This window comes from Podarcis gaigeae, assembly GCF_964106915.1.
Source record: "Podarcis gaigeae genome assembly, chromosome: 1".
Lineage (NCBI taxonomy): Eukaryota > Metazoa > Chordata > Lepidosauria > Squamata > Lacertidae > Podarcis > Podarcis gaigeae.
The window spans coordinates 71,209,772-71,281,860 of NC_139678.1; positions in this window are offsets into that span (position 1 = coordinate 71,209,772).

Genomic DNA, 72,089 nt, shown 5'->3' on the forward strand with positions numbered 1-72,089 from the left:
GTCATCAGGGAAAATAGAAGGGGGAAACAGAGAAATCTTTGATCTTTGCAGTCAACCTCTGCAGCAAAAGTGAATGGGAGATCAAACACAAGGTGAAATATATGCTATGATGGGTCACAGGAATCCAATATTCCAATGAACAAAAAGATATGCTGGAAATACCACAATTAAAGCAGGGTTCTATGAGTAACAGAAAATTCAGGCAGATATTTGCTTAATAACCTTGTGATTTTGCACAACTAGGTTTTTTTTTTTTAAAAAAAAAGGCCTATAAGGCGTATATTGTGCAGTGACAAGAAGAAGCTTCTGTTTCTAAGAAACTTTTCAAAAGGAGCCTTTTCACTGCCTCTTAAAAACAGCATTTCAAAAACACCAATGGTAGTTGCCTGCTTTCCATAGGGAAGTTCCTAGGTTCATTCCTGGGGCATCTCTGATTGAAAGGATCTCAGGTAAGAAGAAGAGTTTGGATTTGATATCCCGCTTTATCACTACCCTAAGGAGTCTCAAAGCGGCTAACATTCTCCTTTCCCTTCCTCCCTCACAACAAACACTCTGTGAGGTGAGTGGGGCTGAGAGACTTCAAAGAAGTGTGACTGGCCCAAGGTCACCCAGCAGCTGCATGTGGAGGAGCAGGGAAGCGAACCCGGTTCACCTGATTACAAGACTACCGCTCTTAACCACTACACCACACAGGTTTCTGCCTGAGACTGCAGAGCATAAAAACATAAGATCCTGCTGGATCAGGCCAATGGCCCATCTAGCCCAGCCTCCTTTTCTCACAATGGCCACCCAGATGTCTATGGGAAGCCCACAAGCAGCACCCGAACCTTCTCACCTCCTGAGGTTTCCAGCAACTGGTAGTTAGAAGCATTACTACCTCTGACTGTGCAGGCAGAGCAAAGCACATCTTACGTTCTCTTTTAATATAGGATTTCCCCACTGTATGATAAATTAATAACTAATGCTCCAAAGCTGTTGCCTTTGAGAGCCCGGGTGGTGTAGTGGTTAGACTGGAGAGGCCTGTGTTTATTCCCCACTCTGAATTCCATTGGGTAATCTTGAGCTAATCACAAAGTTTCCAATTTTTTTAATAGGAAAAAAAATACTGCTCTCCCCTCAAGGAGCTTGTGGTTTTCTTATCTCAAATTTATCATAATGACATAACACTGCTCATTCATAAAAAGACATCTAATAAGTAATTGGGATCAGTAAATATTTTTACAATGGAAATCTGAACCATCACTGTTGTTGGTATTTTGCTGTGGTTCTTGTTAAATGTCCAGTTGACATGAAAAGGTTGTGGATCATATGGATATGATGATTACGGATATGATGATTGTGCAAAGCTCTCTTATGTCATCATAGAGACCAGAGGGAAGTGGCCATTCACAGATCTGAATGTATTCCAAAAAAAGGATGTTGTCCAAAAGGCAGAGGGTTATGCTTGTAACAGGAAATAGAATAGATGCTAGCAGGATGTGTCCTGGTTTCTAAGTTATAAATCTCACCCTGACATGTTGGCAGGATTCCTCATCTTCCCTTTGACATTGTCCCTCTGCAGATTTCTTAATTTTCTCTCTGTTTAAAATTTGTCTCTTTTTCTTGGAAGCCATGTGACTTTACATGACATGAAACAGTGGTGAGAAACTTCTTTTACTTCTCCTTTTGCCCACTGAATGCTTCACTGTGCTGTTGAGAGACACTTCAGCCCACTTCCTCCAGCTCTCTGATCTGTTAGAAATAGCTAGTGATGAGACCTCTAACCCAGAAGCTGATGGATGTGCCACTTCTATTCCCCATTGGCTTCTACAAAAATTGATATCTAGATCCATTCTGCAAGCGGGACATGCTTGTGTTCAGAATGAAAATGACTTGAGGTTGCCTACAGAAGATATAGGGAGGAGTGTAGACCGTGGCCTGTAACTCATATGCAGAGTACAGTGGCCAACTTAGGCACTGTCAGAGAAGAGGACAAAAGAAGACATAGATTTGCATAAAGTTAGAAATAATTTGTTGTTGTTTAGTTGTGTCCAACTCTTCGTGACCCCATGGATCAGAGCACGCCATGCACTCCTGTCTTCCACTGCCTCCCACAGTTTGGTCAAACTCATGCTGGTAGCTTCGAGAACACTGTCCAACCATCTCATCCTCTGCCGTCCCCTTCTCCTTGTGCCCTCAATCCTTCCCAACCTCAGGGTCTTTTCCAGGGAGTCTTTTCTTCTCATGAGTTGGCCAAAGTATTGAAGCCTTAGCTTCAGGATCTGTCCTTCCAGTGAGCACTCAGGGCTGATTTCCTTCAGAATGGATAGGTTTGATCTTCTTGCAGTCCATGGGACTCTCAAGAGTCTCCTCCAGCACCATAATTCAAAAGCATCAATTCTTCGGCGCTCAGCCTTCTTTATGGTTCAGCTCTCACTTCCATACATCACTACTGGGAAAACCATAGCTTTAACTATACGGACCTTTGTCGGCAAGGTGATGTCTCTGCTTTTTAAGATGCTGTCTAGGTTTGTCATTGCTTTTCTCCCAAGAAGCAGGCATCTTTTAATTTTGTGACTGCTGCACTCTAATCTAAATAGAATTACAAAACAACCTAGCATAATGGGGAAGACTCTGGCTGGGTGTGCCTGCTCAGTTTGTTTTTCAAGTACTAAAAGTTAAAGGGCAATTGTTCTTCCTGCTTATGGTTCTTTTTCTTTAAACTGAACTTGGAGCAGACTAGCCTTAAACTAGAGGATTCCTTCAAATAGAGGACCCTCCTCTGTAGAATAGGGCACATAGTCACCCTGGCATTTGGCTGCATATTTTGAAGAGCAAAAAAGAGGACATACCGTATTTGCCAACTTCTATTTTAACTATGGATCGCTATGACGACTCTACCCATGAAAAAGAGGACATGTCTTGGAAAAAGAGGATATCAGCCTAAAGAGAGAAGTGCAGATTTTAACCACAAATAATGTGTTTGTGGGTGGGTGGGTGGGTGGGTGGGTGGGTGTGATAGTTATGTATATATAAGGATCATCTGTATGCCCTGATGCAAAATACCTTGGATTTCAGACTATAATCAAGTCCTGTAGGATCCGCAGTAGCTGATGCAGAAAATGGATTTTCCTGCATAAGGAAAGAAGACCACACCCAACAATGAGGTAACTCATGGAATCTTCTGCTGCGCTCCCAGTTCGCTAGATTGGGGCATTTTATGTGAAATTATTCTATAAATTAAATCAATGTAATGCTGTATTTGGTGTTCAGCTGTTAGGGTGTTCAAATGTGCCAAAAATTGTCCCTTTGTAATAATGTCCGCTAAGGATTAGCTATTCATGCACTCCAAACTCCCTTTTCAGTATTACTCAAAGCTCCCTTTTCAATATATGTCTATCAGAAGTCAGACTCCCTGGGATGAATGGGATTTGCTTCCTGGTAAGCATAGGGTGGCGCTGTGGGTTAAACCACAGAGCCTAGGACTTGCTGATCAGAAGGTCGGCGGTTCGAATCCCCACAACAGGGTGAGCTCCCAGTGCTTGGTCCCTGCTTCTGCCAACCTCGCAGTTCAAAAGCACGTCAAAGTGTAAGTAGATAAATAGGTACCGCTCTGGCGGGAAGGTAAACAGCGTTTCCGTGTGCTGCTCTGGTTCGCCAGAAGTGGCTTAATCATGCTGGCCCAATGACCCGGAAGCTGTACACTGGCTCCCTCGGCCAATAAAGAGAGATGAGTGCCGCAACCCCAGAGTCGATCATGACAGGACCTAATGGTCAGGGGTCCCTTTACCTTTACCTTTAAGCATAGGATAGAAGCCTTAGTTTTTATAACTTGACTGACTAAACACTTGGGACAAAATAGTGCCTTGCGGGACCCATAACAATTGTGGGTCTGTGGAATAGTCTTCAAATGCTACTCTCTGGAAAAGCTACTAAGAAATTAGATAAGAGAAACAGGATCACACACCCCCTCCCTGCTGTAAAGTTGTTTTGTTTGTCTATCACTATGAATGCATTTTTAAATAATTAGAGTTAGGCTGCAAGTGCAGCTTTTGTTTATATTGCTGGTGGAGGGGGCAAGGCAGTTAGGCTGCATGCCTTCTAATTCTAGTGAGGATTTAATTGTTGAAGTATTCACTTCCAAAATGACAATTTTAATACTGTATAGCCAAATGGTCCTAAGCAACAGATTGAACGTTTTTGATGCTATTCAGAGATCTGTGAGTCTCTTGCTGCTGCTCCATGGCATGGTTTTACTTTTTATAAACACCTTCACATAAAGTCCTCGGCCTCATTTTGCCCTCTCTTGCATTTAACCAGATTGGCTGTGACTGTGGTTTTGAGCACCCATCATAGTATTACATCAGATGCTGCCATGTGATGTCACTGGATGGGGTGGGGGAAGCACTAACCATGGCAGGGGAAAGAAAGAAAGAAAGAAAGAAAGAAAGAAAGAAAGAAAGAAAGAAAGAAAGAGGGAAGGGTGCTAAAATGAAAACAACAAAACAACAAAAAATAATGCATTACCAGCAACCAAAATTGCCAAGAATGAAAGGTGTTTTTTCCTCTCCAACAAATACAAAATCAAGTTAACTAGCTGTAGCTTAGCTCTTGTTGTAATGTATGCTAAAGAAGAAAAAACTATGTGGCCGCTTTGCCCAACCCAGTGCTTTCATCTGTTGTTGGACTCCAACTCCCATCAGCCCATGTCAGCATGGTGGATGGTGAAGGATGATGTGAGTTGTAGTCCAACAGCATCTGGAGGGCACCAGGTTGGGGAAAGCTCACCCGCCATCTCTCCCATTCATCTATTCAGTTGGCTGTGTCAGTTTATTGTAGCATGGTCTTACGCCAATGGATTTGCTTGGTGGCTCTTAATATCATTTTGACCAAAATGCATTCCTGTCTCATTCAAAGGAATTGTACTTGTTCCTTTTTCCCTTCCCTTTTCAAAGAAAATAAATGTTTAGCTCACACTAATTCTTGGCATCAACACTTGCTTAATGATGTGTTAATTAATGAATAAGAATGAATGGTGTAATCATTTTTGGCACAGTATATTGAGGGGCTTTCTAGGAATGTTGTCTTGTGTGTGCAGGCAAATGTCTTGTTTTGCTTTTGATATCAGGTATGGCATGTTTTAAATTCCTATTTCGAATTGGCGATTGGCATTGGATAACCCCGCTGCATGATGCAAAGTGCACTATTATGTAAGATAATTTTACATGTGCAGTATTTTGCTGTCCATATCTATATGTTGAGAAAATTCACACAAGAGAAATCTGTGGAAGCTGGAAATTTGGTTGAGAAAATAATTGACCTAAAAGGATATGGGTGAACCCAGTTTTGTAACTGACTTTAATGAAGTCAAACATTAAGGCTGGCCAATACATTTTGTTTCCTTGAGTGAAGCAAAAGATGGCACACTACCAGCACACACACACACCCTGTCTGACACAGATAACTGAGCTGTGCTCCCTAAGGTAGTGTGCTGCCCTCAGGTAGTGTGTTCCATCACAAGTGTTGCCATTGTTCCCTGCCCCCTGCCACAATAATCTCATCCCCCAAAGAATTATGGGAACTGTAGTTTATTAAGTGGGGTGAGAGTTGTCTAGAGGCTCTATTTCCCTCCAAACTACAGTGGTACCTCGGATTACATACGCTTCAGGTTACATACGCTTCAGGTTACAGACTCTAACCCAGAATATTTCTGCTAACCCAGAAATATTACCTCGGGTTAAGAACTTTGCTTCAGGATGAGAACAGAAATTGTGCAGCAGCGGAGCAGCGGCAGCGGGAGGCCCCATTAGCTAAAGTGGTGCTTCAGGTTAAGAACAGTTTCAGGTTAAGAACAGACCTCCAGAACGAATTAAGTTCTTAACCCGAGGTACCACTGTACAATCCTCAGAGTAATCTAACAGTCAATCCCAGGGAATTCTACTGCTTTATTGAAACCTTTGATCCCAATTATTTCTTCTTGACTTGGAGATTTATATATTCACGAGCCAGGATGGCTGGGTGATAATGTGGAATAATGAGAAGAAAGAGGGCTGAAGGACCTATCTGGTGCTTTCTTATTTGTATTATGTCATCATAAATTCATTTTTTAAAAAATACCAAAATCTACAAATAAACCAAAAACATTTGTCCACTTTAAGCTTTGTCACCAGTCCAATTCTTCTTTTCCTCTTTAGAGAAAATCTCAGAATTTCTGACTGGATAATTTAAATATTGAAAAGGCGTGGTTAAATAACAGTTTACATTTGTTAGAGTGTCACATGTAAGTTACTTTTAGATGGAATAATAGAGTGAGCCAAAATGGATCACCACTCAGCCCTGGATGTGATTAAATAAACAGGAAAGATTCTATCCCACCCATGCCTTGGGTATAAAATTCCTACCAAGGCCAGCCTACAGTAGAGGAATATAAGGCTGCCTGCCAAATCAACATAGACAAATGTTGGGTGGTCCCATTTTACACATGATTTAGTCAGTGTTTTCATTGCATGAGTTTAGCTCTCTTTCAGAGAAAATCCTGAAGACAATACAATCCATTTACACACTCTCAAGGTGCTTTGTTTTGTTAGGGTATGCAATTCAGCCTCAAAATCTGCAATCCAGCAATGAAAACATTTGATTCAGATTAAATGTGGCCTAAAACACTACAGATCTTTCAATGAAAGGCTCTTAACACGTCTTCTGTGGTGCGGCAGAAGTTACATCACCACTGCAGATGTAGTAGCTATTGCTGCCAGGTTTCTGTAAGATGTTGGCTCTACGAATGGAATAGATCTCCTGAAAGATGGAATGTAAAACTTGGCAGTTGTCTCATAAAACCAGATGAGAACTTGTTGACACTGGTGTTATCAGGTACAGTAGATTTCAAGAGAAACCATGCTTCTAGTCTGCTTTGGGTGACAAGGGGTAGGCCAGATAGAAAGATACGTTTTATTGTCAATCCCTTTCCTAATGTTCCCAAACATGGAATTTGCCTTGTTCACAGCTTTCTCACATGGGGTCAACATCTTCATTGAACTATCCACCATGACCCCCAAATCTTCCCTGGCCTTCACCCACCTACCCAGTATGAAATGTAGGTTTCATTGATTGCTGGTTTCCATTGCTCTGCTGGAATCTTGTAACCTGCTGACCCAGGTGGGCTGAGTGTCTAGTGGGTGGATTTTGGTTTTAATAAATTCTGTTGCAAATCAGATGTATTGCCATCAATGCTGTCAAATGCTAACTGCTGCCCTATGCCAAAGATCTAATACTGCAAAATACCAGCTGTCATATATCAAACATTTAGATCGACATTTTCCATTAGTTCTAACATTTTCATTTAGTTATCATATCAAGGATTTGAGAGAGAGTGGACACAACTGTAAAGCTACCCAGAAGGATTCAAACAGCACTACCTGCCTGCTAGTCTGGGTGGGCTGAATTGAAAAGGCATCTTTCCTTTGTAAACTGAACATGTGGGATTACATACATCCCAAGTCCAACACCTGTGTAGGCTCTGCCACTCACACTGATCCAGCGGCTCCCTTCGTTTCAGAAGCGCCAAACTGCTCCCAATATTGAGGGGGTCCGACACATGATGTGTACATGGAGTCACAGCGTCTGGAGGAGGCCAAGTGCTCTAGAGGAGCCAGCCACTGAATCTGTGTCGCACTCGGCTCCACACTCAACTTCCTCTGCTCCCTCAACATGGAGGCAGCCCAGCACCCTTCCAACAAATATTGAGAGGGGCCAAGACACCTTGCCCTCCTAAAGTTGGTGTCCCTGCTTGGTTTCCTCTCTGGACTAGTACAGTTATCATATCATATGACTAACATTTAAGACACAGAGTCATGATTAACATTGGCTATGTCCTTGAATTTTCAATTGCTTCACAATATAGCATTGTATCATAGCAGGGAGATGGTTAGGGTGCGGCTGAAGAAGTCCCAGATCCCTTTCCCCCCTTTAGTTTGATTATGGGGCAACTGGGCATGCTCCAAAGAACCCAACCATGCACCATCTTCTTTTGCAGACAGCCCAATCCACATTACAGTCTACTGGGCCCAGCAGAACCTATTGGCCCTCCATAATTCAGAGTTAAGCCTTGGCAGCAAGAGCCAGAGCTTGTTTTCCCTTGTCTCTGAAATTTGGCCTAAGTGTACAGTTATATAATGTAGCATATGCTGTTGCACATTCATCCCGTGAGCCCAAGTCTTTAAGTATCAGCCCAGCACCTAAGACTGCAACCGTTTAGAGTAAGCCCCCCTTTAAATCAGAGCTAAGGACTTATTTCTGAATAGACATATAAGAGTTTCAAGAGTCCTTGGTTTGGAACCATCATGTTACAGACTGTTTACCTATGAAATGGTACTTTTAAATAGTTCGAACACTCCAAACATTTAACCATGTTTCGAGTGATAATAAATCATTCTATCCCACACTTTTGGCACACCATTCATTTCAGACAGTCCTCTGAAAAGCAGTGGAGTATTTCCTATACACTCTGCTGCCTAGACTACTTGGAGAGGCATTGTATATTTGTCAACAGCACTCTGTGCTGAATTTCTTCCATGAGCAGAAAATTAGCAGGATATTCTAAGGAAGCCTCTCATGATGGGTTTCGTCTTCATTAACTGAACGTCAAAGGCAAGAAATGGGAATAGAAAGAAAAAGACCATCTATGGAGATCTTCCTTCACCCCACCTCCTGCCCCAGGCACCATCTGCAGCAGGGCTGTGGGTGGAGCAGTGGCCTTGCCACTCCCTACAGCTCACTGGGGTTTGAACTGCACTCTTACAGTTATTTGATGAAGAAAGTAAATATTTTATGAGGTGAAAAGGTATGGGTATAATGAGTCCCAAGGCTTGGAAAGAGAGAGAGAGAGTTAGGTATAACATACCCTCCAACCTTTCTCCAATGAAACTAGGGACGTCCCATTCCATAATGATAATTTTACTATTTATACCCTAGACATCTTCCTGGATTACTCTAGCCACTCTGGGCAGCTTCCAACATATATAAAAACATAATGAAACATTTAAGAAACTTCCCTACACGGGATTGCCTTCAGACTCGGGGGTTGGCTAATTCCATACCTTCGATCATTTCTCCAATGAAAATATGGATGTCCTAAGGAAAAGTGGGATGTTCCAGGATCAAATCAGAAACTGGGATGGCTTCTCTAAATCAGGAATGTCCCTGGAAAATAGGGACACTTAAAGGGTCTGATATAGCCCTTGGGCCCGTGGTTCCCCACCCCTGTCCTAGTCTCATAAAAAGAAATTACAAAATTGGCTAGACCAGCTCAGGCATTCTATAGTTTGGTCAGTTTCATGCTTTAATAGTGGGATACTGCTGAGAGATAGAGAGAGAGACTGGCCTTGCACTTTTTTAAGGGTGCACGTAGATATGAAAACAAGCTCCCATTGCTTCACATAGTTAAAAAAAGAGCAAGCAAGCGGTGCTGTGGTGGGGGGGATTCACACATCTAGCAGCAATACTGGTCTCACCTCAGGGAGTTTGGTTAAGTTTTTCTAAAATGCAGCTCAGAGTACAACGAAAGCTTTTTCAGCAAATTTAGAAGACCACTCTGGATCATTTCAGAATACCTAATACCCATAGGCTTGGTGGGTGTTGGCACTGTGGGATGCATATGGCTGTCCTGCATACAAATCTATCTTTGTGCGAAAGTAAGCTGGGACGCGGGTGGCGCTGTGGGTTAAACCACAGAGCCTAGGACTTGCTGATCAGAAGTTCGGCGATTTGAATCCCCGCGACGGGGTGAGCTCCCGTTGTTTGGTCCCAGCTCCTGCCAACCTCGCAGTTTGAAAGCACACTGAAGTGCAAGTAGATAAATAGGTACCGCTCCGGCGGGAAGGTAAACGGTGTTTCTGTGTGCTGCTCTGGTTCGTCAGAAGCGGCTTAGTCATGCTGGCCACATGACCCGGAAGCTGTACGCCGGCTTCCTCGGCCAGTAAAGCGAGATGAGCGCCGCAACCCCAGAGTCGGCCACGACTGGACATAATGGTCAGGGGTCCCTTTACCTTTACCTTTTAAGCATCCTGTAATGGTTGCAGAAGCCCATAAGAAATCTAGCTTTACTCAAAGCATAATCAGCTTTGGTTAAATTACACACACAAATATAATTCTAGATTTCCAGCATGAAAATATTACATGCCTAAACCAGAGTGAGCAGTTCAACTTTTATTTAATATTTTATACATGCAAGTTCATTAAAGCTCTCTCTGTGTGTGTGCTGCATTGGAAAGTGGCAAATGCTTTTTGGAGCAAGTTGAACATACACAAACCTGCATATGCACAGACTTGCGTTTTTATGTCAAACTGGTATATATCTGGTATATGCCAGACCAGTGAGGAACCATTAGTTATCGCTAAACCTCTGTTGAGCGATCTTCTTATCTTCCAAGTATCTTATTTTTGCTTAAAGGATCAAACTTGGAGGATCAAAGTTAACATCAATTCACTTTACTGCTCTCCCCTTCCATAATGATGGGGTCTGGAGAATAACACAACACTACCATGTATGCCTAAACTGAATAAGGGTGAATAAACAAAGAAAAGGATGAAGGGCAAAACTTCAAAACAAGGCAATGATTAAATGGCTTTGTTTTTGTGCAGCAAGAAACCAACAAGTGAGAGAGAGAGAGTGAAAGAGAGAGGAACCTTATCCAGCCATTTATTAATGCACTGCTCTGGTTGTTATTAACATCAAATGCTGTACATATTTACTGCCAATTATTTAATAGAACAAAATGTTAAAATCCCCCTAAATAAATATATTGGGTGTGGAGTAAAGTCACTGAAGCCTACACAGGGTAGTTTAGACAGATGACTCAGTTATACACTGGCCATAATTGTGCAGTGTTATGGATTCTCTTTCTTACTTGACTCAGTTGCACTGAAACTCAGCTAAAACTCTGAACTGTTTCAAATATCACATCCGAGAGTCCCGGCTTTATCCCAGGTAGTGTTCAGATGAAACGATAATTCTTGAAAATCAATTAACTAAAGTGTCTTCTGGAGATAATCCCAGCAATGCTGGTATACATTTCTGAAGGCAAAAATTCTTTTCCTTGTTGCACTATAAATTATGAAATGGCTTTAAAAGTCTGAATATAAGTGGAGCTTTCTAACTAACTGTCAGTGATGTCATGGCCATGTCAATAACGCCCTGTAAGTGCAGGGGGTTGACTTCCTTTCCCCCCTATATTTTGATTTATAAATTCCATTTCATAATAGCAAAAAAAGACACTTAAAGGAAAGCCTTCAGCTTCTTGCCTTAGAACACCACCCAAGGCATACAATAATCATCCAGAAATGTGCAGCCTGTCATGTCTTATTGCTTAAATATAGGCCTGAAAAAAACTGCCCTACGAGACAGGATGAAATAAGTGTGACATAGGAGAGAGTGGTGAAGGCAGAGCAAAATAACTGGATCATCTGCTCCCATAACAGCAGAATCCAGGCAGAGGTCCAGTGGAAGCTTAAAAACAGAAGACTAAAAAACCAAAAAACTAGACCCACCATATGGAGAGTCTAGGACCCTCAGTAATCAGCAATGCGATTGTCATTATATCCTTGCTATTTTGAAGAGACGGTTAGTTCCTTTTCTCTCTTGTTCAGCATATTACAGCTGATGTTTTTCTTTTTCATGGCTATTGTTATTTTGTGTGGATTCCGAAAAATGACAAGCAAGATAATTCAGATAGAGAACAGCCACAGAGAGTTTCATAGAAGACCAAAAGGCTGGGAGATGTGGTTGAAATTGTTTGCTATGATTTTAGTCCTTTGCCTACATCTCCCACACTTTTCCAGCATTCTCCAGGGCTCTCTATCTGGTCCTCAGGACCTTTTCCAGGCCACATCTCCTCCAGAGCCACTTCATACTTTCAGTGTTTTTGCCTGTCTGGGATGTATCCTTCGACTCTGTTAATGCCTCTTGCTTGCTTGCCTGCATGGACGGAATATAGAGGGATATGTGAATGTCTGTAGAAACAAGCCAAATGTACAAAGGTAAAATTTGCACTAGTTTTTCCCCTTAACCCTTCCCACAACTGACGTCTGGCTGCTGGAAGGGAATAGGACGCTCAGGTTGAAAAATGTTCCCCACTGCTTCCTCTTTGTCTCTTTCCTCCTACATATGAGAGAGTTTTTAAAATTCAAAATTAATAACAAAGGAAGGGTGTGATTATTGAGTGTAAACACATATAGAGCCTTTTCGTTAGATTTTGTATAATTTAGTACAAAGCTATTTTGAGTGCATTCTTTACAGCCCCCCAAATGTAGCAGAAGACTGTCTTCATGAGCTGCACAATCATCTTGGGAAGGTCATTAATCCATTTGTACATTTGCCAACAATATTTTTAGCAAGCCGGTAATTAGGCCTAAGTACCAGTTTCAAACAATAAAGGAAGAGTAAAACAGCCATGTCTGACTTCTTCTAAGAATATGATATTACTTCTTTCCAGCAAAGCTGGTGACATTCCAACATTATTTTGATAAGGCTGTTAACCAAGACCAAAGACCATGGGAACAAAAAAGAAAATGGCAGTGTGAATCAAGGATTTTGTTTTCATTCCCGTTTTAAGATGAGCTGCATTGCAGAATGATATAGACCAGAACTCATTGTTAATGCATTCTCAGAATAAAAAGGGTTTCTGGAAATTTAGTTTGTAGACAAGGTCAAAGGCAACAGAGTGCTTTTGCCTAGCAAACTAACCCATATTATTTTTTCTCATACACTGGCTGGAATGTTGAGGGAAATGACTGAGCATCAGCATCTATGTTCATTTTCAGTCTGAGGAAATGGATTCTTTCAAGACTATCTGGTGTTGAATCTTCAACTTGAAACCTTGTTCAATTAAGGATATAAGTAAAATGCAATTTCAAAGTAAAACAGAAAAAGTGCCTCTTAAAAGACTATTTACCTTTGATGGTTTGTCAGGTTCTGGACTGAAATTGTTCTTAACTCCCGTTTTACAAATGTCCAGATCCAAGTAGCTTCATTAATCTTCACAAGCAGTGGTTGTGTACAATACTTTTCAGGAGGTGAGAGTGGTGGATCAGGGTTCTCATAAAGTGCCTCAATGCAAGCACATGCCGCAACTCAATAAACATTCACCAAACCACAGCAAAACCTTGTCTGGCCAGTTTTATACTGGTTTGTACTGGACTTTTGTACAATGTTGTATTCTGCTTATGGTGGTGGTAATCATAAGATCATCATGCTATGAGAACCCAAATGACCTCCTCACTCTTTCACAATGATTCTATAAAACAACCTCAGGTGAAATCCATTGACATAATTAGCTGGGTGGGTTTGACCCTTTTCAAAGGGCTGGTGCTTATCTTTAAAGCTTGGATACTTGGGAAGAATATATCCCCCATCTACTCCCCCATATGCCAAGCTCTTCCTCACAGTCCTTTCTCGGGGTGCCCTTGTAATCTGAAACGAAAAAGGTGGCTACAGGAAAGAAGCCCTTTGCTTGTGAAACTCTCTCACTTGTTTATAATTTTAGTGTTTTTGTTGTATTTTTGTATGCCACTTACAGATTTTTTAATAATTTTTTAATATTAAGCATTTTAGATATGCTTTTGAATAATTAAGACTTACAAACATTCAGGGTTTGGCAACATTTTCATTTACATCATTCAAATTTTAAGTGTGATATATCAACTTCAACATGTCCATTCAAATGTCACTCTTGACGGTTAGTTTGTCAGATTTCAACAATGAAATTTCATATGCAGTTGATGGCTACGTATCAGTTCTTGGTGTCTATCCATGCTGTCAGATGAAATATGTCTGTGCGATGCACTGCCATGGGATGTGCATATTGGATGTGCTTCAGAGCAATTTCTCAATTCGCAATAGGTGATGGAGTCCCAGCAATGTCGCCATATGCACCATAAAACAGCAGAATCCTCAGCAATGCATGGAGGATATGGAAATTATTTGCTGAAAGTTAGCTTGAAACTAGAGTGGTATGCCACTGAGTATATTGGGGGGAATATTGTGCATCATTTCCTGAAAACTATTAAATACTGATAAATATCAACAATCAAATAGACAATACTGAAATAAAATATCCTTGAGTTTCAGATGCATTTATTCATAGGCCATTAGCATTTGCAATGTTCGAGAATATTCCATAGATAATTTTTTTGCAAGGGGAAATTTTGAGAAGAATTTTTGGAAGCAACTTGTTTTGCTGTAATGGAAATACAAACCCAAAAAGGAATGTATCCAAATAGAAAATAACTGCTCTTCCTAGTGTTCTGGCTGAACCAGGGGGCACAGCTATTGTTGTTGTTGTTATTAGGTTTGAAGTCCTTGTGATTTCTTTTTGTGCGTGCAACATTCTTTACATTCCCCATCTTTGCTGTACTTTCAACAGCATGTGCTGGTATAAATTAGCTCCTCAGTTCCACCCCTGAGGTGACAGCACTTGGGAGATTGTCAAGTGCTTCTGGCATGCCGCTTTCGCAAGGCTACGTGATCCTGTGTGGTTGAAAGGTGCCACATAATTGTAAAATTTCATTTCCTTTCAATTAGTAGCTGATTACATTTGATGAGCTGCAACATTGTTTCCTCCATGCAGATTACGAGTCAGCACAGTCAATGAGCTGTGAAATCCTCTCACATGTTGAAACAATAGACAATGATTAAAGAACAGCTAATCTGATCATTATAAACAAACCCTGTTGATCATTAGAAACCAACAGAATCTAACAGATTGGAAGTGCTTATTGGTAAGCTGAAGGCAATTGATGAGTACAGGTAAACAATAGAAACTGGCAGTGGTCATTAGTCTGAACCGGAATGCAAAAGCTGTCCAAAATGCCAATGGAGGAATGGAAGTGTGCACTGTATGGTTCAGGTGACCATAGCAGTTCATCTTTGGTTTATTTTTACTAGGTCACAGCCATCATTTGCGTGTTCAGACCCAGAAACCTCCCCCCTAAATAAATTCACACTTGACTCAAATTTTGGTTTTTGGCAGAATTTAGACCACAACTTTATTGATTACAGAAAGTGAATGGTTGCATAGCTCCCTGCCATGCAGGTAGCGCTGACCCCGGGTTCCAGCATAGGTCAGCCAAGGGTGAACACCTGGATAAGCAGAAAGTTGGGAACAGGCTATCTCCGCCATCCAAATGTCCCTCTGGACTCAGGCATGGGCACAACCCCCTCTCAGGGGTTGACCAAATCATTGAGTCCCTGGATTCCTTTAACGGAATACCCTTCACATACGGATGGTAAGAGCGTTCTCCCATCCCTATCACCTGAACCAGAGCCTATCCGCAACCTTAAAAGTTGTGACGATTTGCTACACAGCAGGTGAAACCCAAATGGCAACAGCTAATCAGCCAAGTGGGGAAAATTCCTGCTGTGCCCTGTCCCAATGACAGACAACATACGATGGCATAGCAAGGTCAAGTGCAAAGCCTTAAAAGTAGGGAGAGGTGGGGGGGTGTTCCAAATGCACGCGCTGAAAGAGGAAGCTCTGGGTCATGTGCATGGGCATAAATAGGTCCCTCGAACCATTTGGACTGCGTCCCATTGGCCAAATTGCACCCAGCTATGAGGGAACTACCAATCAGGTGTTGTGGCTGACCAATTGTACACACCCACAAAAACAGGGTGTCAGTTTCCAGGTCTCACCGCAATACGTGCCCTCATTAAGGAAGGGCCCGATTTGCTGCTGGGCAGGCAATTATTTCCAATTATTTGTAATTTGGAGAATAGAAGAATTGTGCCCGAATATATAGCCTTACTGCAAGCGCTCGGAGCAAGGATGTTTATGATAATAATGAAGATGGGTCTTTCTTTTTCTTTTCTCTTTTGACCAACTAGACCAGAATTTAGCCAAGAGTCTATCTATATTCTTGGCCTGCAGCCTGAGTTAGCCATAATGGAGCAGAACACCAAGGCAGCTCTCTCAGGCCAGATGTTCATTTTCATTTTTGATACAGTAAATTCACCACAACATGCCTTTTACTCAGTAATTTTGGGTGTAGCATGTTTTGCCTGGAAGTAGTAAATCTCAGATCTCACTACGTGCAGTTGCTTTTGAAATTACTGCTCACTGTGCAAAACTAGTAGCTAAAAGTCACCTTGTGCATCTTTACTGTGTCAAAAAAGGAATAAAAGAATCTTGCTTTATTCCTACTGCAGCCTTCTAAACCTCAGGACATTTCTATACTGAATTGTTTTCCAGATTTGTGTCCTACTTGTTTATTTTTAGCTGGCCAAATTGTAATTTTCTACACCTCTTGGTATGATTACTTTCAGAAAAGTGGAATAACAAAAAAGTGGAAAAATCAATAACAAAAAACATTAGTAATGCTGCTGTGAATGTCATAAGTTTGTTGCAGTTGACATAATTTTTATGCAGGGGCTTGGGTTTAAATGCGGATAATCACAAATGGAGAGATTTCTGATAATCCCAGTGAGTGGTGGCAGACTCCAATTTTTACATGTGCTACAAGCTTATGCACAAGACCTGAGTAACATGTGAGTAGGGCTAATATTACTCATGAACACATTCAGTTTGGGTAACATCTGAATTGCCAGAGTCAGGCCAGCCATAACTCGAAGGAGAGTCAGGGGCTGGAACTGGATCTAAGACATCTTTGGAGTCTGGACTGCAGCAAGCAGGACTTCTCTTCTGATGGTCAAGGAAATGCAGATGGGGCAACTCCTAATCTCTACACCTGCTCTGGCAATCCAAGGGCTTCATACTGCCTGTTGCATCCTTGTTCTGTTCTGTGCCCAGAGAATGGTTTAGAGCACACAGTCTTGGGCAATGTACAGTTGTACCTTGGAAGTTGAACAGAATCCTTTCCGGAAGTCCGTTCGACTTCCAAAACATTCGGAAACCAAAGCGTGGCTTCTTATTGGCTGCAGGAAGCTCCTGCAGTCAATCAGAAGACACAGAAGTGTTCAACTTCCAAAAATAGTTTGCAATCCGGGACAATCACTTCTGGGTTTGAGGTGTTCAGGAGCCAAAACGTTCGAGAACTAAGCTGTTCAAAAACCAAGGTACGACTGTAAAAGCCTAAACCCCAGCTTCAGATAATGTGTGTCTTAATTCATGCTCTGCACGCCCTAAGTCAAATCCTGGAGGGCACACAACAAGCAAGGTGGCCAAATGACCAGGAAACAAAACATCAACAACCTATCCTGGACAGTCTGGGGTGTGTTTTTGTGTCTTTAAATGGTAGCTTGATGTGCAGAAATCATTATGCAGCTTGTTTTTATACACTAATGTCTGTAGAGCAACCCAATGTTAGCAAACCAGAGGAAGAGGCTATATAAAAAGTTGGCCACCTTACAAGGGAAGGGTGGCATCACAGTGTTAGGATGCACTGTGGCTTCAGTTTGTGGGGAAATGTTTTCTAGGCTTCAGATGTTGAGCTTGCTCCTGCCCTCTGTGCTTGTCTTCCTGCTGGACCCCAATCTTGTGGAAACTTCTTACATGCAGCTTTCTGGAACACGATCCTGTGGAAACTTGTCTCTGGCTATGCCTGATTTTTTTTCTTTTTTCTTTCTCACACTATTCCCAGCAACCATGTTGATAAATTGGTTCTATGAGATCACCCCATGCCAAGTTGTTAGAAAGGGAATCAAAGCAATTGACACAAAATGAATCACAAAAACACTTGAAGGAGACCAAAGACACTTCAGCCTCATGGATGTTCCCTCATTGCCACAGTCTGTTGCTAAAATACAGTCAGACAGTAATGCAAACAAAAATGTAAGGCAGAAAAATGTAAGGCAGTGCTTCTGAAGACTGAGCGTAAAATTCCTATAAGGAAAAGTACAAAAGACAGGCATACTCTTGACTGTTTTGATGAGTTATGTTGTTGCTATGGTTATTATTTATTTTTGAATTAAGGCATTTTAAATGACCTAACTTTCCAATTATTCAGCCAAGTAAGAGGGATGGGAGAGATGTGGTTTCATGGTTCAGATCATACTGAATCACTGTCTTGAGAGCAGTTTCTTTTAAAAACCCAACCAAGTACTTGAAGCACTTGCAAAGTGTGCAAGGACTGATAATAGCGGAAAACGTTCCTTAACTGTCTTAACATTCTTCCAGGGAGAAGACCAATTGTGATTACTTTCCTAACCATTCCTACCTCTATCCTATGAAAGGTCTAGTATTTATGTTTGTGTCTAGGGATGGTAGTTCTCATGGAAAGGCAGCTACTTTCTACAACATGTCCCAGTGAGTGGTGCTATACAATGAAGCTCAGATGTTAAGAATGTAAGAAAGGCCAACCACAAGAACATAGGAAGCCTTAAACTGAGTTAAACCATTCCTGCATCCAGCTCAGTGCTGTCTAAACCAGGCACCCCCAAACTCGCCCCTCCAGATGTTTTCAGACTACAATTCCCATCATCCCTGACCACTGGTCCTGTTAGCTAGGGATGATGGGAGTTGTAGTCCCAAAACATCTGGAGGGCTGAGTTTGGGGGTGCCTGGTCTAAACTGACCACCAGAGGCTCTCTGGGGTTACAGACAGGGATCTCTCCCAGCCCTTCCTGGAGTTGCCAGAAGTTGAGTAAGGGGTCTTTTGCATGCAAAGCAGGTGCTCTCCCAATGAGCCACAGCCAGTTGCTTATGGGAGGCCCCTGAGAAGGACTTGGAGGCAAAAGAATTCTCCACAGTTGTTTAGCAGCTGATTTACAGAGGCATGCTGCCCCCGAATTTGGAGGTAGTAAACAGCTTTCATAACTAATGTTATTTTTTTGGTCTTGTTTTTGTACTCAAGTGCCTCCAAGTGACTTTGTTGTTGTTGTTTAGTCATTTAGTTGTGTCCGACTCTTCGTGACCCCATGGACCAGAGCACGCCAGGCACTCCTGTCTTCTACTGCCTCCTGCAATTTGGTCAAACTCATGCTGGTAGCTTTGAGAACACTATCCAACCATCTCGTCCTCTGTCGTCCCCTTCTCCTTGTGCCCTCTATCTTTCCCAACATCAGGGTCTTTTCCAGGGAGTCTTCTCTTCCCATGAGGTGGCCAAAGTATTGGAGCCTCAGCTTCACGATCTGTCCTTCCAGTGAGCACTCAGGGCTGATTTCCTTCAGAATGGATAGGTTTGATCTTCTTGCTGTCCGTGGGGCTCACACAGTAATACAGTGGTACCTCGGGTTACATACGCTTCAGGTTACATACACTTCAGGTTACAGACTCCACTAACCCAGAAATAGTGCTTCAAGTTAAGAACTTTGCTTCAGGATGAGAACAGAAATTGTGCTCTGGCGGCGTGGCAGCAGCAAGAGGCCCCATTAGCTAAAGTGGTGCTTCAGGTTAAGAACAGTTTCAGGTTAAGTACGGACCTCCGGAACGAATTACGTACTTAACGTACCACTGTAAATAAAATAGCAAAGACATTAACATTGCATTAAAAGGGCAATGAACAAAAACTGCAACACTCACCTCATGGTATATGTAAAAGGAGCAAGTCTGACCCACCTCGCTTCAACGCTGAGCACAACAAAGGTCATGGACATCTCTAACAACTCTCCCAATTAAAAAAATGTAAGACTGAGTAAACGGGAAAGATTTTGCATGGCACCTAAGAACAGACAGTGGTGGCACCAGGCATGCTTCCTTGGGGAAAGTGTTCTGCAAACAGGGAGCTGCAACCCCAAAGGTCATTTCTCGTGTTGGCCCCCATTGCACTCAGTGTCTGGCTTGGTTCATGTGAGGAGAGGTGCCCAGGATTTGTGGGGGAAGCCATGAATTTTAAAGTGGTATAAGAGTGTTTTAAATGTATGGTGTGTGTGACCTTTGCCTTTTTTCAGGCAGCAGGGTGGGGGGGGGGAGAAGGTGTGTGTTTTACCACATGTGTGTACTTCCCCTAGCTGGAATTGTGGGCTCAGGATTTATCCATTTATTTATTTGTTAAACAAAATACCGGGCTGGTTAAAATATAAGCTGAGCTAGTTCTCAATTTTGACTATTTCCAGACTTGCACAGTCTAATCAACTGCACAAAGTTTACCAGAAGGTTCAACATACCAGTTTTAATGCTTTTTAAGACGCAATAGTGGCTATTTGTTCTATGCATTATCTTGTCACATATAATGATAATCTGACAAATTACTCCTGTTGTTAAAAATTTTTCCTTCCATCACAAATGATCAAGTCACTCTCAGTTTGCTTAAATCTAATTAGGGCTGTTACACCAAGTGGTCTCTCATCCATCTGCAGTTAATTTGACAGTTCTTTGAATTGCCACTTTTTCTTACCTATAGGAAGCTTGTTCCTTCATCAAGGAGAACCAGTTAGGATTCAATAGGTTGAAAGGGTGCTAATGTAATGTGGCTGCAAACCAGGAAGGAGGACAAGGCAATCTCTGGCTGCCCCTTTTGAGATGGATGGGAACTTGCATTCCAACTCCAGGCCCCTAGTTGTCATACACAGCTACAGAAGTGCTGTCTAGGGAATGATTTGGGGCTATATGCATTCTGTATAGGTTGAGGATAGATTTCCTTTGCAAATGGTAACTGATTAGATCTATTTACATATGACCCCTTAATGTGCAGTGCAAGCGTCTTATAATAGGCTCATTGTTGTACAGTTTTCTTAATGATGTCACGAAAGTCTGTTTTAAGTGTTGTCCATTGACGTTCTAACTCCTTCTGAAATCACACTCCTTTCTCTCTCGCTCGCTTGGAGAGTCTTTAGTCTCTCCAGCAACTCAATCCAGGTTTCTATATTAACATCAAGGACTAGGAAGGCAAGTTCCCAGTAGAGAGAAATCTCCATTCACCCATCAGCACTACACATATAAAATACTGCACAATTTCAGTTCAGGTGTAGGAGCCTACGGATCATCTGCTGATTGCAGTTCTAAAAGTGGTGGTTTCTGTGAATGACAAAATCCTGTACACGTCTACTGAGAACTAAGTCCCAGTTAGGCTTACTGCCATGTAAATGGATATGGAATTGCAGCCTGAGCAATTGGAAGTTAAACTTTTTTTCATTATTCCAACTGTTTATCTCCCATTTAATTACAATTGTCTCTAAGCAGTGTACAGAAGCTCAATATAATGAAAGTGAAAATATGTTAAAACCATAACATCAGAACTCAGTTTAAATGGAGTAGTAGTAGTAGTAGTAGTAGTAGTAGTAGTAGTAGTAAATTTTCAGGAGGTACCAGAAGTTCAACAGTGGGATGGTCTGTCTTACCTCAACTGGGAGAGAGTTCTGTAGAATTGAGCTCACAATATTGAACACACCAGCTCCTGGTGAGTACAAGCCATATATCTGAGCCATGGGTGACCACAAGCAGTGACTTCCCCGTAAAACAATGTGTTCCATTGTCAGCTCAACCATAATATTTGCAAATGCAACTGATTCACACGTTCAGATGATAGACATCAAGTGCTGACAAGCAAAGGAAGCCCTGTTAGTCTGTATGAAAAATCCTAAAGAGGGGGCAATATTTTTCTTAGGACCAAGCAAAATGTCACGCAATAGTGGAGAAGTTAGAAGAGATGATAAGATTTGAATGTTTGTGAGCACTAGCCTGGGGAAAAGGTTTTCTAATTTTCTAGTGGTACAATGGCAAAGAATGATGCTTGGGTTTGTTTTTATGTGATGTTCTACTGCTTTTAAGTAAGTCTGATGAAGGATGGTCTGCAAGTTTAAAACCTGAGCAGGTTGGATGATGCTCCAGATAAATGAAAGTAATTATGGTTTTGGTGTTTTTTGTTTTTAAAGAAAAAGAATATGACACAGGAGCAAAGACATCTTCCAGAGAGTTCACAGTGTTAGTCTACAGCAGCGAAAAAATAATATAAAGAGAGATACATAAGCATATTGTCTTTGTCAATAAATCACAACTTAAACTGATTAAAATATGAAAATACACGTTCTACCTATTTTTCCACACTCCAGTAAGCAATATGGTAAGAATAATTCTCAGATACTTGTACTCCATTTTGTGTTAGTAGGATGGTAATGGGTCACACATGAGTGATTCTACAGAATAAAGGATAAGATTAGATAACTCTTCTTAATAAAGTGAGCATATTTCCAATGAGGTTTTTTTTTTGGTGTCAATTAATCACAGTTATGCATCTGGGGCTAACTTCCTTCTCTTTTTAAATGTACCTCATTCAGAGTCCTGAAAATGAGGTTAAGCAAATATTACTGAGCATGACAGTTCACACTTTGGACAGCTGTTCCCAACTATTGTCCAGAAATTAACTTGAAGTCATACAGGAAAAGGTTTGTGTCAAAAGGAAGGAAGGAAGGAAGGAAGGAAGGAAGGAAGGGCAATTCTTCTTAAGCTATGTGAATAGCTTTTCAAAGACACAGGTAGGTGTCCTTATCCCTGACCAAAGGTAAGTCCCACGTGAGGTAAGAAATAATGAGCGTCTTCCCCCCCATCAATCTGCCTGGACACTGAGGACCAGTGCCGAGGGCCTTCTGGCGGTTCCATCACTGAGAGAAGCCAAGTTACAGGGAACCAGGCAGAGGGCCTTCTCGGTAGTGGCGCCTTCCCTGTGGAACACCCTCCCACCAGATGTCAAGTAAATAAACAACTATCTGACTTTTAGAAGACATTTGAAGGCAGCCCTGTTTAGGGAAGTTTCTAATGTTTGATGTTTTATCATGTTTTTAATATTCTGTTGGGAGCCGCCTAGAGTGGCTGAGGAAACCCAGCCAGATGGGCGGTATATAAATCACTGGGTTTTTATTATTATTATTATTTGTTATTATTATTAGGATGCTTATGTTCTAGAAAGGAGTGTGTTCTAGATTAGAAAGGGAAAGTGTCTCTACACTCTGCACTGTTTCCAGCTTCCCCTCATGGACTAATAGCAGAAAAGGGAGATGACTTTCACTGGTGATAATGGTGGATGGTAAAGAATAGCCCTCCCACACTATGAACCAAAGAGAGGCACTGCAACAGCAGACTCTCCAAGTGCCCCTATTCTCCAGGGATGTCCCTGATTTAAAGAAGCCCTCCTGGTTTTTTATTTGATCCCGGAATGTCCTGCTTTTTCTTAGGGCATCCCTTTTTTATTGGAGAAATGTTGGGGGGGGGGTATGGTTGGATGTCCCTATTTTCACTGGAGGGTATGGAGCTATCCGACCCCCGAGGCATCTGAAGGCAATCCTGTATAGGGACATTTTTTAAAAAAATAAAAAATGTTTAATGTTTTATTATGTTTTTATATATGTTGGTAGCTGCCCAGAGAGGCTGGGGCAACCCCATAAGACGTGGGGTATTTCTCATTATTCTTTCACTGCACAGCTCATATTCATCCTGTCTCAGCTGAACATGCAGTAAAGAGAAATTGTGCTTTTCTATTTTTCAGACTGGAAATGGGAGTTGTTCTGAACATGGCATGACTAAAGCAGAATTTTCTGGAGGATCTCTTCTGGGAGAGCTTTATCAGCCAACTCATCCATTATTTAATTATTTAAGCTGTCCTAACTTCTGACCAAAGTCAAAAGAGAAGAGTCAACGTATTTGCTGCCTCTGTCATTAACTTAAGAAAGACATATGATGACTTGATATCATTTTCTTCATGCCATGTACAATCTGTTGGAATTAATTACAGCCCATCATCAACTCTGTGCCAAAGTGACCCAAATGACTGAGAAGTCTCTTGCGTTTAATAAAATACAATCCAATTAAGAGGAACGCTTCGGGCCAAATTTGTTGCTGGTGTGACTGGGCAGAGAATGAATGAAGCCATTATTTACCTCACCAGAAAATTTGGCCTAAGCAGGATATATGCCATGATCTATATTTTAAATGACAAAAGCTGCAACTCAGGATTTTATCCAGATTGCTATTTTAATGTCAGTGCTAAAAGCCAAGGAATGTCAGATGTAACTCATTTTCACCCTTGGAGTGGTATTACCAGCTCAGAGGAAATAGAATTGCAAACGTTCTTGACCAAAGTCCTGAGAATGGAAGCCAAGAGATATTCCCACAGTGAGGCAGCTAGGCTGGATCATTTGCGACTGAATCACACGGCATGGGGAAAGTAACGTTACAAACTGGAAGCATTAAAATCCACATGGAATCGTTGAAGAGTGTTTATTTGTGCAAGATCGAAGCTTGCCAAGGGCCTGGGCAGAAAACGAAGCTTCACAGAATAAAAGTTAAGCATACTATTGTTAAGGGAAGTAAGCAACTCATTGTTACGCAAGGAGCTAATGAAACAGAAAACAATGGTTATAAGTTTTTATAAAAGAACGGTGAATTTCTCAAAAGGCCTGTCATTTTAGGAGCAATCCTCCACTTGAGAAATTGAAAAACCAAGACAGTGAGGTTGGGTTGACATCTATTGCTTATGTCCACTTGTCTTTTTTCTTTCTTTCTTGGATGCAATCCTATGCATGCCTACTTAAAAGCATGCATAGAATATGTTGTTGTTTAGTTGTGTCCAACTCTTTGTGACCCCATGGACCAGAGCACGCCACGCCCTTCTTTCTTCCATTGCCTCCCGCAGTTTGGTCAAACTCATGATGGTAGCTTCGAGAACACTATCCAACCATCTCATCCTCTGTCGTCCCCTTCTCCTTGTGCCCTCCATCTTTCCCAACATCAGGGTCTTTTCCAGGGAGCCTTCTCTTCTCATGAGGTGGCCAAAGTATTGGAGCCTCAGCTTCAGGATCTGTCCTTCCAGTGAGCACTCAGGGCTGATTTCCTTCAGAATGGATAGGTTTGATCTTCTTGCAGTTCATGGGACTCTCAAGAGTCTCCTCCAGCACCATAATACAAAAGTATCAAGTCTTCAGCGATCAGCCTTCTTTATGGGCCAGCTTTCACTTCCATATATCACTACTGGGAAAACCATAGCTTTTACTATACGGACCTTTGTTGGCAAGGTGATGTCTCTACTTTTTAAGATACATCTTTTTAAAATACATAGAATATATTGCACCCTAAATATATACCTGTAACACTGCAACCTGTAACATTTCACCCAGTCTCTTCTGGAACTGAGGTGCAACAAAAACGGGAAACCCAAAGAGGAGCTAGAAAGTGAAGCCCCCCAAATGTAGTGGGGTAGACAAGAATGTGGGTTACTGCATTTCAGACCCTACTAGTTCTTCTTCAAGAATATCTAAAATCGTTTTTAAAAAATCAATTTTAAATTCAGTTCTTCGTGGAAATGACTTAGCAAGTATTACACACGATTTGCAAACCAACAAAACATGTTACTTGCAATAGCCAGAGATCTGAGTCTGAAACCCAGTCTAGGATGCACACAATGCTAAGCAAAACCAAGGCTAAGCATAAATGAGCAGTCTAGCAGATATACACAGGAAGAAACACGACTGCTTTGCTCTTCACCTGCTGCTGCGCTACCCAGAGCTAAGCCATGGTTTGGTTTAGTGTTGCATTCAATCCTGGACTCATGATTTCTCTTGCTCCAGACAAATCCCAAGCTGTAGCGAAGCTTTACTTGTTGCTCTGGGCAACACAGCAGCAGCAAGACTGGGGCAGGAGTGAAGCGGCCACTAATTCTAATCTGAGCACCTGCCTGCTTGCTTGGTCATGCCTGCCCATGGCTTAGCAAACTAGGTCCAATACTATATGGGGGGAATACCATTGCAGAATGGGACACGGGTGGCGCTGTGGGTTAAACCACAGAGCCTAGGACGTGCCAATAAGAAGGTCGGCGGTTCAAATCCCCATGACGGGGTGAGCTCCCGTTGCTTGCTCCCTGCTCCTGCCAACCTAGCAGTTCGAAAGCATGTCAAAGTGCAAGTAGATAAATAGGTACTGCTCCAGCAGGCAGGTAAACGGCATTTCCGTGTGCTGCTCTGGTTCGCCAAAAGCGGCTTAGTCATGCTGGCCACATGACCCAGAAGCTATACGCCAGCTCCCTCGGCCAATAAAGCGAGATGAGCCCCGCAACCCCAGAGTTGGTCACGAATGGACCTAACGGTCAGGGGTCCCTTTACCTTTACCATTGCAGAGGACACAGGAGTTATGTACCTCTACGCCCTCCCACCCTCTTCCTTCTGTTTATTTTTTTTCCTTTCCACCACCTCACTTATTACAAACAACAACAGTATAATACTGTTCCCCAAACACAATATGTTTCAATCACCTCTAATTAGGGAGGCAATGAGTAGTTGGAACTGCCTTAAAGCGGTTAGATTAAATGCTCTTTTGAGCCATACCAAGTCTGTGATGTTATGTTACTAATCTGAACCCAGATCCCTGCATCCCAAAGCAAGGTGTTTGATGACTAATAATCATCCTGTTATGTACTGTAGTACTGATCTTGCATCATTTCTCTAATCTTAGTGTTCCATTTTAAACCCAGCCCTGTAGCCAGAATCCTAATCCCACAAACCTGCAGCAAGTTCAGCAAAATATATCACACTCATTTTTTTCTTCCCCAATATTCAGGGACGACAGCCTTATACAAACTGATTTTCAAAGGGCGCAAAATCATAAAAGGGTTCAGAGAGCTGTAATTCTAAGTGGATAAGGCAGAATGAAATCTTCCTTTACTTGTGACATTGCATAGTCAATTACCAGTCTCAGAAGTAATTTCAACTGACATAGTATTTAACGTAGAGATCCCATGCTGTAAGAATTATTGCTCCCGGTTGGAATGGCTTCAAAAACAACCCACCAAGATAATATTAGTTTTCATTTCACTTTTGGTCCCATGTGTCTAATCATAAGAGCTGAACAGTATGTCATGTGCAAAACATTGACTGGATGTTGAAGCTGTGACACTAAATGACAAAAGAAGGATATGCACAGTTAGCTAGGAAATGTACCAAACTGGATATTTTCCAATACAATGCCACAGTAAATTAGATCTTTCGAAAAGGCGACCCATGTAATCCTAGGTTTGTTTGCTTTTTCCTTTCCATCTTCCTGCATTGTTCTAATAAAGGCAAGTCCTAAAACAGAACAGAATCTTCTGCTGCTTATTTCTTTCTTGGATGTGGGAAGAGGGAGAGACAGATGGGGGGATTCTACCCTCTGTCTTCATACACCCCATGTTTTTTGGGTTTGTGAACATGGAGTCCGTGTGCAAACAACTTGTGCAGATGTAGCTTTGGTCAACATGAACTGAGATGCTATAAAAAGCAGGAAAAATGCCTACAAACACATGAGATCTTTGCATGCAAAGTCAATAGGTGTGTGGAGGACGTGGTCAGGCAGGCCTAACAAGATGGAGTGAATGTGTCTGACAGTGACAGGATGTGGGGACATGCCATACCTCCCAGGAAGGTTGTACAGAACAAATATTTAATAATAAATAAAGTAAATGTTTAACCCCACCTCCCCAATGGCTAAAAGTGACATGAACAGGATTTAGACAGATTTGTCCATTCCTAGTGTTAACCACCCCGTTAAAATTCTTAAATACAGGAATGCATTTGACCACATCACTGCAAGGACTTGAAAAAGATGGCAGTGGTGGAGTTGCATAACTTCAGGAGGAGCTGGTAAGAACACAGCAGGTTTCAAATGGAGCCATGAAACTTTCGATCCCAATGCCACCTGGTGTACTCATTCTAATCATCTTGTAGGAGCTGTACTAACAGAGTCCCATGATACCCTTAACAGTAGATCTAAACTTTTGATTACGTGAACATTTGGGTATCCTCCAGGCCTTCAGATAGATGGGACTGTGCTATACAGTATTTTTAATATCACCACTAACACTTAGGAGAATATCTATAGCCCTCTCCATCTGGAATATGAAGGGTTAATGTGACTAGCATTTGTTTATTAAGCCCATCAAGTACATGTTTGTGCAAATTTGTCAGTTATCTGAGCGAGGCCAGAAAAACAACATGGATCTTGAAAGAAAAAGAAAGAAAGAACTTCCCTGCCCCTGAGAATTAAAGAAAATGTACTGTAGATAACTAGATATCTCTATGTAATGAATATTTTTATCAGATTCTATCATATGGCTCTGTATAAAAGAATAATTCTTTATCCATGTTAACAGTCAGTGAACATCATATTCACTTAATGGTACCACAATGGGATCAGCTGTCTTGTCAAGTAAATCTATTGCATCAACACCGTGTTTTATCCCTCGTTCTTCAGCTTCGTGCACATAAAATTTTAATACATACAGTCTTCAGCAGAATGTTCTTTTGTCCATCAGTCACAAATGCATGGTTTCATCCTCTAGTACCACAGTATATTGATGTTACTGTGCATGGTTGCTTTTGGAATCCATCGCAAAGGAGACTGTAAGTTAAAAGGTCTTTTACATCAATTCTAGGGAAATCAGAAATGTGCATCTGTGGATATTGCTGCTTATGTTGAATTTCCAATGGATTCATGTTCCTATCCTATAAAAAGGGCCCTGTTTTTAACATGAAAACAAATGTATTCTGTTTTTTGGGGGGGAAATGTATATATTTTAAAGCATTTTGATCATATCTGCTCCATATTTAGATTTCCTGAAGAACGGGACTCGTTTTCCTATAATAACTTTCTGGCAAACTGTGGCAAGAGAACTTGTGACCTAATCCTGTGACTGAATCACAAAGAAGTATGGTAGGGGGCTTTAGTCAAATGAAACCATTCTCATGTTCAATGAACACTTGTGGAAGTAGTGGAAATGTGCATGCTAGGCACACCCTTTCCATGCCAATGTACCCACTGATCACAGTCCTTGACAGCCACACATTTGGTGTCCATAAGAAAGAGGCTACACACACACACACACACACACACACACCTGTATGTAGGCTTCTCCAGCTATTGGGAATCTTGACTGGCTCAAATTTCTAATCAGTTGAAAAATCTCTATGTGCCTAAGGCTAGCCAATCAGAATTCCAAATACCGTAGGTGAATCCTGATTGGCTTGGATTCGCAATCAGATGCACACTGATACAGTGGTACCTCGGGTTACAGACGCTTCAGGTTACAGACGCTTCAGGTTACAGATGCTTCAGGTTACAGACTCTACTAACCCAGAAATAGTACCTTGGGTTAAGAACTTTGCTTCAGGATAAGAACAGAAATCATGCGGCGGCAGTGGGAGGCCTCATTAGTTAAAGTGGTACCTCAGGTTAAGAACAGTTTCAGGTTAAGAATGTAACTCCAGAACTAATTAAGTTCTTAACCCAAGGTACCACTGTACATGTGTCACTTGTTAATAATGACAACTGCTGGGGGCTGTGGCTACTGGACACATCACAGTGCAGGAGGTGAAGGCAGTAGGCACATTCCTACTACCGCTGCGGGGCACGTTTGAACACTCCTACACTAAAGTTTGTATCTCCATACGTTTGGCTGCAGTCTGCTCAAATGGCCACATCAAAATTTGCTTCTGAATCCTACAAAACCAGCATAAGGAGGGCAACACCTGATTTGACTTGGTACCAAACCCTTCAGAGGCTTTGAGTGTACACTTTTCTTCTGATTATTAACATGGCTTTGCAGGAAAATGTAATAATGAGCAGAAAGCTCAGACATGGTTCTGATGTATCACAGTAAATGTTCATGCAGATGACCCATTCATTTAAGCAATATAACATTTGCTGCCTTCTCACGCCTCCATGCCTTTAAAAATGCAACTTGGCCTCCCTCATAACACACACACACTCAGAAATGCACTTTGCCTGTTCTGTGCAGTCCCTCAATATACACCCCCACCCCCAGTGCTACCACTTCAGGATCGCTTAAGAGTCATTGGTGAAAATGCTGTTGCCACCACCAACACCAATGAGTTCAACCCCATTCCAGAGGCACACCATATCCACCCCTGTAAAATATCCTACCCCTCCCCTTTTCTGGTGAACGGAGGCAAAAACTGAAGAGGGCCATTTGGGTTCAGCCTTAAATTTAACTTTTGCCCTGAGGAAGAAATCCCACATTCAAAATGCATTGGGATTTTTACCTGGCAATAAAATATTACTTGCACTCACTGGCTTTCGGCTTTTACACCTGTTTGCAGTGTTTGATTAAATAATACACTTGTGGGGTAGGAAACTTGCCAGAGGGATGCTGATATCTGTCACAAGTGGAGTATCTCAGCCAGTTACATGTCCTCACCTACAGCATCCTTAACTTATGGAATCTTTGACTGAGACCTTCTTGTGATTCTTTGACATGACAGTAATCCAACAAGCCCTATCAGGCTATTTTACAAAGGCACATCTTCAATATGTCACTGATGCAGAATTGAGCAAAACGAAGTGTATGTGATACATTATACTATACAAAGTGGTTTTAGAGCACCATAGTTCCTTAATTTTATTTCTTCTGACGCCTTATTTTCCTCTCAGTTTTAGCTCTACCAACAGTGTATATTTGGAATAAAGTAATCATAGTAAGAGTGATTTTAATAATACGATCCTTTGATTAAACTGCTCTTGATCTGCGTCTAGAATAAAAGATCAAGTGATAAATTAAAAGCATAATATCCTTGCTAATGAAATCTGTTCTTTTTGTGGACTCTTTGGTCATCTCCGTCAGTATTTGCTCTCTAAAATCCCTAATGCAGTCCATTTATTTCAATAAGTTGCAAGTATACATACGTTTTATCAATATTATAGATTTCAGTTGTCAGGCTACATTAATTTCAATGTCAACGCCATCCACCATGTTCCTGGGTTTTGAACTGAATAGCTCAATGTACCAGTAAATACACATTATTCTTATTCCAGGATGAGTGACTTTGCAATGAGCTACTTTCATTTCCTTTCATCTGAGAAGAACGCTTTCCTTTTGGTATCCCTCAGGTGTGAGTTTTAGTTTACACATAGTCAAAGCAAGAGCTTGAAGAGCTCCCAAGGTTTTGTTTTTTGCTCTTCTTATTACATGTCAAAATCTTATTCTGTAGACAGCTCCTTTTCTAGCAGGTTGCGATAAGCACTAAATCTAGATTCATCCTCCTTTTGCTAGAGGGAATCACCTTGCATCTGTTAAAACTAAGATTATCGCCTGATTAGAACATCTGAGATCAGAAATGCTTTACATCAAGCTCAGGCAACAATCTAAATAATGAGGGCAGGAGAGAGAAAGAGTTGGAGGGAGAAAGAGAGATCGAGGATGTGGCCCGCATACTCATGCAGAGCTGATGACACATCTTGAATACATAGAGTTTAAATGCTAAGTTAATACAGAAGCATAATTGTGGATTTTTAGGCAGGGAGAAAAAGATGTGAATGGTGTATGCACGCCTGTATTTATGCACTGGAGACTGAAAAGCGCTTCCAATATTCTGTAAAAATTTACTATCTCTCCCCCCCCCCCAGTAGAATAAGCCATATCCTTTATGCTTTTTTAATGACTCTGTTGCTCCCCCCTCCCTTTTAAGAATCTACATTCAACTTAATGTTTACTCGCAACGAGGAAATATTAGCAGGATAAATGGATGCTTGGTAATCGGAAATACATTCTGTCTCAGAACCACCATAGTCAACAATTTCCATGTAATAAATGCAAGCATTTGAGAATAAAATTTGTAAAGAAAAAACCCCTGTATTGCTAACATGAATTCCAAAGAATCTGATGTGATGCTCCAAATTAGTCAAACCATAGAGTATCATTTGAATTCGTTTAAAGATAATTCTGATGGGTGTAGATGTCTACGAGATGGGTTTGGGGGCTTGTTCACATAGCACTGAAAGTGGGCTGATCTGGGGCTTATGGCGAAGTGGCTACATGTTCAATGTATGCCAGCATTTTCCTGCAACACTATGAACCAATTCCTAGTGTGAAAACAGTTGACAGTAATGAATTTATGATGCCGGGTTAATTCCTTGTAGAATAAAGGTGAGGAGAGAAAGGGTTACAGTTAACTCCTTCCCCATTAACTACAAGGAATTTACTTATGCAATAAGAGGGAGGAAAAGATCGCGTCAATTACATACTCATTTCTTTGAAGAGGCACAGAGGAGAGTAGGGAGTCAAACCAGATTTCCCAGAATGAAAAGTAAAACACACATACATACTCAACATATGCATCTTTTATTGCCATCATTTATAGGTCATACCATGTGTTTTGCATGCAGAAGGTGTCTAATTCAATCCTTAGGATATCCAGGTATAGCTGGGAATTCTCCCTGCCTGAAACCCTGGAGAGTCACTGCTAGTTACTGCAGAACATTACTCAGCTAGATGGGGGTAATGGTCTGATTCAGTATAAGTCAGCTTTCTCTGGGCCTATGGACCCCTAACCACTTTAGCTAATGTGCAATGCAATCCTAAGGATGTTTACTAAGTTCAATGGGACTTAGTAAAGGTAGCTCATATGCAGGCGGCAACCATTTTAGGCATGTCCAGTTGACACATGATCACTGAAGCGTGGATCCTTTTGTACCCAGAAGATGGCAGAACGGGGGTGGAACAGAGCACAACAGAGGCGGGGCAGGGTGGGGCATAACAGGGCAAGGCACATTTATTCATGCTCCGCTGACATGCATGGGGACCGGGAATGGAATGCCCACACGAAATGATACCACCTATATACATGTAGATAATGTAAGTTGAAGAGTTAATGTGCATAGTAACCAAACATTGTGCACATTCACCAGGCCTCATACAGAATGCGTTCATGAAGAGGGCATTGTGCACATTTTTTTAGTCAATATACATATGTAGGGTTGCAGCCAACTAAGCTTTATGCAGAGTAGACCCCCTGAACTGAAGGAATCTACATTAGTCATGGGTGGGATTCTACCAAGTTGTTGAATGTCTGGGACAAGGTCTATTCACGTAATAGGACTTCCCTCTTCTTCTTCCCCAGCGCCCCCTAAATCTGTCATGGAGAGTTGTGAGAAGCATGACAGGAGAAAAGGGGTTGTGCCAGCAGACCTTGTTCTCTGTATGCATACCCCACTTAAACAATATGACCACCCAACCTCTGCTTATAAACTTCCAAGGAAGGAGAGTCCACCACTTCCTGAGGGAGTCCTTTCCACTGCCAAACAGCTCTTACCATCAGAAAGTTCTTCCTAATGTTTAGTCAAAATCTCCTTTCTTGTAACTTGAATCTATTGTTTCGGGTCCTCCCCTTCAGAGCAGGGGAAAACAAGCTTATTCCACCTTCCATGGGACAGTCCTTTCAATATTTGAAGATAGCTGTCATATCACCTCTTGGTCTTCTCTTCTCAAGGCAAAACATATCTGAACTATTCCTCATAAGGCTTGATTTCCAGACCTTTTATCATCTTGATCACCCTCCTCTGCACATGTTCCAGCTGGTCTCATTCCTGTGCATGTTCTGCCTCATTCACTTACTTGCCAGAACAAGAAGGATTCATCAGTTCTTCTTGTGCTTCATCAGATGATGTCACCATTTCTGCTCTGAAAGAAAAGGTCCTGTATCTTTGGTCCCTTGTTTGATCACTGCTACATCACCGGCAGGCAACAAGGCATTGGTAGCAATTTGTGTGGGCAGTCTGAGATCAAGATGAGCATGGAAAGTGCCAGCGTTGTGTAGTGGTTAAGAATGGTGGACTCGTAATCTGGCAAACCGGGTTTGATTCCCCACTCCTCCACATGCAGCTGCTGGGTGACCTTGGGCTAGTCACACTTCTCTGAAGTCTCTCAGCCTCACTCACCTCACAGAGTGTTTGTTGTGGGGGAGGAAGAGAAGGAGATTGTTAGCCGCTTTGAGACTCCTTAAGGGGAGTGAAAGGCAGGATATCAAGTCCAAACTCCTCCTCTTCTTCTTCTTCTTCTTCTTCTTCTTCTTCTTCTTCATCCACTTCAAGCATCAGGTATAGAATGAAGGGTGTGGCTAAAACAGTTGATATTTATGTCACCTTATCATTATAGGCTTTGGCTTATTTCTTACTAAATCACACAACTATCTTTGGGTCACCTCTTACTCAGTCATGCAACTATTGAAGACTAACTTCTTCTATATGAATCTACACAAACTATAAGTTCTTCTTCAGTGGACCTGCTTTGAGTGACCCTCTAAATGAAGGAAGGTGTGGACTACCAGGAGAGGATCTTTTTGGTTGTGGCTCCCTGGTGACAATACAGCCTTCCCAGATAGGCACCATCTTTGTATCTTATTGTTGCCTGGTGAAAACCCTTTCAGATGCCATGTGAAAATAACTTATGTTTCAGAGTCTGATCCTTTAAGTTGTTTTTTAAAAAATAAAATAACTCTCTGTGATTTAATTGTGTTTTTTAAAAGTTTTAAGTTTTAAGGTTGTTGCTACTGCTGCTGCTGTTTTCTTTGTATCTTCATTTTAGATTTGATTTAGGTGGAAATTGTTCAGTTTGGTTGTGCATTTTTAAAATATTTTATTATTGTTTATGACTGCTTTTCTTGTAGTTATGTATTTTTTTTCATGTAGTGAACCACCTTGAGCATGGTTTGAACTGTAGAAAGGCAGCATTCAAATAAAATTATGTATGTATGCCGTAGTTCTTATTATTTTATATTATTTCAGCCCCAGCCAGCACAGCCAATGGTTAGGAACAATGAGAGTTATAGTTGAGAAGCTTCTGGTAGACCACAGGTTTCCTATCCCTGTTTGATAATTGTGTTTTAATTGTTCTATTTGTTTGTGATTCACCCAGAGTACGGTTATCCAGAGTTCTTCAGCTATAGACTCCCAGTATGTCAGTCAGTCGGTCAATAATTAGGAAGATGGCACTTGCTCTTGCTGTACAATAAAACAATGCATTGCCATTCCAAATGCTTATGTTGTTAAGCCGCTGAACATCTCTTGGGTAAGGATGTTGAACTGCCTACATGATAAGCTAATTACTTATCTTCTTGCATTTTTTTTTCAGACTCGTAAAACTTCAGTGTAACATAATCACACACAGATCTGATTCCCTTCCCAGTTCAACACAACTAGCATCTAATAGCACTGTCTTCATCAATCTGGTATCCTATAGAAATATAGAAATACTTTATTGTCACTGTACCATTTGCTTACAGTGAGATTAAACTCCAGATGTTTTGTACTCTGACTCCCATCAGACCCAGCCCGAGCCCCAAACATCTGGATGGTAGTAGCCTGCACTAGGGTGTTGTTACATGTAACACTAAAGCAAAACCTAAATCCCATGACAATTGACAGCTATGGTCTCCCCCCACCCCATGGCATTATTCCTACTTTCTGTAACTGATATTCAACAAAGGATCCTCCACTTTTAAGACCTTTGCTTAACATATTTTTATTTATTTTTTAGGGACATGGATCAAAGACTTTGTTTTTTAAAAAAAAAAATCTATTTGGAACTCGATAAATGCACATTTGACTTTTTACCTTATTTATTGCGCTTCTGTGCATGAATTATAACTTAATGGCTGGCATCCTTTGAATTCCTTAGCATGTTTTTTATACCTAATAAGTGAATCATCCTGCGTGTGTGCATTTTAAGGCAGTCTTTATAAGTCCTGTGTTTGAACATCTGTCAAGGGATGGAGATTAGCTGAATAGATACAGGATGCAAGTATATTCTATTCTCTGTTATCCTGTATACTGCAATTATCTTGATCCTCAAACAACTCTGTGACAGTTACAGCCACTTTTGCAGACTTGTTATTACTGCAAATTCAGAAATTTATTTTACTTGAATCTAAATTAAATTGATATGTAACAAGGCTCTACCCCCCCCCCATTTCTTTCCATTGCAAAATCATATTTTAAATGTTCTTACCTTCATATGATACAGTATCATTTATAAATGCTTTATAGTGTTGTATTAATTTAGAGGTTTTTGATACCTTGTATCTACATGTTTGGGACGTGGGTGGTGCCATGGGTTAAACCACAGAGCCTAGGGCTTGCCGATCAGAAGGTCGGCGGTTCGAATCCCTGCGATGGGGTGAGCTCCCGTTGCTCAGTCCCTGCTCCTGCCAGCCTAGCAGTTCGAAAGCACATCAAAGTGCAAGTAGATAAACAGGTACCACTCTGGTGGGAAGGTAAACGGCGTTTCCCTGCTCTGCTCTAGTTCGCCAGAAGCAGCTTAGTCATGCTGGCCACATGAACCGGAAGCTGTACGCCGGCTCCCTTAGCCAGTAAAGCGAGATGAGCACTGCAACCCCAGAGTCGGTCACGACTGGACCTAATGGTCAGGGGTCCCTTTACCTTTTACCTATCTACATCTTTAGACTATAGGTAAAGGTAAAGGACCCCTAGACGGTTAAGTCCAGTCAAAGGCGACTATGGGGTGTGTCACTCATCTCGCTTCAGGTCGAGGGAGACGGCGTTTGTCTGCAGATAGCTTTCTGGGTCATGTAGCCAGCATGACTCAACTGCTTCTGGTGCAACGGAACACTGTGATGAGTGTCAGAGCGCATGGAAATACCAGTTACCTTCCCCTCGCAGCGGTACTTATTTATTTAGTTAAACAGCATTTCTGTGTGCTCTGGTTTCCATCACAATATTTCATTGCTCCAGAAGTGGTTTGGTCATGCTGGCCACATGACCCAGAATGCTGTCTGTGGACAAATGCCTGCTCCCTCGGCCTGAAAGCGAGATGAGCGCCGCAACCCCATAGTCACCTTTGACTGGACTTAACCATCCAGGGATCCTTTACCTTTACCTTTTATCTACTTATTTATCTACTCACACTGGTATGCTTTTGAACTGCTAGGTTGGCAGTTTGGAATATACTATTTCTGGGCTTGATTTAAAAAAAAAATCATTCACACAGTTTTAATAAGGAAAATTAGCAGAATTGATTCCATTGGCCTAGGTGTGTGTGAACCTTTTCTTCCATTATTTCGTTCTTCCATTAAGGATTCTTTTTTAGAAGCATTCTGAAATCCTGAACCAAAAGTTAGTAAGGGGGGAAGGAAATGTAAGCATTGCTTGTTAGGTTATGTGAGTTTAAGGCTGAAATCCTATACACACTTATCTGGGAGTAATTGCTCAACAAAGTCTACGATTTGACTGTGAACTACGCTCTTCTAAAACTCCATGATGGGCTGTAGTTACATACAACTCCCTGCTCCCGGATCCTATCAATTGCTTCATCTAGCAGGCCTGATCCAGCAAGCTCTCCTTATGGACTTGGTAACTGGACACACCTACTTGCTTTCTTTTCTCTATTACTGCAGCTTGCCATTAGTATTCCAGCTGCTGGAACAATCTTTGGTTCCGTCTATGACTTCAACTTCTCTAGTGTTTCCTGAGCTCCTATTCTTCTTCACTTCTATTCACCACAACTCCCATCACTGCTGGCAATTGACCATGGTGGCTGGAGCTGATGGAAGTGTGAGGTCAACAACATCCAGAGGGCCATAGGCTCCTCATCAAAACTGACTTTGAACCTGTCCTATCCTAAGGGTGGGATTCAGCTACGTTTTACACAGAGGAGACCCCCTAAAATTGATGACCATGACTAAGTTATGTCCATTAATTTCAGTGGGTAATTCTGAGACCGTGGTTCCCAATTAGTAGTCTGAGGACCCCATGGGGTCCACATAAGCCACTCAGGGGGTACATGGCACCATTCACAGAACAAAAACTACACTACAAAAACTTTCAAAAGTAAGGAGTCCATGGCTTAGCTTTTGAAAAACAAGGGGTCGACAGTCCTTAGCTAATTTAGAACCACTGCTCTGAGTAAAGCATAGTGGAATACCACCCTAAGACTTCATGTGGCAGCAAACTGCATAATGCACATAACTCTTCAACGCAGTCTGGCCACATTGATGTCAACAATGACACTTCATGGACAGACTCTCATTGTCCCATACTGGAATATCTCATTAGTTAACCAACTGTAACTTATGACTTCTATGCACCTCTATGTCAGTGCAGCCATACCCAAATGGCTACACACTTAGCCAAGTGTCTCATTATCCACACGTTTTGGATGTCCTCCAGACTATTTGGATAAATGAAGATGTGCTTTATAGCGCTGCTCCATTTGTAGAATGAATTCTCACATTATTGATTTTTTTTATTTTTTTTTACTTCAAAACCACAACCACTCTATGGTAACATCACGTGACCCTTTTCACAACCTTGAATCTTTACTTAAAAGATTAAAATTGCATCATAATATAATGATGATATTACAATGCAATTATTAACTTTCTTTCTGAAATAAAGAATTTCAATTTGGCACCAGCTGCCAATAAAAGCGTTTCATTGTACTTTGTTATCTAGTTATAAAAGGCTCTTGGGCTGGCAGATGCTTCAATACACATTTATTTGCCTATTATCTTTTTTTCTTTTTTGTGGCCCGATCCTATAACCTTCCAGTCAGTCATTTCTGATAAATTGAAACGAAGGACCTATCATAGACATATTTAGATAGATAGATGGATGATAGATAGATGATAGACAGACAGACAGACAGACAGACAGACAGATAGATAGATGATAGATAGAAATAATTTCTGTCATTATCAACAACAAATATAGTTTGATAACAGTTATGGAAATACAGAATATGCAGTCAAAGACTATATGCAGATATCTTCATCTGTTTCTGTGTTAGAAACCTTCTAAAAATACAACTGCCATTTCCCTAAAGTACATAATGATGATTTCCAGTAATTTTTGCAGGTTACCATCAGCCCATTAATGTACATGGGCAGTATTTTTTCAAATAACATAGACTTTATCTATGCATTATGATGACAGAAAGTGGGTAGTGTTTTACTTTAGTGTATTTTATTGTATTTAGGCTTACAGTCTTTTGAATCTGTCTTCCCCAACTGGGTTCAACCTGGGGGAAAGTGGCTATGAGAATCCTATGTGGTCGAGCACTTCAGAACCACATAGCACCAATCTTCAAGCACCTGTACTTTCTGCCTATATGTGACCAGGCTGCATATGTGCCACCAAGCCTGAATCAAGATGTTGCTGTTAGCATGTATGCTACATGACTTGAGACTCAAGTATATTGAGCAGTGTCTCCACCAGAATGGGGTGGAGTTAGCATTGCTTCTGCTTACCAGAAGAAGAAGAGGGTCGAGCTGGCACTGAAGTCAGGCCTGTGTGGGTACACCAGCAGAATCTTTCTGGTGCTCGCACTGGTGACCTTGGCTATAGTTCACTCCTCCCCTCATTTCTGGCATTGTGGCTCTGCTGCACCAGGTGAGACATTTCTACTATCAACCTGCCCATGAGTTAAGATCAGCAGGAGAGGGCCTTATTGTTGTTCCATCACTGAGGAAAACTTAAGGTGCAGGAGCACAGAATAGGGTCTTCTCTGCGGCAGCACCTCATCTACGGAATTCTCTCACCCATGAGGTGCACCTAGATGTTATTTTACTCTGACACACATCAGCCAGTATGGCCATCAGCCATACTGGCTGATGTTCAAAGGTGATGAAAGTTGGAGTCCAGCAACATTTGAAGGGCCAAAGGTTCTCCACCCCTGCTCTAAACCAAAATTTGGAGGTTCAGGATGTATGTACTTGCTCTTTCCCTTCCAATTTTCCCTCCTTCCTTTCCTATCATGAGTCAATTTCGTATTTCCTTCCTTAGGTTAAGAATCTTCCTAGATAAGTTATGAGACCACATTGGCTTTTTAAATCTGAGCTCTATAGGAGCATAATGTTTACCTCATATTCAAAGCAAGCATTATGAGTTGCTGAGATTCCTCTTTATCAGCCAGGAAATGCAAATTGTGGAAACATTGCAATTCAAAATCATGGTTTGAAATGGGTTTTCAAACTATGGTTAGGAAACAATCATGGTTAATGCTAGCTGTAGTTTGCCCAGGTTGGATGTTGGCAAATTTTGGTTATAGGAAAGTAGGCAAATGAGGTGTCTGAAGGAAGAGGAATTTTGTAATGAGCCAACAACATGCTCCTGATTCTCCCATCCATGAGGTCTGAGCTGGACTTAGAAGTTATTTATATGGAAGAGAAAACAGAGAAAAGAGACATGCACAGCTTCTCTCTCTCTCTCTCTCTCTCTCTCTCTCTCTCTCTCTCTCACGCACACACACACACACCCTCTCTCTGAAGGGATGGTTTTACATTTGCAACTGCATTTTAGAGATCAAATGAATTAAACCCCCGAGTAGAGCTGGGAGGGTGACCACATCAAAGGGATTTTTAATTGAAAAATAAGCCAACAACAAAAGACAATAATTTATACAAATGTTTTCAATCCAAAGTATCTGATTATATATGAGAAGGAATGACACCTGTTAAATGAAACCATTTAACTTTTTTAATGCATGCTGCCTCTGTCTTTACAATTTCCTTTCTCCTGAGAAATAAACAGTTCATTATATGTGTCAATATATATGTGTGTGTGTGTGTGTGTGCTTATGTGTGTGCAAAGATAATCCACTAGACATTTAAACAACTTTATATTTACAATTCTGCTTCACATAATTTTACAAAAGTAGGTCTAGATGCATTTCTTTCCATCTGGCAGCAGGGGGCAGTAGGCAGTGAAGAATCTGATCTCAAAAAGCCCACTTCTGCTTAAAATAAAAGCTAAAACGAAATATGTCCAAGACGTTTGCTGCCCTAGAGTTATGAATTTATCAGATAGAAGAAGAACTGTCAGAGAGAATTTGTAAACCGTCTTTTCTAAACAGGAGCTTTCACAAAATACAAGGAGAAAGCTAAATGAATAATAAAGCAAAATTGAGGCTACTGTTACAACAGTGCATTTGTAAGAGCATCTCCGTGTGTGTACAGAAAAGTACAGCTCTGGTTTAAATTCCACACTAAAGTTCAGGGAGGGAAACTTCTGCTAGCTGACTTCTTCAGTGGAACTGACTTGGGCAGCTATAGATTAATGGAACTATGCTGGCTATGCAGTGATCACAATTATTACAAGACAGCTTGACTGTTTGAAGTTTCCATTAAGCATAATGGAAAAACATGGTGATAGAGCTTATATAGTGACAGTTTTCATGGGCCTTGAACCTATCTTACATTAATCTGTTATTATCCCAAACACTCCCTGCCACCTCCCACTAATCTCAGGTAAACAGGACTTAGAAAGGCCTGTGCCTGGAAAGACAGACCCCTCTCCACTCAAAAAACTCCTACCACAAACTTTGTTGGGAGTCTCCACTTCTGTGTGCTAAATATTAGTAGCTAGAAGGAGGAATGGACAATTCTAGGGATTTTGTTTCTCTCTGTTTCTCCCAATTTTAAATTCAATTCTTTGCATTTCCACACCCATCTGTGGTTTTTTTAAAAAAAGAAAAGTCAGCATGAAAATTCACGTGTATTTTTCTGTGCATTTCACTTAATGTATGCTTTTTGTACACAATTTTATCTAATGTACACATTTTTGCGACAAACTTCTGCTGACTCTTGCACATTAAGTTCAGTAATATAAACCCTTTGGTGTGCACGTTCCCCAAATAGTCATTTTTATACAACACTTTTTGTTTTTCATAATACAGTACAGGGAACTGTTCTGATGGACAGCTGTATTTTGCATTTTGGAAGTGTGAACTGGGGTAGTTCACCATTAATGCAATACACCCATAACTTGTAACAACTTTCAGAACAGCATTTCTTCCTGAAAATGAATGAACATATATTTTCAAGCAGATGGCATCCTGGGTTTCAAACAGTACACCTGAAAGGTAATGCAAACTGAAAACTTGCTTAATTATTTTTGAGAGGTGTGTAGAGGCAGGAAGACTAAACTATCTATGGCTGTATAATGGATTCCATATCTCTTCTGTGGGTATAACTGGAAGGCTGGCGGTAGACTGAAGAGGAGAGCTGGCTGGCAGCTTAGCATATATAGGTTGAGACAAATCGATAGCAAAAGAGAAAGCCTGAGAACAGCAAGGTCGTGTTAAGGTATGGCCTGCAGCTTCAAAGTTCAGAATGTCCCTAATGAAAGTCACAAATATTTCATACCTTTTATGCATTGAGAATCTTTGGTTTGGCATGTGTAGAAATCTCCCTACAGTCCTGAGTGTCAACAGGGCCTCTCTCACTTCCAAAGCAGAGTTTGGTCTACTAAAGATGAAATGTTGCAGATCAAGATAATCCCAGGACAACTAAAGTTTGATATTAAAGCACTCTCTCCTCCCCCCCCCCCTTATATTATTAGCTTTTTCAATCATAGCTGCTTCGGCTGAGTAACACAACTCTTATGTTAAAAAGACATCGGATTGTTTACAGAGTTTCCCTTTCATGAATGAAGGGTGTTTTTCTTTCCACTCACATAAGGGATTGCAATTCAGGGGTAGCTCCCACTGGAGAAAGGAAAGTGTGATTTTTACTGATTCCCTTTTTCCCCTGAAGCTCCTCACACCACTTCGGAGGAGTCTCCAAGTTCCTGGAGCAACTTTTCAGCAGACACAAGGTTCCAAATGAACAATTGTAGAAATTGTAAAAATACAAAGCTCAGGTCGGGGAAGTCCTTAGTCCCGGTCAGGGACTTCCTTAGCTTATCCTAGGTATCTTGATAAAACTGAGGGATGCAGGCATTCTTTTTATTTATGCAATGTAAGACTCAATAAATCACATCGAAAGCATGAATTGAGTAGTGGCTGAAACAATATAAGGTGTCAGCTGAAGCTTCAAGGAAGTAAAGAATCATGATGAGAAAACTCAGAGTAGCCTTGCATTTTATTCAGGCTTTTTTGAGCTCTCTCTTAGAATACTTGGGGAGAGCTTTGTGGGTGGTATTTTTGTTTTGTTCTGCTTTGAGAAAGCTGAAGGTACCTGCCACCTTCTCCCCACCAATTCCTTTCATCTGTCCAAGCAAACCTATGCGGAAGAAGGGAATGATCTAGTGGTGCAGAGAAGTTACTACCGACAGAACATGCCTATAGAATTGTACCGTTTAGGCTTCAGGGTGCCTGAGCAGTACTCCTTCTAGAGGAAACTCTTTTGGCTGCGTTCCCTTGCAGGCAACTTCCTAGGGCAGAGGCGGGTTTAGGACAGCATGACTGGTTCCGCCGCACTGGGTGCCAAACCTAGGGGGCGCTGCAGAGCATTGCAAGTATGACATCGTGGATTGAGCAGAACCATAGTGGAAGGCAGAATCTGAAAGACCAAAGTCTATCCCTGCCCAGGGCCTGTGTGCCCATGGAGGGAAGGGCCAAAGCCTGGAATTGGTGGGACCTATACCACAAAAAACCTTTATATTCCATTCACACCCTTCCCCCATTCATACATCCATTGACCCACTTACCTAAGGAGCAATCTCTTCCATCATGGGCAGCTCTGTAGTAGGATGGTCAGCAGCCACTCAAAGGTTACGCTGCTCATCTGATTAGCAGTAAACACCTGAGCAGTGGGGGAAATGGGATTGTGGAGCAGGTGGGGCCAGGTATCCCACCCTGCTCTGGAACCTAAATCTGACCTTTAACATGCCTCTTATGGGAGTTAAAAGCAATTCATTGATAGCAAGAGAATCCCCATTGCACCCCATTTGTTTTGTCCCAGTCTATTCTGCCCCAGGTGATTTCTGCATGATGAGGCCACACGAGTCAGCATGCGAAGAAAGCAGACCTACATAGCTCACTGGCTTCTCGTGTGCTTGACAACCCTGCTATTTTGCAGCCCAAGGAAGGGCAGAAGAAGTGGCAGGCTCACCATGCCCAGAGTGGCAAATGGCTCAGCTTGCTGAGTCATAAATAGTAGAGATCTGGGCTTGCCAATATAGGATTTTACCATATGAACCAATTGTTCTACAAGTACATCATTTATTCTTGCGATTCAGCAAAGCCTAGTATAACTGTGTTACAATTGTCTACTTGAAGCAGCGTGCCTGGGATGCCCTTGCAGTTATGAAATGGACGAGAAACCTTCTTTTGGGGGGCTAGATTTTCTTTGCTTTATTTTTAAATTCTTTGAGAAATATTCATTCAGCTGACATTTTATTCTGCAACAGTACATAAATCTCTCTCTTCCCCCCTTCTCGGTTTGGAAGCGCATACCTCAAGGTTTGACGATGTGTCAAAATTAATTGAGAATGCTTTAATTTAATCAAGTTCAGTTCATTAGGCAAACATTTAAATTATTAATTTAAATACTAGGGTAGTTCAATAACATTTATGACAGTAACAAATACAAAAACATCTTCTTCTCAAAGCCTGATTTCTCAGAGATGCACAGCTCAGTAGGTTGCTGTAATTACCATTGTACACGAGCAAATAGTTTTCTTCTTCTTTGCCAGTGTTTAAACTTTTTAGGGCTGCCATTTCAGTGGGATTTCCTTCTGATTAGATATGTATAGGATTGTGCTGTTAACAAATGTTACGAGCTCATAAATGTTACATACAAAACAATAGCAGGATGGGAAATGAATTGTTGAACTGAAGCAGCAATAATATAGCCAGGAGGTCAGGGCATGGAAATTTAACACGTATGTAGGAATGCCTGCCATGACAGAAAGGTTTGTCAAATTCTATATTCTAGAATGCATTTACCGCGATATGTTTTATCATTCTAAACTGCTTTGCAATGAGGGGTGGAGGATCCAGAATTCAGGTCAAGTATTACGGTTTTGTCAGAGTGGAATCGAATCCTGGCCTGCTAATCTAAAATCTACCAGCCATTTAGAAGCGTAATGCTTAATCTTAACAGACATGTGTGGGGTGGGATAACTGGCTGCTCCCATTTCTGCCAATCCCTGCTCCCTAATTATCATTTTCTGCCAGTGAACACAAAGATCCTAGTTCCCTTGTCCTTCAGATTTAGTTCAGGAATCTAAATCAATTACCCACCTCAGGTGCCTAGGCAAGAAATCACACTCATCTTGACCAACCAGAAGAGCATCATTCCCAGTTACTGAGAGGCTAGCATGGCCTGATTATAACTTAGCCCTCCCAGTTACAATTAACTTCTGCCTTGTCTCAAACATTACTTAGGAAGGGGGAAACTAATGGGGCATGTGTTTTATTCTTGAATTGGAGGGGGGTTAGCTTTCATGAAGAAAACTAGCATGCCTTTTAAAAATAGTTTTCAATGAACAATTTTTAAAAATGGTTTTCAAGGCAAGCTGACAGAAATTTGCTCATCACTCCTATAATTTCTAATTTTAGAATATCTCAATGTTTCTTCATTTTACAAAACTGTTTACTTAGATATTAGGCTGCAGATTTTTACACTGAATTATCACCCAGCATGGAAATAGCCTGTTTTCCTATTTACTATGCAGAATACAAAAATATTTAAGAAAATAGTCTATATGCTTCTTTAAAAATGGAAAAAAAATCCATATCATAAAATAGAGTTAGGATCATTAATAATTCTTTGTGCCTTGCCTTCTCTGTCAGGAACCATGCTTTCCTTTGAGTATTAAAATTATTTTGCAATGAATATTTGACACAGCTCATAATTTGCAAAAATGCACGAGCAGTATGTGTTTCATTGCAAATATTGTGCTAAACTTGGCCTATGCTATAATGATTTTTTTCTCTCTCTCCAAGATTTTTCCATGATTGGAAGCAAAATAGCCTTTTGTGAATTAATGGAGAGAGCTTTGATTAATAAATAATGTGTGAGATATTAAATAATAATGGTATGATTACACATATGACTCCTGTGCCCACACCCAAAGAGAACCATATAGAACTCAACGAAGCCTTCTTCTACATTCTGTGCTCATGCATGGGCTCATGGGTAGTCGACTAGGACAGTCTGAGGAAAAGGAGGTCTGTGCACACCTTTCATATCCCCATCCTGCCCACCTCCTCTACTTGATTAAGTCATGTGAGCTCCAGACCTGGGTCAGCTTGATGAAGCAGAGAAAGCAGGCTGTATGGGGGACATGGAAGGCGCACACACAAACCCCCCTTTCTGCTGACTGCACAAAGCCAACCTTCTTATTTAGCAGAGTGAGGTGGATGCTCACCGAGGCAAGATGGTTTCAGCATAAAGTGCCAATCCTGGCCTGACTGCACTGGCTGCCAATTAGTTTTGGGGCCCAATTCAAAGTACTGGTTTTGATGTATAAACCCTTATATGACTCAGGTACACATTATCTCAAGGACTGCCTCTGTCCATATGAACTGACCTGGACCCTGCAGCGATCACCATCTGAGGCCGTTCTTCAAGTGTCCAGGGGCAACATGAGAACAGACCTTTTCTGCGGTGGCTCCTTGCTTGTGGAAATCCTCTTCCCAGGGAGGCTCACCTGGGGCCTAAAGTTATGTAACAAAGGCACTAGGCAAAAACATTCCTCTTCTCCCAGGCCTTTGGCTAATTAAACACTACAGTGGTACCTCGGGTTAAGAACTTAATTCGTTCCAGAGGTCCGTACTTAACCTGAAACTGTTCTTAACCTGAAGCACCACTTTAGCTAATGGGGCCTCCTGCTGCTGCTGCACCACCGGAGCACGATTTCTGTTATCATCCTGAAGCAAAGTTCTTAACCTGAAGCACTATTTCTGAGTTAGAGGAGTCTGTAACCTGAAGCGTATGTAACCTGAGGTACCACTGTATGTGGCATTTTAAACTATGGGAGGTATTGTTTTTGTTTGCTACTATATTACATATTTTTGTGCTGCCATGCGATACTTGGATGAAGGGCAGTATAGAAATTTAATTAATGATAATAATAATGCGTCAGGCAGAAGATGGAAGTGGCAGCAAGATGTTGGAAGCAAGAGCTGGATGTGCCACATAGCTTGTACTGCAACTTCTAAGCTAGCTCTCAAATGCAGAAGAGGATGCTGTCCTATCACTAGTGCTGAAACAAAATTCTTTAAGTTGCCATCTTCTCCTTCACCTTTGGCAACACAATGTCTTGCGCTGGCCCTGTCAATGCGTGTATAACAACAGGCAGAGAAGGAAGAAATAGGATTCTGCTGAGCTCTGTGGGAATCTGCACAAGCAAATAATATCTCTAATGTTTGCAGCTCGAAAACATGGTTGGTTGAGGAAGGTATACCACTGCTTTCAATAGAACTTGTACCCACGAGGCAGAGGAATGTTCATCTAGCCATTGCAAGGGTGGGTAACTTGTGTGGCATTCTGAGCCACATCTGAAATATAGCATTCATGATCTGGATTACTACAGGCTATCTGCAATCAAGAAAAGAGATTTGGGAAAGCATCATTCAGGTATGAAGATTTGGCAGTCTTGATCCAGAACACCTCTCAGTTTAGAAGTTTCTGAAAATCCATATCATAATGCACTTAAAGTTTTGTGATGTTGTATTTTATGGTATTATTGGCAATGAAAATTGTCAATGAAACCTGTGGTAATTATGGGTAAGATAGGAAAATGGGTTTCTGGGTGACTATGGTTGGACAACTGAAATTCTAAAGATCCCCAGCTAACAACTGATGGAGGTTTTTAAGAATCCAACCCACTGGAGCCTTGTTAGACACTGGACAGTGCTTGCCTGTGGGGAAACCATGCTTGCCCACAGGGAAGCCCAGACAGTGACCTGTGCTTTAGTATCTACTGTACAGATTGTGTCTGATAATAAATGAAGAAATCACTTTCAGCCAGTTCACCAGCTACCACTGATTGGAAGGGCAAGTTCATGCCAGGATCCTGGTAGAATCCAGTGCAGTGCAAAGGGTGGGGTAAGGTCAAGAATTCAGGCATGTTGCTGATATTATGATGATATTGGCATTCAGATGAAATAATAATAAATAATAATAATAATAATAATAATAATAATAATAATAATAATAATAATAATTTATTTGTACCCCGCCCATTTGGCTGGGTTTCCCCAGCCACTCTGGGCGACTTCCATAGAAACAAAAAATACACTAAAATATCACAGATTAAAAACTTCCCTGAACAGGGTTGCCTTAAGATGTCTTCTGAGTGTCAGGTAGTTATTTATCGCTTTGACATCTGATGGGGGGGCATTCCACAGGGCGGGCGCCACTACCGAGAAGGCCCTCTGCCTGGTTCCCTGTAGTTTTGCTTCTCGCAATGAGGGAACCGCCAGAAGGTCCTCGGCGCTGGACCTCAGCGTCCGGGCAGAACGATGGGGGTGGAGATGCTCCTTCAGGTATACTGGGCCGAGGCCGTTTAGGGCTTTAAAGGTCAACACCAGCACTTTGAATTGTGCTCAGAAACGTACTGGGAGGGAATGTAGGTCTTTCAAGACCAGTGTTATATGGTCTCGGTGGCCGCCCCCAGTCACCAGTCTAGCTGCCGCATTCTTGATTAGTTGTAGTTTCCGAGTCACCTTCAAAGGTAGCCCCACGTAGAGTGCATTGCAGTAGTCCAAGCGGGAGATAACTAGAGCCTGCACCACTCTGGCAAGACAGTCCGTGGACAGGTAGGGTCTCAGCCTGCGTACCAGGTGGAGTTGGTAGACTGCTGCCCTGGATACAGAATTTACCTGCGCCTCCATGGACAGCTGTGAGTCCAAAATGACTCCCAGGCTGCGCACCTGGTCCTTCAGGGGCACAGTTACCCAATTCAGGACCAGGGAGTCCTCCACACCAGCCCGCCTCCTGTACCCCCAAAACAGTACTTCTGTCTTGTCAGGATTCAACTTCAAATACACAGTGCCAAATGAATTTCAACAAGCTGCTGCAAAATACTTTAAACTGACATGGGCGGTGAACCAGATGCTTCCCAGGGAAATACAAAATAGGTGTGGTTGAGGTGTATGGACAATGACATGTGATTCCTGAGGTGCCCAATCTTGCACTAAGGAGTGATACAGGATCTTCAGTAGCTGTGTAGCCTTACCAGCCATTGTCCATAACTTCTGGTAGCAACTGCAAGTCTCTCACCACACTCAATGCAAACTTAAAAGAATTGTGTCCAGTGCTGACACTTACAGTGCTGATACTTTGTTAATGCATGGCTAAACATAGCGCAGCATGGGTTTGGTACAACTTACTGTTGTCCACTATCTTTCAACCAGAAACAGAAGACAATGATAGCATGTTCCAGAGATGGCATTTCGTAACATAGATCCAGCGGGATTTTGTAAGATAGATTGATCGATAGGAGTTCTGCACATTTTTAGCTAAATTTAAATCCCACATTTCTTTAAATTGCAATAATTTACTATTAAAATACACATTTCATGACGTTTCTTTATTTAAATAAATGTGTGTTTAATGATTTAAAATGAAGATTAAAAATGCCCTTTTATATTATTTTGAAGTGCCCTTTTGAGTTCATTCCTCCTCCCAGTGAAAATTCATTTAAAAAACCCTGGTTTCCTGTGACCTCAATCTGGGATAGGCAATCACATGTTTACCAAGTATGAATTCATGGTGGCTTTACTGCTCAAACAATCTAGACTGTCCTCACCCTCGATGACACAAGTGCATGTTTAAAAGCTCAAATGATCAAGCTTTTCCAACAGCATGATTTTATCAATTTCCTTTTGTCTTTTTGAAATACTTCTCCAATAACATTGCAGAACTGTAGGAATGTAATATTATTATTTTTTCAGCAAGAGACTAAATCCTCTGTGCTCTTAAGAAAAGCAAAACAACCAACTTCTAGCTTTCCCCACAATTAAAAGTAAAATAGATAACAAATATAACTAAAGTGAGTTTGGGTTTTAAATCTTTTTGCAATCTTTGTTCCTCAGTTAACTGGTTTAAGAGATTCCATTATTGAAAAAAGGTTTTAAAAGCACAAAAAGCCTTTCTTTGCACAGTGGTTTTTTTTTTTTAATCTAGCCCTATATTACAGGTATAATAATGTCTTCTTTTATCTCTCTATTTAATATTTTTATTTCTCTTTGATAAGATTTCTGTTGAAGTAATATAAATGATTAATGTGAGAAATAGACAGTACTTTTTCAAATCACACAAAAAAACACAGAATACTGGGCATTTTATTTTCATTTATTTGCACCAGATTATTCAGAAATAAAGATATTGATTCCTACTGTTAATGAGTTACATTTGTTTTGTTAGGTACAGAGTAAGAGAGACCCATATAATCACTCAGTGCTACGATTGGTACTATTTGTGTTTTGTTGCATATACTATTTATGATGTCATTCTAAGTTTGTGGGGGGTGGAGCAAAGGCAAGTGCCTCTCCCCAACAGGGCAGAGATAACGGTAGAGAAGTACTCTTGCACTCCTCCATCTGTTTTGCATCTTCCTCCTTTTTGTTTCAAGAAGATGGGATGCTGGGCTAAATTTCTTCCCGATTTGGGGACATATCTGGTCCCTAACACCAGCAATACATAGGCAGGCAGGAACAAGTAGGTGAGATAGGAAGGAACGCACCATATAATTACACTTCTTTCTCTCCCTCCTTCAAAAGTCCTTCTTTCTGCAGCAAATATCTGAGCCACCACCAGCACACTGGTGAGTGAGTAAGTGGGAAGGAAATGAGGACAGGGATGAAGCGATCCCTGCTATTGTTTTCTTCACTCCCGCTACTCAAAATCACTTCTGGGCAACAATATAAGCCCTCACCCCATTACCATATTTTGAGTCCAAACACCTCAAAATAGGCAGACAGGCCTACCTTTGGCTACAGCCACCTTCCTGACTAACTCAGAATTCCCTACAAAAAGAAGGGGAGATTATTATTTCACAGTCAAACAGATTGTAAGGGGATGAGCCATTGTGACTCCTGGAACTGCTCTGCAAAGCAATATGAAGCCCGTGTCTCTTACTTCAGGAATATCTTGTTTCCAGTCAGGTTGGCACCTTGCACATTTTGATTCATAATTTGGGAGGGCTAGAGACTTGCTTTTCTAAAAAGTAAAGCTAAGACTTTAACCATCCCGCTCCCTGCAAGCATGCAATTGTTCCAGTTGCACCATGGATAATCTAGCCTTGGGTTCTTGGGTACAGAAGAATGAGTCAAGTCACCTCAGTGTTCTTAAGTGCTTTGGTAACAAAGGTATGCCACTTTGGGCTGAGAAGCAGGGACAGAGAGGGATGTGACCTGGAGAGAGTTTTGAATGGCAGATAGGGAGGCCAGGAGGGCTATGTTCAGCGCTTGGGCCTGAAGTTCCTCACCTCTGCAGAAAAACACATCAGGATCCAGGTAGAATAAGCCCCAAACCAGGGTGGTGGAATATTCTAAAAAGAAGCTCAAATGCCATTGAACATCTGAGAGAACAGGATGGGTTTCACCAGGCATATAGAGGACCACAATGAAGATGCCAGGCGAAGATACTTAGGGAGGTGGTTTCAACCTTGGTTAGCCATCCCTGAGAATATCATCTCACCATTAGCCAGGCACCTAACCTCTTAGAGTGGGGATACCCAAAGAAGGGCTTCTGATTTGCCTGGTGGGTTCATAAGGAGAACTGTAAAATGAGGAAATCACAAGGAATAAAGGTTATGAGGGAATTTCCATGGCTACACTGACAGCTCGTCCGAGGTGCAGCAGACCCTCCCCTCATTGATTTTACCAGTTCTGTCATTACTACAGAGGAGTGGAATACAATGTGGAAGAATCAGAAAGGACACTGCTTAGGAAACATATGCCTCAGGATTGATAAAACAGGCTTTTCCCAGACTGTATCAATTTCCCACATGTTCATTCATAAGTCTGTCCCTGCATTAATCTGCAATTTTTTATCTCCACAAACAGTTTATTTAAATATGTATTTTAAAGTGTATTTATAAACATATTTTATCTCAGAGTACACATATTTAAAAGCATTTTATCATAAAATTTGCATTTTTAAATGTATTTTGGCATGCCTTTGAGCCCAGAATTGCATCACAACATTTGGTGAAATGAGAGGTCTGATTTATGTGTTAGTTCAGGAGGTGAGAATCAGATCAGTTTTTGCACAGGAGTTCTCAAAGACAGCAAGCACTTCTTCAGCAATACCTGGTTCTTGGTCATTCCCATGCACAGCATTTCTCAATGAAAATGTGTAGGGTGTCACTGCAGCTACTGTTTACATGATCCCTTAACCTAGAATGAATGAGAGGTGTCTCTAGTCCCTGACCTGTCATGGTTGTTGACTCTTTTTCAACTCACTGCTACTTTTGATTCATGACTTGAATGTATACTACAGGCCAGGGGTTGTAGTCTCAAGTTGACTGTACAAACAGAACCTTAATAGTCCCAATGTTTTTTCAGTATGATTTCTAGAGCAAACACATACGTTCTGCCTTTCACTTTTACAAGCAGGGACACCACTAGTTACTTAAAGGACTCAAGCCCCATCATACCAATTTGCATACAATTTTCATATACTAACTTATATGCATAGATGCAAATTTCAGCTGACATTCAAAGAGGGGGGAAAGTGGACTGTGTCCCCAGCCCCAAAATGAAGGCTTAAGAACAGATTTGATATCAATGTTATATACATTTAGTGCACTTTTTTGTGATTATACTCACAGGTATGGAGTACTGACACCTCCTTTTTTGCTCCTCATGACAGCCATTTTGGACTGGTGCCCATGACGCTTTTATAAAGAGCAATAGCACCTCATTTTTTTACACCCCCCCAAAGAGACCACTTTATCGTTTAATAATATAACATGTGGATCTGTGCCAATAGTTCGGCTTAACAAGTGTAGACAGCTGCAGAGGCACCAGGTTGCCCCCAAGATTGGGGAACCTGACACTCATTGTGCATGCAAAATCACGCATGCAACACGTGCCGTGTGTGTGTGTGTGTGTGTGTGATGTCTCACACATTATATGCATGTGATGATGCAAACACAATGTTAGAGTTGTTGGAATTCTGCCTTGGTCAGAGGAATGTGCCACGCCGTGGGCACCGGCTGAATTCCTTGTAGACCTCCCCGCTGCGACTCCCGGCAGGAAAACAGGCGAGGTCTGTAATCGGCAATCCTTCCCAGATGTGAGAAGAACACACCATACCTTCTCTCTCCCCTTTGGTATCCCCAGGGAGGGGAAAGAAACAGACAGAAATCTATTTACATGCTTTTATTTCTGTCTCTTACAGCAGTACAGAGAAACATGTCTGCACTCAACAGCAGAGAGAATAAACTCCACCCATGTACTTCCAGTACGGGTCACATGACACACACTGAGCTAACATCCGGTGCTCAGTACAGAATGGACTGCCCCTTTCTTCCCATGGCAACAGTCACAAACATCCTGTCTGGCTTTCCAGCCACCTGCAGCTGAGGAAGCTGCTAAAGCTTTTGCTTGCTGCCGCATTGCTCCTTTTTGGTAACAAGAGTAACTGAGAAAGAGCCATTTGTTTCCAGGAACTGTGATGAGATTCTTGAAGCATTGAGGTGCAATATTATTTCGTCTATAGCAGCTATAAATAGCTGTGGACTTGTGTGATTCCTACAGAGGAGAGAAGCTGAGCTGAGGGCAGGCAGCTTGTTCAACTGAAGTGTGCCTTACTATCTGTGTGGTAGAAAAGTTGTAAATATTCTTCTACCAGCAAGTTTGTCGATGCCTGTCAAGTAAACAATGCTTGACTGAACTTTACTACTTCCATGAGTGTTTTACTGACATCGTCTGTGCACAACTCGAACCTTCAACACTTAAGCTGTGTGAGTGTTACTCTGCTAAGCAAGGGAGCTAGCATACATGCAAGGAAGTGTTGCTGGACCATACATTCTTCATACAATGTTTGCGTGACAAAGGAGGCCAAGTCCTCTGGAGGAGCCGGCCACTGGACCAGTGCACAACATGTACAGGGCCACCTGAAGATTGAGGGGGCCTGGTGTCCTTAAAACAAATATTGAGGGGGCCAAGGTGCCTTTGACCCCATAGAGTTGGCATGCCTGGACAACTGTAATCTGCATAGATAGCATGGGCAGACCTGCTGCCAAGGCCAAGGCCAAAACCACCCCAAGAGTGCCCCACCATTCTAAATGGCATGATGGGACTCCACAATCTCCATCTCCCTTGAAAAAGGAGCATTGGGTGTATGTAATCATATTGGCAACCCCAACCCCTACTGTTAAGTATAAAGCAGATGGCACCCACCAGACCCCCAAGAGCCATTAAAAGGAACAACACCCGTCCATGATAAGGCAATCTAATTAAGGATAGTGTGGGAAAAGGTGCACCAAAGACCAATTGAGGTGGACCCTGAAAATTCATAACCACCCCCCACCCCACCTCCTGGGTGGAAGAGCTGGATGCTGCAAATAGCAAGAGAGATATGTGAGGATGGGGGTACCACTTTTTATAGCGCATACCAACCCCCATGCAGATTGGCCAAACAGTCCATGTGACTGCCTCCCTCACCATTCCCTTCAGAAACAATCCTATTGAGACTCTCTCCTCATTAAATGTCTGCCCCCATCAGAGTGGTAAAAATGTCATAGTGGGTTCCTATGGGTATTTCACTGCATGAGGTGGATTGGCCATCATGCTGCTTATAAATGTATTAAAACTAACACAAATTAAGGTGGAAGATGGATGGGTCTCCCTGGTGTTGCATTTTGTACTGTGCTCAGTCACTGTGTAAGCATGATTTAAACACACACACACACAATTTTATTTTATTTTATTTTATTTTAAAAAAAGAGGGAGGGGAGGCATGCAATTAGTGGTCCAGCAGAAAAAAAAATCTCTGGCACTCATATTCTTGTTTACAAGAAAGAAGCCCAAGTTTGAAATGTAACTCTATTGTTTCTCGTTCTGACAGATAAGAAGCAAAGGAGGTTTAAAAACTTGTTTCAAGCATCTCAAAAGAAATGAAAAGGGTTAAAATAAACCCCAGAAATGTTAGGATGAAAGATTACAGATACTGAACAATAACCGTCCACAGTAAACTGTTGATCTGGGTATCTGTATTAGGTGGTGTTTGTAGTCTCTTCATGTAGAGTGATGGAAAACACAGATTAGGGCAGTGAAAGTTGCACAACAATGTAGTCTGATGCTTTGTTTCCACTTTTCAAAGGCTTTTTTTTTATTTGATAAGGCCCAGGAAATTGTTAGCGACATGCTGGTGGGAACCTATGGAAAAGAATACGCACTCTATCAATGGCGCAGTTCTTATCCCAAGAGCTGTGTTTGGTGGGTGTGGGAATAGCATGCTTTCAGTGTCTGCTGTTGCAAGGAGATAGCATTGAGAGACCAGGCTGGAGAACAGTACAAATTCAGTCTAGGGAACTAGGGGCTTTATCCAGCTGTAATGTGTGTACAGACAATGTGGCAGTATATTTGGCCGAACAACAAAGAACTGTAAAAGGATTTGATAGAAAGGGATTGGCAGAAATGCTGGATTGGTGTGCAATATAATAACAACCTTTTTAAGGCATTTAAGTGATATACTTATGACCTAAAAAGAGAGTATTTGAAACTATCCATTATCTTTAATAGGTCTCATTATTTTTCAGTATGTTCATTTGATACAAGATGAGTAGCATTTAATAAAGGCTTTAGCAGGTTCAGTTACTTACATTATAGCTATTGAAAAGTGTAATATATACTATGGCAGGAATGGGGCGAAAAAAGGCTTAATAATCAATTAATTTTTATAGGCATGAATTCAATTTGGATTGCTGAAAAGTCAAAGGTGAGCACAATTTTTTTACGGCATATAATGTATCAGATTAGTCCCCACATAAACCTTCATGTCCCTTTCCTATCAAAAATTCAAAAGTGTGCTTTGTGACCTATGATAAGGGCAGAGTGTTAAAGCTTTCTCATGAAAGCACTGCTGAATCAGGAGTAGATTAGTGATACATGCAGTTGCGCCAATATCCTGTTCTTTTTTGATACATCTATTTCTCAGAAAGGGCCGATTGCTGGGTAAACAGCCGAGACTCTCTTCCCACTTGTATGCAAAGGAGGAGTAACTTTGGGCAAGGTAGAACTGTCTCCCTTACCAAACTCTGATGAAAGTCGATTACCTTTTCCAACCAATTTGAAGAAGCCTCAGACATCCAGTTCCACCCAGTGCAATATTGAATCAGTAAGATTTTTATCCTCTATCCTCATTGTCACAGACAATTATGTGGCCTAATATAAAACTTTGGAAAGAAAAGGGACTTGGACTTATGGATAGCTCTGGAATGTTTCAGAGAAGAGGCTTGCCTAGTTACATAAATTCTGGGATATGCAAAGAAAGCTGCATATCAACTTGCATGGTGTTTGGTTTTTTATTTTTCATTTGTTTGCTATTTATGTTGTTTCTGCATTTTAATAGCGACGACAAAAAGGGCATCTTGTTCTGGAGTGGCTTAAGTGAAGCACATTTCCCCCACCATTCAGATTCTAGTCCCTCCCTTCTGTACCCTGCCTGGCATCCTCTGAAGCAGGTCACTTCACACTCCTACATTGGAGGACAGGACACAAAAAAATTGCTAGGTTTAAAATCTCATGATGTAAGTGGCAAGTCCAAGTTCTGCAACAGACCCCATGGTTTTCTTTATCTTAAAAAAAAGATGTGCAGAGAATCTTCATGTTTGGATGATTCTTTGACATCTAAGTACATATTTAGCTTGGGCAGACACACTCCTTTTCTTGCATGAGTTCTTTAGCGACCATTTGCCAAGATGGCAAATACACAAAAGAGGATCTGTGATAACTTGGGAAAGTGTGCCTATAGCAGAGGCTGATGTCACGCAGGCAGCCCTCTGAACATTGAGGGAACCAGCGCCCTTGGCCTGCACAAAGCTAATTTTGGTGCTGTTTCTTATTTCAATAATTATTAAGGAAATACACACATATCATTTTCATCCTACCCCTTACTCAAGGCAGTGCACATGTCTCTTCTTGCTGCAGCAGCAACCCTTCTGAAGAGATGGGGCTTTGCTGAACAGCACCTGCTGAGCTTCATAGCTGAGCAAGAATCTTCCTAATCCAGCTTTCTATATCCACTAGATGAGGGCCACATTGGCTCAAATCCAAACCTCTAAGGGCCATATTGAAAGATCTGGTAATGATTGTTTTTTGTTAACACCCTAAAAAAGGTAAGAAAAAGTGCAATTGCTCTTCAATAGCTGTAAGAGAACAGAATGGAGAGTTATAAAAAGCAAATTAATGCACTCAAGATGTCTTACCTGTAATTATACCACAAAATGAAATCACTGGAATATTGACTGTCCTCATGCTAAGCACCATGTTTAATTACAAAATATCATGTGCAGACACTATTTTCAGCATTTGGAACATATATATGGAGTGCTAAAAATCTCCTGTTCATGGCTGTTTATCTTCAGGCACTGAAGAGTTAAATAAAAAATATTAAAATTGTGCTGAGGAAGAGGGGCGAGTGAGAAGAGGCTTCCTTATAACATATTTTCATTTATTTCAGTGTGTAATCTCCCCCCCCCCTCTTTTCTTTTTTTAAGTGGATACACTTCAAAGATAATGTGAAATTGGAATTATGAATATCCCTGCTTTGTAGTAAATGCATTGCAAGCTTCTTAAATAATTAAATTATGTGAGTTCTGAAAATGGAGTGTAATTAGTCATTAAGGAGCAAACTCTATTGCTGTGCTGGGCCGCTACTGTGCTCTGTGAAGAATATCTTAGAGCTTGAGAATATTATTACAGGATAGTTTCAAATACCAATGGAGCAAAATCAACTATTGTCTACCTCATGATGAGAAAAACTAAGCTGTGTTTCAACCCAAATATATTAAACAGCAGTTTAATAAATGATTGTACATCACAGCCTTTGATTCTCTTGCTTCTCTCACAAATTGGAAACAAGGCCTGAGCCAGACCAACACTGGGGGATGTCATGGGCAGTCTCTTAATTTGCAGAAGGCAGCAGTCGCTAAGGTCAACGGTGATAGTGAGCAGGTTTCAGTTGGGGTGCGTAAAGAGAGTTCCAGAAGGCGAAAGGGTCACAATAAGGTTCAAAGGCCTGCTTGAAAATTAAATTGCAAGAGGCAGACTCTTCCAGCAGCATTCCTTATGGTTATTTTTTAAATACCTCCCAGGAACCAGAGGTAAAGGCAGTAGCGTAGCATGGGGGACACAAGGGCAGTTGCCCCAGGCGCAAAATTGTTAGAGGACTCAAAATTTCAACACGCAGTGCAGCCTCAATACAACTGTGCACTTCTGTCGCTGGGCTCCATTGAAAACTTCCATGCCAAGCAGGAAATGATCTCTCCAGACAACAGAACAACTCTTCTTTTCCTATTTCTGTGGCTGCAATCTCCAGGGTGCCATGGACGCTGTTAGGCCATTGAATGAGCATGCGTACTCCATTTCCCTCCCTCCCTCCTTCCTCTGTGCAGCCCTGGGCGCTGGAAACCCACACTACGCCACTGGGTAAAGGTATTCCTCAGTTGGGGGTGGGGGTGTAAAAATCACATGTGTTTTGAAAAATTGGGAGAGAAACACCACCCTTTTCCTCTGCTCAGCAATGGAGCCCTGCCTGAAGGGACATTGTAAGAATGGCAAGGGGGAGGTGAGTGTGGTTGTTAATTACTTGAGGGAGGGGTTTTTTATTCGCCAGTTGCCATAAGGTTCTGGGGCAGGTTACAACAATTTAATTATATATTTATAAGAACAGGCAAAGTAAGTAAACCTGTCCCACCAAAACAGATTCCACCAAAGGAGTGGGTCCCACGAAACAAAATACCTCAACTGTCAAGAGATAAGTCTCCAGCATACAGCAGAAGGTGCTAGATGCACTGACGGAGGAAGAAGAGTGCGGGGGAAGCATACCGCCCCCGGCAACGCGATCCCGGTGGGGTGCCATTGCGGCTGCCCCCTGCCCATGCTGGGCACCACACCATCACGCCCCCATAGATGGAGAACCACGCTCCCGCCTGCTCTCTGCCCCCCTGGTGCTGAAGCGTGAAGCTCCGCCACTGACTAGATGTCCCTCAGAGGGACTTTCGCAATTCATGGACAGCCTCAGATAAACTCCTCTCCAAAGCCACTTTCCACACGCACCTGAGGGCGAAGACACTTGTAAGATCTTAACAACAATTTGCAGATCTTAACAACCGAGAAGGTCTTTGGTGATGGACATATTTGAGGCTTTCAGATATTTGAGGCTTCAGTTAGGTCTTTCATTTATTAGGGGAAGAAGGAAGTCAAGATGTGCTGGCATAAAAATGTAAAAGAAAAATTAAAAAGTTGGACTTGGCATCAAAACTAAGAAATAGGAGTTTGTATTGACATGCAAGTCCTGGTCCAAAGTGCCAAGCGCTCAGCAACACATACACAGAGCTACTGTGGACAAAAACCAGTAAGATTTATAGGCACTGGCATGTGGCTATAAAATGGCATGTTAAATAATGAAAGGCATAGAGAGAGTCAGTCTAGCATTCTTGTTTTCCCTTTTGTTTTACTACTTAAGTACCAGAGAGCTGACCAATGGAATAGTCAAGTAACAAATAAAACATAATAGGAAAAGTAATTTTACACTGTGCATAATTATCAATTTGGAGTCCGGAATGGGAAGGGGCCACCATGGCTGGATTATTTGTCTCTATGGGACTTTATATGGACTTATCATTGAAACAATAACCACAACTGCATAAATAATAAAAGGATGTGCCACATGCTACGGGGAATGCGACCTAATTGTTAAAAAGCTGCCTTGCAAAATCGAATGCTTAAAAGCTTTCCTTTGCAAACACTGTTCCTGCTTCCTGTGGGTTGCTCTTGTGCCTCAGTTTGACCTTCTGCCAAATGGGGACAGGAACATTTGTTGTACACCAAAAGTATGTGCCACAGTTTAACTATGGATACGAACAAAATGGTGGTTGTGGGCCCTGTACGGAACATGTCAGCAGCAAAGGGCAAATACACTGGTGGTGCTGGCCTTATGCCAACTGTGATTTGAGGAAATGCATGGTGTTCATTACCAAATCCTTCTTTAGGTGTTCCTCCAGGTTAAGTGAATGTGCATGGGAGGCAGCAGGGACAAGAACACTCACTCTCCCCACTGGTTCTGTTCCCTGCACCCCCCACAAGTTCCTGAATCTCCATACCCTTTAGAACTCTGATTTTCCAGAGGGAGACTCCATGAGTAGAGAAGACTCCCCATTTTGAGAAAAAGGACCACTCCCACCCCTTTAAAGATCAGGCTAAGCTTATAAATGGCAACTGCATGGCTCCAGGCATTGAAACACTACCTCAGACCTTGTATCACGAAGAGCTTGACTTGAAAGGTAATATTTGGAAATGTTCTTGAGTCAATTTCTCCTGAAGGACTGATTTGTGAATTGAATTAGAGGAAGATTTGCTGTGGCTTTTCTCCTTTTGCTGCATTACTTTAAAGAATACGCAAAACATTCATATGGGTGACGCTTAAAAGTTGCTCTGAGCACAATAAATATGTTTAACTAATTAGTGTTTGCAAAGTTCTTCTGGTTATTTGATAAGAGGCACTATAGATGTGCAAAAGCACAATTATTCAATCATTTATTAATGATTGCTCGCAATATAAAAAACACAACTTAAGTACTATTTCAAAAAAACAGGAAAAATTTAGCTTTCTGATATTTGCGAGCACATTGTAAGAAGACCTTTTTGTTCTTTAAATTTATATTAGAACTGGTAGCAAAAACACATATGGTTACTTCTACTGTTGAAGAGATGCTGCGTGTTGATCATCCTTTAGTGCATTTTGAATGATAGTTGGTCTATGGGGACCAGTGAAGACCTCCAATTAATTATTACTGGAGAACATGAAATCATAAACAAAATTCCTTGTAATAAATTTTTAAAATGAGATTGCATGTTTTATTTACAGTACTGGTCCATTTTGGGCTTTAAATCTATGAACAAAAACAAACATGTTTCTTATCAAACTGAAATAAAAAATATATCAATAGTATTTCTTTCCTATCAAAGTAGGACACACAATATGTGGAATGGACTTCTGGTGTGGGGGAGGAGGAAGGAAGGCATCGCTGAACAGGAAGAATAGAATTACTGTATTCCAATTTGTTGAAAGGGAGGAAGGAGAAGGAGGAAAAAGAAAAAGAGAACAATAGCACATTGTGCCTATGTATGATGGCTAACAAATGCTATTGTTTGTGGAGATGTTTGTTATTTTAAACCTCAGCCTGCTATCCAATTAAATCAGCAAAAGATTTAGATGTCTATTTCAAATGGACTTCAGTTTAATTCACTCTTCTCTGCCTCAGGATCTCTTGCCCACAATTTCTCTGCCCTCACCAACAAGGTACAAGGTCTTTCCTTGGGTAGGAATATACAGAGCCAGACGATTGGTCCATCTAGTTCAGCAGTGTCTGCACTAATGGGGCAGGGGCTCTACAGGGTTTCAGATAGGGAACATTCCCTGCCCTGCCTGGTGACACTGGAGACTGAAGCTAGAACCTTTCGCATGCAAAACAGCCACTGTACCACTGTGCCAGGGCCCTTCACTCATTTCTTCTTTTCTGAAAATTAGAAGGCAACAAGGAACACATACAAGAATGATTTTTCTCCAAGGAAGCCCAGACTTGTGTACCATTGTCCCCTCTTCTATCCCCACAACAGATTCAGCTGCAAGATACGCTTCATGGCTGAATGGAAAACAGAGCCAAATCTCCCTAGTGCAAGACTAACAGTCTCCCATGGAAAGCCAGCATGATTTCTAGCTTAGCCTTCTCCAGTCATGCTTTATTCTGAAAATGTAGATGAGCTCTGATATCCAAAGGCCTTTGGGGATAGGGTTGTCCGCTTGGGGTGTGCCATGCTAGCTACTGGGCTCCTTCAGCCTCAACATTAATTAGTAGTCCAAGATGTCTGCTATATATATGCAGGGGGAATATTAAGCCTAGGGGCAAATTATGGTCCTGCAGTGCTCTCTATCTGGCCCATAGGACTCTCCCTAGGTCACACTCTCTTCTCCATTCCACACTGGCCCTGCTTCTGACCACCTCTAGTTATTTTGCCTTGCTGGAAGGACTTTTTGAAGTATGATAGTGTTTCTTGCTTAACTGGCTGGGGGTGGGGCGGGTACAGTATTTCCCAACTTTTGCCTACTGCACAAAGGTAAGTCTCACACCCAGTGCCAGATTTACATATAAGCTAAACGAGCTATAGCTTAGGGCCCCACTCTCTTGGGGGTCCCCCAAAAAAATTAAAGGGAAGAAAAACTTATAGGGAAGAAAAATTAAAGGGAAGAAAAAATATAAGATAAAAAAACAAACAACATAAAACCTACATACAGTTAGAGCTTAATAATTATTTCACTATTAATATACATCTTCTTAATTGTTTTTAACTATTAATAAACTTATTCTTAATTTTATTTCATTTCAACAATTACTTTGCTAAAATACATATTTTGTTATGTGCAAATGGCTTTAGATACCTATTAGGTCCATAAATGGGACGCAGGTGGCGCTGTGGGTTAAACCACAGAGCCTAGGACTTGCCGATCAGAAGGTCAGCGGTTCGAATCCCCGCGATGGGGTAAGCTCCCGTTGCTCGGTCCCTGCTCCTGCCAACCTAGCAGTTCGAAAGCACATCAAAGTGCAAGTAGATAAATAGGTACCACTCCGGCGGGAAGATAAACGGCGTTTCCATGTGCTGCTCTGGTTCACCAGAAGTGGCTTAGTCATGCTGGCCACATGACCCGGAAGCTGTACGCTGGCTCCCTTGGCCAATAAAGTGAGATGATGCCGCAATCCCAGAGTCGGTCACGACTGGACCTAATGGTCAGGGGTCCCTTTACCTTTACCTAGGTCCATAAATTACCATATTGCATATATGCAACACAAAAAACAGTGACAATTTGTTGTTGACAAAGGACAGCTGGACATCTAAAGGGCCCCATTACCTTCAGTAGCTTAGGGCCTCATCACACCTAAATCCAGCCCTGCTCACACCTGCTACCCTGCCCAATTTTGCCTCTGGCCCCAACTGCCATGGGCATGAGGCCTCTGAGGGATTGAACTCACTCCATTTGGAAAGAAGAGAGAAAAGGGGGGCATGCATGCTGGAGCTATGCTTTCTGCTCTTAACCTCTCTGCCTGGCTGGTTTTTAAGTGGGTTGGCCAATGCCAACAGCTACTATATTGTGAACAAATGCCTGGGAAATAAGAATTGTTTACATCTGTAGGGAAAAGAGGCAGCCCTGTGACCATGTTTATGGTACATGGAGATATAGCTCTGCAGATAAGACATGCCATGTAAGGAGAAAGAGCAGTCTTGCCATCTCTCTCCACCCACTGTTGTTCCCCCATACAAAGTAACTATGGTAACCTTGCCAGCTTTCCCTTAGGCCTCTTCATGCTGTTACTGAATACTAGTTCATGGTCTGGTGTGTATTATGGAGGCATGGGTGGGTGATATGGAAGGAGCACTAGCTCAAGGCCTGTCTCCATGCTTCCTGGCTAGCAGACTACCAGTTTTGAGTTATTGTACCTGGTCAAGTGGAACAGATCAGTGGTCTGCTAAAGCATAGTTATCACCTCACACATTATGGTTTTCCTGCATGGAGTTAATGTTCACAAAGAGAAGAAAAGCTGCAAACTTTTACTTGTGAAGGCCAGCACAAGTGTTGATTTTACTCTGAGAAGGTGAGTTGAGAAGCATACATGTGCAAGTGTTTTTCATCCTATGGGGCAGATTATCTCTCATTTGGAAAACCATGTGAATGCCATGCGTGATTTGGCTTTTACTGCCTACATTAAATAGAACTTTCTCCTCATTCTTATTCCATTGAGTTGGCATCTCAACAAAATAATGCCTTCTTTACAAAGGTGCATGGCACACTGACAGTGCATCAAAGCTACTTTGGTATGAATCAAACCAGAGGTGGGAGTACTGTGATTGGCTAGTCCCTTTATCAAAGGCATCCATCAATACCCTTGGGCATTTCTCCGGATCAAAGGGCCTTGTGTTCATAAATTTGGTTTACTGGCAGTTCCTCTGTTCAGATTATGAATTGTCACTCTTGCTGCTACTGCTTCAGGTCAAAGATGACACAGAATCATAATAGTCAAAAGTTTTTGTGATAGTAACATCAGAAGGAGATCGCTGAAGTTTCAAACAATGTCCCTCAAATCCCCCAGAGCAAAACATGAAAACGTGATTTAGGAATACCCCAGGCAAATTCACAAGTTGAGGAGGAAGCAGCTCTCACTATTGGCTTGAAAGTTACAGTATTTCCCCCTAACATTATTACTTTGTTCTGACAGAATTATTCACTCTCAGGTGTTGTTGTGGGTTTTTTTTTTTATTCCATTTGTAATGCCCTCTGAGAGCTATCAAAAAGGAGACAAACTCAGGAACTCTTCACAGTTTGGTATAGGCATTAACACCTGAGCAAGATTTCTCACTGGGTTAATTTATGTGTCATCTCCTTTTACATATATGTGTTGTTGTTGTTGTTGTTGTTGTTGTTTAGAAACAAATAAAAAGAAGCCAATCTAATACCTTTCACGGAATTACAGGTCTTCATGTGTAAAATGGGAGTAATATTGATTAAAACAGGAGAAATATTGATCTTTCTTTGTAGCTATTGTTTGGGATACTAAAGCCAAGATGGAAAATACGGCAAGTTAATGTTTGAAATGAGTCTGTAGTTAGTTTTTCACTCCTGGTATAATAGGGTGAAATGCATGTAGATTGAGTAAGGCTGTGAACATTCAAAATCTTCAAAGCACATTGGAAGCAAACTACAGTGCCCAGAATTCTTTGAAGGTGTGTGTGCTTCAAATGTTCTTTATGTGCGCACAGTCCCTCAGTAAAATCAGAGTAAATAAACTCTGGCAGTTTTGTGGCAGATACTGACGATTTAGAGATACTGGAGTTGATGGGAATATTGTGAATATGGGAATATTTTTTCCTTATTCATGTCCCTTGGCCTTTAGAAAGTGTGTTCCATACCTGGTGCACTAAAATAAAGTAAAATTTGAGTGTCAAGTCCTGAGGTGTCACCTTTAGACAGAATTTATCTAAGATGTTAACAACATGGTTACAATATCATAATCTGTATGAAGTATTTGAAAAGGTTATGAAGTGGGAGTTTGGGGAACAAACATCACAACTAGAAAGAGACCTGTTAAACTGTAATGTTAAAGTAATATCTTAAATGTATATGTTATTGGAATGGGAGACAAAGGACGAACAAGTGAAATCTTCAGTGATACACTGGGCAATAGAAATTGGTGATAATATAGAAACGGATGCATGGGAACATTTATGAAATGTGGATATAAAATTCACAGCATGTAATACTTTAAGAGAAAACTATATGAAAATGTTATATAGATGGTACCTAACACCTAGTAGAGTGGCAAAAATGTATAAATCCAAATTGAATATGTGATGGAAATATAAAGAGAAAGAAGATACCTTTTTCATATGTGGTAGTCTTGTAATAAGGTTAAATCTTACTGGGAAATGATACATAAGGAACTGAAAAAGATGTTTAAGATAACATTTATTTAAAAACGAGAAGCTTTTCTTTGGGGAATTATGGGATCAGAACTACCTAAACACTATAGAAATTTATTTATGTGTGCAACCACAGCTGCAAGAATGTTATTTGCCAAAAAAAATGGAAGGAATAATAGATCCCAACGAGGGAAGAATGGATACAGAAGTTAATGGACTACACGGAAATGGGGATACTTACCGGGAGAATAAGAAATCAAGATAACTTTTTTTTTTTTTAGAAAGGAGTATAAATGGTTTATTGGGTATTTACAAACAAACTGCAAACAGATTAAGACATTGACAGGATTAATGTAAAAATCTGCAGTTTCAAAATATATCTGGGATATATAAAGGAATAAAAATATAAAAATATAAAATAATATGTTGAGATAATTTGGAGTATGAAGGAAGATGGAAGGAAATGTAAGGAGCACAGAAAGAGGGGGGAGGGAGTCGGAGTTTGAAATGTTAAAATTATGATTGAATAATTGTTGTGTTATATATATATATATATATATTTGCTTTCGTAGATTTTCACGGGTACAGGAATGCAGGTTTTGGTGTCCTCGGGTGTCTTCCCGTGTAAAAGTTGGGGTGTCTAGGCGACGTTTCGACGAGGTCTCACTCGTCATCTTCAGGCTGGTGCTTTCGGCTTCTTGTTACTGGAACAGAGCGGGATCTCAATGTTTGAGTTCCTATAAATACTGTAGAGGGGGTGTGGTGTCTAGCCTCCAATGTTCTGGGCAGAGAGGAAGTTCCCAGGCTAGTGTGCCTTTTCTTCTTTTGTTCCTTAATTACTTGAGAGATACCTTGAGTGATTTCTTGAGTGATATCCTGAGTACCACTTAGGTGGGTCATTAGGTGTGGATTAGTTGCTAAAGTCTTTGTGTCTTGACCTCTTGAACTTTGTGAAGAGTTTTCCTGAGAAGATGGCTGTATTGCACTTAGTTGTGCTTTGGCTTGGCTTCGTGTATAGGGGCGAGCTGTGGTTTTGTGGCTTGTGTCAGCCAGATCTGTGTAGGGATTGCAGGGGGGTGCAGCATCCGGAGGTGCCACCATGGATTGGCTACTGGATGGTGTCAGTAATTCATCTGTGGAGAGGGTCTGGGTTTGGGTCTGGTGTGGTTGATTGGTGTTGGCGTTCTGTGTGCCTCTGGATCTGGTGTCAGTTTTTGTGGGGAGGGCTAATTTCCAGATGTCTGGCAAGCGGGATGTGTCGTCACGCTTGTTCATGTTGTGAGGGTGTTTCTCTATCTCGATGGCTTCCATGATTATTCTCTTGTGGTGATGTTCCGTGTTAAAGAGCAATTTGGAATCTGCAAAATTAATTTCGTGTCCTGTTTCTTTCATGTGTTGGAAAAGAGAGGAAGTTTTTTCTTCTTTTTTGACGGCATTCTTGTGTTCTGCGATACGTGCATTTATTCGTCTGTTTGTTTGTCCAATGTACGTGGCTGGGCAGACTTTGCAGGGTATTTCATAGATCCCTTGGTTTTCCAACTGGATTTTATCCTTGGGGTTTCTGAGGATATTGGCTATTTTTTGGTTGGTGCAAAAGGCTGTTTTGATATTGTGTTTATGGAGGATTTTGCTAATTTTATCTGTAGTGCCCTTGATATAAGGAAGGAGGGCCATGCCATTGTTTTCTTCTGTGTCTTGGTTTTTGGGGGGTGTTTCCTTTTGGATTAGCTTCGTAATCCTGTTTTGCTGGTATCCATTGGCAATTAACCAGTAGCCAATCCATGGTGGCACCTCCGGATGCTGCACCCCCCTGCAATCCCTACACAGATCTGGCTGACACAAGCCACAAAACCACAGCTCGCCCCTATACACGAAGCCAAGCCAAAGCACAACTAAGTGCAATACAGCCATCTTCTCAGGAAAACTCTTCACAAAGTTCAAGAGGTCAAGACACAAAGACTTTAGCAACTAATCCACACCTAATGACCCACCTAAGTGGTACTCAGGATATCACTCAAGAAATCACTCAAGGTATCTCTCAAGTAATTAAGGAACAAAAGAAGAAAAGGCACACTAGCCTGGGAACTTCCTCTCTGCCCAGAACATTGGAGGCTAGACACCACACCCCCTCTACAGTATTTATAGGAACTCAAACATTGAGATCCCGCTCTGTTCCAGTAACAAGAAGCCGAAAGCACCAGCCTGAAGATGACGAGTGAGACCTCGTCGAAACGTCGCCTAGACACCCCAACTTTTACACGGGAAGACACCCGAGGACACCAAAACCTGCATATATATATATATATATATACACACACAATTATAAATAAAAAATTATAAATAAAAAAATAAAAAAGAGATGCAAAAGCAGTGGCAATACCAGGGGGAAAGGGGCAAAATATATTTCTGGGTCAGCAAGTTGTTCCCCACATATTAAGATCTCTGAAGCAAAATAACGATATTTGTTAATGGCAGAGTCCAGCAATGAAGGCAAAGCTTTTTGTTTAGGAGAAGCCTAAGAGTATGGGCACTAAAGGGAGGCATGGAATACCCATGGTGGTCCTGAGGATGTTATGGAGGTGCGGCAGGATTCACATATTGAAATTGGTTTGGAGAACAAGAAAACACCTTTCAGTTGTGGCATCACAGGTGTCAGGGTTTCAGGGACAGAGAGCGAGGGGGAGGGGTCCCAGGGCGACGAGGAAGAGGACGACGATGACCCGAGGTTGTCAGTGAGTCCGTCAAGTGAATCCGAGGATTCCCAAAAGGGAGCCCCCCTGGTCAGGCCAAGGGGCAGTAGAGAGGGAAGCAGTCAGAAGCAGGGGAACGAAGAGGGAATCCCCAGTGGGGGTTGGAGATCGGGACCGGCCTCTCCGTCGGAACGGAGTGAAGGGGGTGGAGTTGCCAGTGTGTCAGAAAGAGCAGAACAGGGAGCAGAGAGGGGAAGGAGTTCGGAGCAGAACGTCCTGCCGGAAGGGGAGGAGTGTAGTACCGAGAGTAGCGTAACGGTCGAAAGGAAGGTCAGAGGCAACGTACGCGCGCCAAGTTCAAATGTGGAGGCGCGCGGAAATGAGGAGAGCCCTGAGGAGGAGCCTGGTCCCAAAGCACGAAGGAGGGGGGAGCAGGCGTCAGAAGACTCAGCCTCGGGGGAGTCCCGAAGGGAGGGAGCACAGGGGGGGCAGGAAGACCCTGCGGAAAAGGAAGGAGAGGAAAAGGTGGAGCAGTACAAGCCTCTTAAGCTGGTGCAGGGGCGGGACTGACTCAGAGGGGACTTCTAACATCTAAGGGTAACAGATGCTGAGCCACGGAGCTTGGATGTAACGACAACAATGTTCTTCAATAAAACCTTTTGTATATAACTTGGACTGGATTTTGGTCTCTTGTGAGCTGGGACCTCGGGTGGCTCTGACAGTAAGTCCCCTCCCAAAGAACGCAAAAAATTTTTTTGCAAAGCTCACAAACGGTGACAGCCATGAGTGCGGAGGATCAGCTGACAGCACTGCGAACTACAGTTTCCGAACTCACCGCTGCAGTCCTTGCGTCTCAGAAGAAGCATGACGAAATGGAGAAGCGCTGCCAGGACCTGCAAACAAGGTGGGAGCGTGCAAACAGGGAAGGGTTCCCAGGATCCAGATCAGAGGGCATTGGACTTGGAAGGTGGGGGGGGCAACCTAGTCACCCACTTCGATGGGAACCTGAAGCACTACCCCAGTTTCAGAGCAGACGTTTTGTATGCATTACACTTGCTTCGTCATGACTTTAAAGATGAGGAGGAGAAAGTGGGGTTTATTGTTTCTCACTTGCATGGGCCGGCCAGAGACTGGTTGCGCAATTTGTGGCGTGAAGATGGCCCTGCCCGCCGCAATTCTGATGAATTCATTAAAGCGATGGATGCCTGCTTCCAGTCAACCGTAGATTTGGATCTTGCACGCAGGGAGATATTTGGACTGCGGCAAGGCAAAGCCACTGTGCGTCAGTACCATTCCAGATTTTTTGCTTTACTGACTGCGTTACGCTGGGAGAAAGACTGCACACCTGTGAGGGATTTGTTCTGGGAGGGTCTCAGCGGTCCCATAAAGGACGAACTTGCCAGGGGAGACAGACCTCAGACCCTGGAGGAGGTGGTGCAGAGGGCTCTGGCGATTGGGATACGTCACGAGGGACGTCCTTGGCACAATGAGGAAGAACGTCAGGTGCGTCCACCAGCGAGGACGTCTTCTTTCATCCCCAGGGAGTTCAGTCAGTCACATCCCTCGCCGCTGGGGAGGCAGGGGGAGGAGCCGATGGAACTTGGTGGTGCTAAGGCTCAAGCAACAGCCAGAGCCCCAGTTTCCGGTGCAGTAAAGGCGAAGCCTCCTAGAGGGACCAGGAAGTGTTACATCTGCGACAGTGCACTGCACATGGCGAAAGAGTGCCCCCAGAGGCTCCAGAAACACACTGCAGCTTTAGCGACGGTAGCTGCAGAAGTGATCCAGGAAGAGGAACCTCAGGGAAACGACAATGCCTGGCTGCAAGCAGAATTGCTGGGGCTCAGCCAGGCGAATCTCTAGAACAGTCCCCAGCGTCTTTGCAACCCACAGACCCTTTACCACCCAAGCCAGCGGTGCAGCTCACTGCAACACTTCAGTTGCCAAATGGGACCACCCTAGAAGTGCCCCTCACGATCGATTCGGGGAGCAACGCCGATTTCGTGGGGATGCAATTCGTCAAGCAGCATCGCATAGCGCTTCTGCCCGCCACAACGCCTCTGAACGTAGTCACGGTGGATGGCAGGAAATTGCTAGGAGGGCAAGTTGTGCAACAGACACCTCCCATGGTGATGCGGATAGGAGATCACCGAGAAGTCATTAGCTTCAATGTCACCCAACTGTCTGACACGCCTATAGTATTAGGCATGAGTTGGCTGGAGAGACACAGTCCTGCTGTAGCGTGGTACCAACGCCAGATCACCTTTTGCTCATCGTACTGTGCTCAAAATTGCATCCAGTCCTGCCAGGAGGAGGGGGCTGAGCAGCAGCTGCAACTTGGCATGGTGCAGGCAGTACCTAGCAAGTACGAAGGGTTCCTGGAGGTTTTCTGCGAGAAGGAAGCTGACCAGTTGCCGCCCCACAGACCTTATGATTGTGCCATCGACCTGGTGCCGGGGGCGCAGTTGCCGACTGCAAAACTGTATTCCATGTCTGAGGACGAGATGCAAGAGCTCAGGGAGTTCATAGAGCACAATTTGAAGCGTGGATTCATCCGGGAATCGAAAGCAGTGGGGGGCAGTCCTGTGTTCTTTGTAAAGAAGAAGGACACGCCCCAAAAAAGACTCATTGTGGATTATAGGTTCATAAACAGTATGACCAAGCCCAAGGCCTTCCCCATGCCCAAGATAGATGATCTCCTAGCAACCGTGAGGAAGGGGAAGATCTTCACCAAATTGGATCTGCGTGGAGCGTATAACCTCATACGCATCCGGGAGGGCGATGAGTGGAAAACGGCCATGTTCACGCCTCTGGGCACGTATGAATACAGAGTTATGCCGTTTGGTCTCCAAAATGGATCTCACGTATTCCAAGCCTTTATGCATCACGCGCTAGCGGGACTCCTCTACAAGAAATGTGTGTGTTTCCTCGACGACATCCTGATCTTTTCGGAGACGGAAGAGGCCCACGAGAGGGACGTAAAGGAAGTCCTGCAAAGACTACGGGAGAACAGGCTCTACGCCAAGTTAGAGAAGTGCCAGTTTGATGTGACGGAGGTGGATTTCCTGGGCTACAAGCTGTCCGACAAGGGGCTGGCCATGGACAGCGTCAAGGTCCGCGCGGTGTTGGACTGGAAGAGCCCACGCAATCGGAAGGAAGTCCAGAGATTCGTCAGCTTCGCCAACTTCTACCGCAAATTCATCAGAGGTTTTGCAAAGGAGACAGCAGCGATCACGGACACTCTGAGTTCCAAGAAGAAGAGGTTCGTGTGGACGGAACAGGCGGAGCGCTCTTTTCGGAAGCTTAAAAGCCTTTTCGCCTCCGAGGAGCAGCTGCTGCACGTGGATCCAGGCAGGCCCATGCGAGTAGAGACCGACGCGTCAGACAGGGCGGTTGGAGCCGTGCTCCTGCAAGAAGATCTACATGGGAACTGGAGACCCGGTGCCTTTTACTCCCGAAAGCTCAGCAAGGCGGAGCAAAACTACACCATATGGGACAGAGAGCTGTTGGCCATTCACGCAGCGTTCAAAGCGTGGCGACACTTCCTCATAGGAGCCAAGCACACAGTACAGGTCCGCACGGATCACAAGAACCTAGAGTATTGGCGCACGGCGAAGCTCCAAAGCCAGAGACACATGCGCTGGGCGGAATTCTTCGCGGATTTCGACTTTCGGATAAAGTACATCCCCGGAGATTCCAACGTTATAGCCGATGCGCTATCCAGGAAACCGCAATATCTCGATGAAGCGACACCAGTAGCAGCCAGGCACATTTTCGCACCGCAGGCGTGGTCGTGCGCTGCCATCACAGTAGATCTGTACGCGGTGCGACGCGCGTTGCAAGTGGATCAGTTCGCACAGTCCAAAATGGAGGAGTTGCGCAGAGGTGTGCAGAGTGGCGAAGATTTCCAACCACGCGACGGGCTGCTAACTCGCAAAGGTGCCCTCTACGTGCCAAGCGACGAGCTTCGCGCAAAGGTTCTGCAGCAGTTGCACGACGCCCCCAGTGCGGGCCACTTCGGCAAGGAGAAGACAATAGAACTGGTGGCAAGGGACTTTTGGTGGCCTCGGATGCGTGGAGAGGTAGCGGATTACGTCGCCAGGTGTGACACTTGTCAAAGGTCCAAGCCAGTACACCAGAAGCCAGCGGGGCTGTTGGAACCGCTGGAAACGCCACAGCAACCGTGGGAGAGGGTAGCCCTGGACTTCGTTACTGACCTGCCCAGCTCCAGAGGGAAGACGGCGGTACTGGTGGTTGTGGACCTGTTCACCAAGATGGCGCACTTCATTCCGCGCGCAAAGGTGGCGACGGCGGAACAGACTGCCAAACTCTTCATTGATCACGTGTTCAAGGTGCATGGGCTGCCGCAGTCCATCCTGTCCGACAGGGGGC